General features: G+C 29.5%; 4 protein-coding genes across 7 annotated transcripts; 2 read left to right on the forward strand and 2 right to left on the reverse strand.

Moving 5' to 3' along the window:
- The first annotated feature begins 2,241 nt into the window (after positions 1-2,241).
- LOC137808633 (ACT domain-containing protein ACR4) lies at positions 2,242-5,928 on the forward strand. 3 transcript variants are annotated; one of them, XM_068609849.1, is made up of 8 exons: positions 2,242-2,701; positions 3,156-3,240; positions 3,341-3,386; positions 3,503-3,617; positions 3,749-3,816; positions 3,922-4,518; positions 4,617-4,721; positions 5,300-5,928. In XM_068609849.1, exons 1-8 carry the CDS (start codon positions 2,698-2,700, stop codon positions 5,636-5,638), a joined length of 1,359 nt encoding a protein of 452 aa, XP_068465950.1. In that variant the 5' UTR covers positions 2,242-2,697; the 3' UTR covers positions 5,639-5,928. The 3 variants fall into 3 exon arrangements, with proteins under 3 accessions (XP_068465950.1, XP_068465951.1, XP_068465949.1); XM_068609850.1 differs by having other exon boundaries at positions 2,279-2,460; XM_068609848.1 differs by lacking the exon at positions 2,242-2,701 and adding an exon at positions 2,804-3,000.
- A 4,388-nt stretch (positions 5,929-10,316) lies between these two features.
- LOC137808634 (agamous-like MADS-box protein AP1) lies at positions 10,317-16,000 on the reverse strand. The gene is made up of 8 exons (XM_068609851.1): positions 15,547-16,000; positions 13,748-13,826; positions 12,779-12,843; positions 12,385-12,484; positions 12,219-12,260; positions 12,029-12,070; positions 10,729-10,832; positions 10,317-10,626 (listed from the first exon to the last, which is right to left on the reverse strand). The coding sequence occupies exons 1-8, from the start codon at positions 15,729-15,731 to the stop codon at positions 10,533-10,535; spliced, it is 711 nt and encodes a 236-aa protein (XP_068465952.1). The 5' UTR covers positions 15,732-16,000; the 3' UTR covers positions 10,317-10,532.
- Positions 16,001-21,595: 5,595 nt separating this feature from the next.
- Positions 21,596-30,960, reverse strand: LOC137805993 (increased DNA methylation 1-like). The gene is made up of 12 exons (XM_068605867.1): positions 30,662-30,960; positions 29,393-29,993; positions 28,534-29,306; positions 28,294-28,414; positions 28,105-28,187; positions 27,665-27,912; positions 27,152-27,238; positions 26,560-26,659; positions 23,219-23,414; positions 23,016-23,115; positions 22,125-22,179; positions 21,596-22,019 (listed from the first exon to the last, which is right to left on the reverse strand). The coding sequence occupies exons 1-12, from the start codon at positions 30,746-30,748 to the stop codon at positions 21,858-21,860; spliced, it is 2,613 nt and encodes an 870-aa protein (XP_068461968.1). The 5' UTR covers positions 30,749-30,960; the 3' UTR covers positions 21,596-21,857.
- A 14,324-nt stretch (positions 30,961-45,284) lies between these two features.
- On the forward strand, positions 45,285-56,967 carry LOC137808628 (ASC1-like protein). 2 transcript variants are annotated; one of them, XM_068609843.1, is made up of 7 exons: positions 45,285-45,519; positions 45,619-45,848; positions 45,957-46,112; positions 46,474-46,659; positions 55,349-55,533; positions 56,014-56,077; positions 56,415-56,967. In XM_068609843.1, the coding sequence occupies exons 1-6, from the start codon at positions 45,388-45,390 to the stop codon at positions 56,037-56,039; spliced, it is 915 nt and encodes a 304-aa protein (XP_068465944.1). In that variant the 5' UTR covers positions 45,285-45,387; the 3' UTR covers positions 56,040-56,077; positions 56,415-56,967. The 2 variants fall into 2 exon arrangements, with proteins under 2 accessions (XP_068465944.1, XP_068465943.1); XM_068609842.1 differs by having other exon boundaries at positions 56,529-56,967.
- The last annotated feature ends 5,635 nt before the right edge of the window (positions 56,968-62,602 follow it).

Raw genomic sequence — 62,602 nt, forward strand, 5'->3', positions numbered from 1 at the left:
GGAAGAGCTACAATATAGACAATGACATAGTTACAATCATAAAAACCAACAACAAAATTGACAATAGGTTGAGAAAATGATGAAATAGTTATACAATATAAATCAGATACATGAACTTGTGATTTCAAATATATGTAGTAAATAGACAAGAGATACCAGACACCAAAATCATAAAGTCTCATGCACGAAACACCAAGATCATGAAGAATCATGCATGAGAAACAAAGATCATGAAGAATCATGCAAAAAAAAAAATGCATCCCTTTTCTATAGTTCTACACTATAGTAAATTTCAAAAATTAATGGCTTTTGCCAAAATTCTACATAGCCTTTTCTAACTATGTAAACATTGTGGAGCTTTTAGCAAAATGAATTGACATGACTGCAACATTTGGTTGAACTTTACCTTTTTGAAGAAAATAAGGAAATGAAAAAACCTTAAAGGATTAAGTGCTATAAATGAAAACAAAACCATGTTAACATATTTCCCATAATAAAGGTGCTGATGAAAAATTGTGAAGGATTACGAAGACAAACACGAAACACTGACCATGACCACCATTCATCAGTCGTGTGCACAAAGCCATGGATTCCTACATGTCACAAAATAGGAAGCAATCAAATAAATAAAAGATTGACCAAACAAAAGTGAAGACAGATACAAAGAATACCAACACAACCACTTATACATTATAAAAAAAACCACTAAATAATAATTTAATTTAAAAATAAAAAATAATTAATCACTGTATTAACTAAATTAAATACTAATTTAAATATTAAAAAATTATTATATTTAAACTGATTTTTATTATTAATAAAAATTTATAAAATGATTTTTAAATTTGTATTTAACTTTTTTTTTATCAGAAAAAGTAAATAAAATAAAATGAGATATTTCAGGTACTCCAACCCTTGTAAAAAACCAAAAACAAGTTTACTGTATTTAACTTAACTATGTAAGTTTTAGAAACTAATACTTTATATTTAAATTAATTTTTAAAAAATTAATAAAAATTAATTTAAAATATAAAATAACTAAATTTTCGTAACTAATAATTAAATACAATTTAAAAATTATTTTATAATTTTATTATTAATCTATTTTAGATATTAATATTTTTTTAGTTTATAAAATAATCTTTAATTTAATTAAATAATAACTAATTATTTTAATTTTTAAAATTAATTTTTATTTAATTTTTTAATGTTATCATGTAACAAACCAAATAAAAAGAAGAAGGAGAATATAAAAGTTAAATAGAAAAAAAGTTATAGGAGGCAGTGATTTGACATTGGTACAAGGTTGAACTTCAAGCTTTGCAGATAAACTATCTAGAGTGTATTGTGTGGAAGGAATTGTTGAACATATAAGTCAACAAAATAAACTAAGATTTTAGACAAAAAAAAAAAAAAGCTTGTGTAATTTCTAAGTAATAATATACTTATAAGGCCAAACACTTCTTTTATAAGTAGATAGTAGTTAACTAATTTTAAAATTTGTAGCTATGCAAAATTCAAAGTAAAAAAAGATAGAGAAAATTAAGATTTTTTTTTAATTTATCTTATTTTTCTTTAATTTTTGACTGTTAGGTACATTAAAAAAATTATTAAATAAAAATTAAATTTAAAGATAAAATATAATTAATATATATTATTTTAAAATTAAAAAATATTGATATATAAATTAACTTTTATTATTAATAAAATTTATAAATTAATTTTTAAAATAATATCTAATTTAGTTAATATTATAATTAATTGTTTTTTATTTTTAAAATTAATTTTTATTTAATAATTTTCTTGTATTAATAGTATAACATTATCATTCACTTTATATTAAAATAAGGTATCACCTTTATATTAAGACAAGATAAAACTAAGTGATGTATAACGTCAAATTTTTTGTAAAAATAAGGTAAAATTAATATTTTATAAATAACCCATTTTAATTTTGATATTTAAAATGTGTTACAATTATTTTTAATATATCAAATTCAGTAACTTGGAAGCACAAAAAGAGAAAAAAAAATAGTAAAAAATCTGGAGTCTTTTTTCTTGTATGATCTCATTTGTATTCCATTGCTTTGATTGAAAAGAAATTGACCTAACTTTTGGTTATACCAAACAAACAAGGGTTTGGAGATGCACCTATTCAGTATCCACTTTCCCCTGTAACCTTGGAACACACGTGGTTAATTCCTTTCATTATTATTATTATTATTATTATTATTATTGAACACCCACGTGCGCACCTTAGAACATGCCACCTACCTTGGCTCTTTTCGTCGCTCACGAACCACCTTCTCTAACATGCGCCTCCTTTTCTTTTTCTAGGTTAGGGAGAATGGGAATTGGGTTGCTGACAACGGGTGAAGGAAGAGAGACAAAGGGAGAAAAAAAAATTCTGCCTTTTCTTTTTGGAGGGACGTTGCAGGTGTTGAAGCATATGTCGGGAAGGTTCTGATTCAGAACTTTTATCTTTATAATTTAGGGAAAAATTAGATTAATTAGTTATTTCATGCTTAACTAAAAGTAATATTAGAAGATCAAATTGGTTGTGGTTGTGGTTGTGGTGTTGGTGTATGACTCTGTGTACTTAAACAATTCGTACACATATTTTCTGTTACTTTGTAACACATCCTCAAAGCTTATCATCTTCCGAGAAAGGTGTAGCACCAAAACTCACCCGCTGCAATGGGTAGGTGACATTTCATTTTGTCTTCTTATTCAATTTATGATATTTTATTTTTGTTAATTTTAACCTGGGCCTTCTATGGTCGCTCAGAAATTGACGCAGGAATTGGGTATTATTTTTATCTTTCTAGATCATGGTTTTGGGAGAATTTTTCTGGTTTTAACAGATTTTTCTTTTACCCTTTTCTTTTGTTGATGAAAAGATTTTTCCTTTACTCTAATTCGGCTTGTGGGTGTTTCCATAGCGTCATCGTTCTGTGGTGATGGGTGTTTCTTTTCTCAGTTTCCCGTATTGCTTGATGAGTTAATTTGAGTCCTGTTTATCTTTTCTTTTGAGTTTTTGGCTGTTTTTGTTCTTCTTATTCTTGCGGTTCTAATTTCTTTCACTAGCTTTATCTTTCTCTTTCCAATTCCGCTTTCTCTATGCTGATTGGTCCGTGATATCAATTCTCTCGCAGCTTTCATTTCGGGGGTCAACATGAACTTCTCTCGCTACATGAACGATGAATATGAAAAACTCTTTAGAAGAATGAATCCGCCCAGGTATGGTAGTACCTATTTGATGAAACAAAACCTTTCTGTCCTTAAAACTTGCTTCTTCCTCTTCTTATCCTTGTCCACTTGTTTTGTCTTGTTTTGTCAGAGTTGTAATTGATAATGAATCATGCGAAAATGCCACTGTTATTCGGGTATGAATATTTTCTTTCTTCTTCTTTTTGAGGGCTTCTTTATCTGCGATTCACCGTTTTCCTTATCTTGACGATTCTTCTATTTGTGGGTGATGGAATTGAATTTACCTTTGCAGGTTGATAGTGCAAACAAACATGGAATACTTCTTGAAGTTGTACAAATTCTCACTGATCTAAACCTCACAATAACAAAAGCTTATATATCCTCAGATGGAGGATGGTTCATGGATGGTAACAATTTTTTCTTTGCATTAATTTCTGTAATACTATATATAATGCATGTAAGCGTGCATGTCTGTGTACATAATGAACTCATATTTTGCGGGAAAGTAATGGTTGGTGTTTTTATCATGTTTTGTCAGTTTTTAATGTCACTGACCATGATGGAAAGAAGGTTACAGATGAAGCTATTCTGGAGTACATTCGAAAGGTTTGTCTCCTTTGCTGTTATTTAACATAGGTTTTTTTCCCTTTCTTTTTACTTTTTAGTATAAACTCATTGACTTGGGAGGGCTACTGCAACTTATTGTTGCAGTCTCTTGGCCCGGAGTCTTGCTTTATGTCTTCCATGAGATCTGTTGGGGTCACACAAACTATGCAGCACACTGCAGTTGAGCTATTGGGAAGTGATAGGCCGGGGCTGCTTTCAGAAGTGAGTGCTGTTCTAACCAATCTCAAGTGTAACATACTGAATGCAGAGGTGTGGACTCACAATACCCGTGCAGCTGCTGTGATTCATGTAACTGATGAAGAAACAGGTTCTGCTATCACTGATCCCCAGAGGCTCTCCCTAATTAAGGAGCTTTTATGCAATGTGCTGGGTGGTGGCAACAAAGTCAGGGGATCTAGCAGTGTAGTCACTAAAGAAGTTAACCATACTGAGAGAAGGCTTCACCAGATGATGTTTGCTGATAGGGATTATGAACGAGTTGATGATGATGATGAGGATATTGATGAGAAAAGTAGACCAAAAGTGACTGTAGTGAATTGGTCTGATAACGATTACTCTGTAGTTACTATCCAATGTAAGGACAGGGCAAAACTTCTCTTTGACATAGTTTTCACTTTGACAGACATGCAATATGTGGTTTTCCATGCAAGTATTGATTCTAAAGGGCCAAATGCTTATCAGGTATCTCTTGTTTTCTGTGTGCGTGTGTGTGTGTGAAAGAGAGACTCTTATTATAATCCTCAAAGGATGAGGTAAATATTCTGTGGATTTTAATTTAGGAATATTACATCAAGCACATAGACGGATCCCCTGTAAAATCAGATGCAGAGAGACAAAGAGTGATACAATGTCTTGAAGCTGCTATTAAAAGAAGAATATCAGAGGTGAAGACTGAATAATTACTGAACTTATTATCTATTACTGTTGACTTTTGCTCAGAAACTTGCCTATATAAAACTCATTCTTTCAATTCTTGTGTTTGTAAGTATATCTTTAAGAACATTACTTTTCCATCAACTATGATTTATTTTTATTCTTTAAAATTTGGTGGAGGTGACCATTATCATTTTGTTTATATCTTTCTGATGCACTAATCCTTCTACCCATAACAGTGATCCGCAATTATGTTTAGTTACAAGGCAACAACAGTCATGCATTCACTACTTCTATGAATGAAGTTAGACAATTTTCTGGTTGTAGGCTACTCTATAACCCAGATTTTTTATGACTTCACAATGCATAATGTAAACAATTTTTAAGTAATTATTTCTTCCTCCACCTTATTGTGTTGTTATATTGAAATCATTGTCATTTGCTGTATGACTTTGCTAATTTTGTATTCTAGTCCAGAAAGTCCACTACCCTTTAATATACAAATGTGAGTCGTGCATTTTTGGCATGTTTATCTTTTCACTTTCCTTTTGGTTAGTTTTCTTTAAGAATTTGTTTCTTGCTCCTTCAGGGTTTGAAGCTAGAACTATGTGCAACAGACAGAGTTGGACTGCTATCTGATGTCACACGAATCATCCGAGAGAACAGCCTCACTGTTACAAGGGCAGAGGTGACAACCAAAGGGGGCAAAGCTGTTAACACCTTCTATGTTGGAGGGGCTTCAGGTTGCCCAGTTGAGTCCAAGACCATAGAATCCATTCGCCAAGCAATTGGCAATACCATACTCAAAGTAAAGGGAAAGCCTGAAGAGTTGAAACCTGCTCCTCAAGATTCTCCAACAAGATTCCTTTTTGGTGGTCTTTTCAAATCCAGATCCCTTGCTAACTTCGGCATGGTTTCTTATTCTTGAGATTGTGAATTGAACAAGCTTCCTTTCATTCTGTACAGGAAAAAATGATGAAGATGCAAACCTTAGCAATATTTTCACCTTAGAACAAGTTTGACCTTAGTTTAGCAAGTAAAAAGCATTGAATCCTTACATAAGTGGCCTTGTGAATACCCCCTCAACCTCAGTTATCTAGCTTTATAGCTTTGTTACTATCAATCATAAATTGGAACGATGAAATAGAAAAAACTTCAACTGTGAAACGCCATTGAATTAGTTTCATATGTATATAAAATTTCCCAAGTATGATTTAATATTGGTTTAAACATAGTTTTAGTTCCTATAGTTACCTCGATTTTCTATTTTATGTTTATACTTTATAAAATGGACACAGTCCTCATAACTCTTTGTAAGTTTTAATCTCTATAACTTTGTTAGTAATGTTTTGAAGTAGTTCAATTTTATTTAAGTTTCAGTCTTTATACTGTAGCAAACAAGGGTACTGTTGGTTGCTTCTTGGACGTTATATGCGATGTCATGTTGATGGTGGTAGAAATCAAAACCTAAAAAAATAAAACTAGAGACTGATCAAGGAAGTATAAGTGAGAGCATATTCAAGAAGACAGAGGACCCTGTGGAGTAATAGTCCAGAAGAAGCAAACCAAGTTCTACAAAATTCAACAGTAACAAAATTTTCTCTCCAGCTTGAGTCTAAGCACTCAGAAATTCTTGCGTGGAATGAATATCAATTTATCACTTAGAATGGGAAGACAAAAATGATAATTCCAACAGTAACCAACAAATAACATGTCCAGAGATCAAATTGGAATCAATTTCAAGAAGAATGTATAGTCTCATAGTCTTAATAAATAACACCTAATTTCTCATTTGCTTGATAAACAGCAATTAACTCATTTTAGTTCATTTCACTACACAATGGTGATTGACACAAACTAATGAGGTCACATTCATTGAGAGAGCATACTAAAATGGCACTGATGCATCTTTCATTCATGTGTGATTCCCTAAGTACTAACCAAATATCAATATACAGACAAAAAAATAGCACAACTTCCCTTTTTCCCTTCTCACTCACTCCTAAAACAAACTCCTCTCTCTAACAAAAAAAGAAGTCATGAAATATTAGGATTATCCCTTTTTTCTTTTTCATTCCAAAAAAATTATGAAATAAAAACTAATTTTAAAGACTAAAAATAACTAGTTGTTATATTTATTAAATTAAATATTATTTTAAAAACTAAAAAAATTATTAATATCTAAATCAATTTATTGATAAATAATTTTTAAATTGATATTTAATTAGTTATAAAGATTTTAAATATCAACTTTAAAATCTAAGTAATCGGTAGTTAAACCTAAATAGCTAATTAGATACCAATTTAAAAACTAGTTATCAATAGTAAAAACTAATTTAGATATCAAATTTTTTTTACTCTCTAAAATAGTATCTAATTTAATTAGTATAACAATTAATTATTTTTTATTTCTAAAATTTGTTTTTTATTTAATAATTTTTTAGTAATATTTTTTTGAAGTAGTGAGTAGTTTTTCATTGACCTTCTTCTGTATTTCTACATGCAATTATCAGTTTTTTTTTGTCCATTGTTCTTCCTTAATAAATTTATGAGAAAGTCACCATTTGTCAATTTGTCTTTATTTTCTTGTATATTTGTTTTCCTCCCTATTTTTTTTCCTCCTCTGTCATTTTTCTCTTTCAAAGGACATTAAAATATGTTCTTAGGTAGAAAAAAAAAAGTAATTTTTTCAATCATTTTGTTTTTAATTATTATATTTTGGCACAAATATTTTAGAAAGTTAATAAGATGAAATTATGATAGAATTAATTTTAAAGTCCTGTAACTTTAAGAAGAAAAGAATAAATATGAAAGTTAACCTAATCTAAGGAGTTTGAAGATTTTGCATGCGTGTGTTGAAAGTGGACACAATTAACTGTTTTGATATTTTGGAAGCTACATGCGTCATTTTCAAGAGCTACACCATAGGTCTGACCTTCTGAGTGCCCTAAGAAAGGGCAGGTTCACTTACTAGGAGGATGGGCCAAGCTCCTACTCCTAAGTGCCCTAAACAAATCAAGATTGACTTTTCAAAAACTTTTTACTGTTTGATAGATTGGAGATAAATTAAAGGAGTGAGAATAATATATAAGAATAAATATTTTAAAAAATTAAAATTATAGCTGCATGATTTTAAAACGAAGTATTAATGAACCTAATCTAATCTAATAACCTAGTTTTATTTTATTTTTTTATCTTTGTTTTATTTCATTATTTTGGGTAGGCATTTGATTGGCTATGCTTAATTACGTGTGAGGTAATCTTCTTCTTTTTTTCCCCTTTTGAAATTTTAATTTATTTTTTCAAGCCATAATATATACATTAAAAAAATATTAAATAATAACTAAATTTAGAGATAAAAAATAATTATATATTATATTAATTAAATTAAATACTAATTTAAAGATTAAAAAATATTAAATATGTGATTTCTATTATTATTAAAAATTTATAAAATAATTTCTAAATTTGTATTTAAATTAGTTACTTAAATTTTAACGACTAATATTTTAGATTTTAAATTGATCTCTCTAAAAGACTAATAGAAATTAATTTAGAATATAAAATATTAAATAACTAAAACATTAGTAACTAAATGGTTAGATACCAATTTAAAAATATTTTATAAATTTTTATTAATAATAAAAACTATTTTAGATATAATAGTTTTTTTTATAAATGATTTCTAATTTAATTAAATAATAATTAATTATTTTAATTTTTATAATTAATTTCTATTTAATAATAAGTGATAATTATTAGTTAAAAGACGAGATTTCTTTAAACCATTTAATTTTTCTTTTTACTTAAAAATGTATAATAACATAAACTATGATTGAGTGAAAACAAAGGGATGCATTGTGCACCACCCAAAATGTTTAATGAAAATAATTAATCTATGTTCTTGAAGTTCATCAGAAAAAAAACACACACACACAAAACACGCACAAAAAAAAAAAGAAAAAAAAAGTTGTCTGAAACGAAGTGAATGAGGTTCACTAGTCAGTAGCTCTGAAATGAGTGTTCAAACGCAAGTGTCTGCAACGGTTGTCTCCTTACCAGTTTTAAAAATTTCTTAGGTTATTAAAAATCATCGATGAAAAGTAAAATATTAAAAATTATAATTACATAAGTAAAAATTTAATTCTTTACCCATAAAAAATATAAAGTAAAAGAACGATTTCTTTGACTAAATAAGAATAAAAGGAAAATTACATTTCTATTTATTTAAACGAGCAAGAAAATTGTAAATCAGTAAATCAACTATATAATGTTTTAACCCACTAATTGATAAATAATAAAGTTCTAACCAAATAAATGACCTTTTTCATAAATTTATTTATTAATTTTGCGTTATTAAAAAATAATAAGATTTTCAAACACCTAAAAAAAAAAGAATTCCATATTTTATCACCTTCCTCCAAATGAGTAGTGTTTTATTTTCGTGTCTCCTACTCCAAAATTTACCCCCATTTAGTTTTTCTCATATATATATATATATATATATATATATATAAATATATCATAATATTAATTTATTTATAATTCAATGATAAAAATACTTTAACTCATACACCTTAAATATACATTTATATTATATTATTTGTTTACATTACTTTTTTGTTCACAAAGCATTGCTTCAAACTCCTACAATTGAATACAATTACTTGATAGATTATAGAAACTGGTAACAGATGGTTAATCATTTACTTCAAGTATACTTCATTTTAATATTACACTTTTAAAGAGAACTATTTTTGCATGGAAAATTATATTCATAAACCTATTAATTAGATTTGTTGGTCTGTTGTGAAAGATAGGAAAAAAAAAATGAAGTAAAATAAAATAAAATATGTGAGAATGGACATGATATGATAGTAAAAAGCATAAAGGAGCTGACAGGTAAAAAGATGAAAGTACTGTACATGTATATTTTGTACCTTCGAAAAGTTGAGTTGAAAGATCCCTAATGCATAATTTCAACCAAGAATCAACAAACTCTTCCTACTAAAGACACATTCAGCTTAAAATAAGGAAAAAGAAGAACAAAAATTTAACCAAAATGACTATATATTATAGTATTTTCCTTTATAAAATGTAACACTAATTAACATTAGATTTTGCAAAAAAAAATTATAAGAAGATTAAATCTATTGAAAAATCACCTCAGAGGAAAATGCATTTATAAAGGGCATTTAAATATCCTAATTAATGATCAATTTACCATTGTCTCATAATTTAATAGGTAAGTAAGTAAATAACCTTTTATAAATCTGAACTTCTTTAGTTACAGCACTTGAATTAATTAAAAATCCACAATAACATTTTGATACTCGAATTATAAACCATAAATAAACGAATATTTACTTTCTTTTTCAATAAAAAAAATTGAACATGCATATCCACCTTATCTAGGTCAACCTGCATAATGTTACAGTAAAAAATAATTACTCTCTTTAAATACATTTTCCATAATTCATATATATATATATATATATATATATATATATGTTTTGTGTGTGTGTGTTAGGTCAAACAAAATGAATGCTACGTACCCAATTAGAAAAGACAAAGTCTTGAGTTCAAATTTCATCATACAAGACATGTCCCTTGGAGAAACTTAACTATATATAAAAGGTTTGAGTTAAGAAAACAAGGTCTTGGAACAAAGTTAATTATAGAGTTACAACACACAATATATATATATTAACGTCTTGAGATTAAGAAAAACCAGAAAACATAGAGGCATCATAAGCCCTGAAACATGTTGTCCAATGCCTTACCACATAGTTATAACATCATCCATTTTTCTAAGAATGTTTTCAGAAGCATCCAAGGTGGCAGGAATACAAGGGTTCCAGAGTGAGGTCAAGTTCATTCCTCCCTACTTCTTGTGCTTCCTCACGATAATTGCCACTGCAGAAAGTAATAACATTAACTATCAGTTAATACTTGTAAAGAAGACAACCCCAGTTAAAACATGAACTGTAACATAGTATGTTGTTATGGAAACTTCACCCCATGTTCAGAAGTGGCTGTGGTAGCAAGAAAGATGCATTGACTCCATGGTTTGGATGCTCCCACTGTGCCTGCTGTGCTGCAACCTTTTCTTTCTCCTTGATCTGATCTCAGTTCACACAAATACTTTAGCATGTGTTATACGCATACATAAATGAAGAATATGAATCAACCTTCCATGAAATAAATAGGGCTATATACCATTTCTTAAGTCAAAATTAACAAAGGAGGTGATTGATCTCATTTTCGTTATAGTTTCAGAAGCAGATGAAAACTTTATAACATCATGATAAGAGCCAGAAGTGTATGTATTCAGAAAAAATATGAAGGGAATGATAATGAAACCTTACCTTACTGTATATACACACACATATTAGTTAATTTTTTTATCAGAAAAAAAAAACCCTTATGTACAGTTACCAATTAGTTGATTTTGGTTACAATCAAGTACAAAATGAATCAGAAAGTTTTAAATTCTAAAGTATGGTGTAAATCATTCTACAAGTATATTGTAAAAGTTTGTTAATTTGAAAAATAATTCATATAGACTCTATAGATGACATCTGCAGAAAAAACCAAGTAGAAAAAAAAAAGAGAGAAAAGTTTACATGTGATAAGTTATAGGATGCTATAATAAGAAAAAATATTGAAGTATTTCATATATGTTAGACTGGGAAAGAAATGATTTTTTTTTTTTAAAATGGTAGAAATTGAAGAAAAATAAAATGGAAAAATGTGTGATTTGGATGAATTGGTAAAGGAAGAAAATTAAAAGATTATAAATTTCTTTCTAATTGTTTGGATAAGTTGAAAAGAGAGAGTGACATAAATAAATTTCATGAAACAATATTTTGTATGTAATATTTTTAAGATAAAATTCTTTACAAACTTATTTAAAAATGTACTATGATTTTTATAAAAATAAAAAGAGAGAAATTGTTTCCCTTCCATGTTATTCTAATTTGGGAGAAAAGTAGGAGATCCAACAAATTTTTTTTTTTTCTGATCTCAAATAACAATGAAAATTTAATATTTTTTTATCTCATTTTTTTTCTATCTCCCTTCACTCTACTAAAACAAACAAATTGTGTCCTCTTAGTTAAAAATACACTTAGACTTATATTTTCCAACTTACATAAAATAGAAGAATCCTGAAACATTTACACCATTATTCCTTCTCTACATGCATTCTATACTATTATTTTTCCATGGTAGTATATTAAGCAGCATTAAAAAATGGTAGAATTAAAAAATTTGATGCAAAGAGAATAAATGAGTAATAGTATGTATTGTTCATCACCTTCTTTGCAAGCATGTTATTCTGCTCCTGTATCACTTTCTCCTGTCAAAGTACAAGTAGAGCACATGTCAGATTCTCCAGAGGGACACGCATAATCAACAAGATTGGTCTCTGAAACTTATATGCAACCGTTACAACCTTTTAGGACACAGAGACCTACACAAAGATGTGACAAGATTTTAGTAAGTACCTTCTTCTGAAGCTCAGAAATTGACTCGTACATGAGTTGGTTCTGTCATTAAATGTATAATAATACTAGTTACTATGCATAATCATTATTCAGTATTCAGTACCAATGAAGCATAAAGAATACAAGTGAAGTTAAAGTATCATAGTTAGTTGTATGTTTTATATACTCTGCGTGTACGAATTTGTTTGAGAGCAGTATCTAACTGCTGTTCCAGACTCTGAAGCTCTTTCAGGCTCATTGATCCTAAATCTTCTCCCATATAGTGCCTGTGTACATAAACATTTTTCATCAAATAATTTTCATTTTATCAATAAAAATAAAATAAAATAAAACATTTTAGATGTTTTTCAATCCTTATACAAACATTTTAGGTCTTATACACAAAATGGCTAAACCAACCTACTCAACACCTGACCAAACTCCACAATCCTCCAAACTTTTCATAAAATAATAATTGAAACTAGTGAATATTCAAAATTCCAACATGGTTTTTTCTTTTCTTCTTCTAATAAGACAAATAAATTAAAGACAACAAAGTACAAATATAGTTTAGGATATACCTATGGTTTCTCTGCAAAAGGTCAATCTTTGCCTTGAGTCTGGTATACTCAATGGTCCAATTTCCCTGCACAAACACACACCTAACTGCTCACATTCTTAACTTGGATTGGGACAACAATCTCTATATATCAGTTTGATTATATCACTTCATTCACATATTCAAGAACTGCAAATGTTGGGCAGAAACTTTGAAATAAGATATTTGTAAATTAGTTAATCCATTATTCAATATACTTATAATTGTATTTAGGGTTTATGATTTAAATCTTATAAGAAATAAAATTGGTAATTGAGTGTTAATGTTGTTTAATATTTATCAATTCATAATAAAGCTAATTTATATAATTGTTGAGACATTATTGATTATTATAAGTGAAAAAAAAATATTAGTTTTCTTTTTTGAATAAATATTTCTATGGAAATAATAATTATTGAAAATTTTCTATCTATTTAATAAGCAATATATGCATTTGAAAGTTTTTTTTTTTATATATAATTGAATATGCTAATTGATATATCATTTTTCACTTTCATATTTTTCTTTTTATATTGAGATATTTTAATCTTAACTTTATAACATGAAATACAAATTATCTCTATACGTTTTAAGTTGGGGAAATATAATTTGGAGTAGAAAATGCTTGATCTACCATGTACAAAAGTTATCAATTTTAAATGGTTTTGAGAATCAGAATTTATAATTTCAGTACCAATAATTAATCTCATAAATGATCTTTTTATACAAATAATAGATTTTTCACAAAGTTTAGATTTTTATATTCATTTCTATAATTACTAATTGAAAGAAATCATACCATTTTTAGATCTATCTTCCCTATATTTGTCAAAATATGAAACAATCAATACCTTTTTATCACATCTAAATAATATAATATTTCAACTTTTCTGTCAATAATATATATATATATATATATATATATATATTTATTTAGGAACAAATGACAAACCTGTGATTCGGAATCATTGGCAACAAGTTGTCTCTCTGCATAGGCATACCTTTCATAGCGTTCCAGTATCTTCTCCATGCTGTTTAATAATTGTTAATATATAGCAGAAATAAATAAAAAACATATATTTAGTTATCACTAAATTAATAACAAAACCAGCCAAAAGATTATTCAAAGTCCTTAGCAGAATATAAAAAAATATAGTAAAAAGATAAGCGATGAACAGCTAGTAATTAGAACAAGCTACACAAAATAATAATAACAAAACATGTTTTTCACTCATGCATTTATAAAAACAAAACTCAAACTCTATGTAAGTGAAAAAATTGAATGAAAAAATAAAGTATGAATAATATTAACATCCCTTAACAGAAAACATGGATTTTATAATTGCATACAACTTTTCATTTACATGCGTAAATATAATCCCTACATAGTTACAGTTTCCACATCCTTATAATTCGTAAATTCGAACATAAAAGAGAGTTAGATTTAATTTATGCAATTGAAGATGATGATGATTAAAGCAAGCATACTACAGTTTTTGGAGAAAAAACATTACCCTCTTAAATATGAAATATATATAGATATATAGATACGTAGATTCTTATTTCCCTGGTTTTACTCTGCAAGTTAATAAATCATGTTATTTAACACTGTTGATAGAATCACTTTTAAAATGAGTTTTTTTTTTACTGTAAAAAAACAGTGTTGAATCCCAATAATGTTGTGGTTTAAAAAAAATGCAATGAAAGAATTGGCGAATGTGAAATGTTACGTTTCAGTGGTGGCAGGTATGGAATAATAAATATAGAGATTTGGTATGAGGGAATGAAAATAGAAAGAAATTAGAAGGTGAAATTGACATGGTTGATCTAGGAAACTGAACCCATGAAACTGACAAGAATAATATTAGTCTGAGATTAAACAGAAAAGCATGCAACATTCTTGCTTCCATGTTATGATATGTGAAAGGACTTGAGCTTCAAAATGAACTTGACACCTAGCTATGTGTAAATACGTGTTAATCAACCAGCTTTAAGCAGCATACTCTATCACAAAAGAAGGAAAGAGCCATCATTTTCTTAAATGGAAAATCAAAAGTACGAAAGTTCGAAAGCAGCAACAGCAACTGCTTCTTCTAGCTCCTGCACCCAAAGGACCTGAGGTCCAAAATCACCTTCACAACTAACCAAATACTGTCACTCCTGACCAAATATTTCAAACTAAATTTATTTATGTCCAAAAACCTTGAATCATCGGATACCACACTTCTCTAACCTAGTAAATGTCAACAATCTTTCACTAATCAACATCGATCAACAACACCACTAATCTGTTCATAAAAAAATTTCCAGGTTTGTGCTGACTGAAAAATATGCACAAGGTTCATAAAAATAAGACATGTTGTTTCTTTCTTTCTTCTGCATTTTTCTCTAAAATCTCTTTAAAGCATGAGATACCCTTTTTAGTTCATGAAAAGAAATCTGTTTGATCCGGCAGAAAATAAGATTTGAGGGAGAAAACAAGAGGAAAGCAGTTTCTCCTCTAGCTTTCGACCCCAAAACAGAAACCTTTAACTGAAAAGTACAGAAAAAGCATTATTTGTGAAGAAAACAAAGAAAGGGTGAAGAATTGTAAAGAAAAGAGAGTGATGTAGTTATAGATCTCCCTCTCTGGAGAGGAAGGCAGTGTAGGAGAGAGAGATCTGTGGAAATGATAGGATATATGCAGTAAAAATAGAGGGTTATGTAGAGATCTATGAATTATATATATATATGATGATACAGTGCAGTTACCAAGAATCAGTGGCATATTCAAAGAGCTTTCCTTTGTGGGAGAAGACAATCAAAGCGACCTCAGCGTCACAGAGCACAGAGATCTCGTGTGCTTTCTTGAGTAACCCAGCTCTCCTTTTGGAGAAGGTTACCTGGCGATTGATCTTGTTCTCTATCCTCTTCAGCTGAACCCTACCCCTTCCCATGTTACTGTCTTCTTTTTTCCTTTAATTATATTATACCTAATTACTTCTTTCCCTTTTTTTCCCAACAAAACCCCAAACAAGCAAAAGGGAACAAACCCCAGAAATATGCTTAAAAACCTTGCTATTCTAGCCAATGGAGGGAGAGAATGTTAATTTACGGATCTTTCTTCTTCTGGACAAGAATGGAGGAGAAGCACCACTGTGTAGTAGTAGTAGTGCAAGTTTCCTATTATCTCTCTATCTATCTATCTATATACTCAATTATTTCTATTATTATTATTACTACTAAGACGGTAATAACATGGGGTTTGGAGAGAAGCGGTTTTGGTTTCTGGTGTGAAAAAACCAGGCAGTTTTTTTAACGTTGTGCTGTCGAGCTGCGATTGGTTGAAGAGTTACCATGTTGGTGCATGTGGTAACCAACAGCCACACACACAATGATATCTCTTTTGCTTTTCGGGTTTTGTTTTTGCATTTTGTATCTCAGTGGATTCAACTTTCAAGTGTCTGATGGTTTAAACAGTGCCCATGTCGTACGGACCAGAACATTACGTGCATCCTTTCATTGACGGCGCCACAACCCACTCTGGTTCATCCCTTCGTCCACCATATATTCAAATGCTTTTTTTAGGGTTCACTTTTTTCCCTCCACTCTTCTTAATATCACCTTCTCTTTCTCCTTCCATTTGCCACTTTTTCCACATTCAAATTAACTAATCACTTCCTTCCCATTAATGTCCGAAACTTTTCACTCTCCAAATATGTGTATGCATATTTCCTCTTTCTTTAGGTCAAAAACTTTCCATGCTTCCTTCAACGTTTTCTATTGCAACTTTCCGTACACATGAAATCCAGCTGTCGTTAAAATCTGAAGCATGTGACTGTACTCTCGCTTTATACTTATATTCTGTGTTTAATAGTTAGATTGGATTCACCTGTTCAACGGAAATATTTTATGAACCAGTTTCACTGAGCAGATTTAAAGCTATTTTGTTTTAAGTGTCTGACTTAAATAAAAAAATTAAAAGATATTTTTTGTACTGAGAAAAAAGAACCACCAATTTGGACTTTGATTGAGACTTGTAGTAGACCATGTTCTTGACAAAAGTAATAATCTATGTAAAGTTTTGATAATTGTAATGTGTACTTTTTTTACCTAGAAGATAATGACTAAAACCTTCCCACATAAAACGCATATTGTAATGCATCATTTATGTGATTTGTTACTGAATCACCCAGTTATGATTTCTCATAAATCATGCTCTGGTAATTAATTTATCACTAAGTCTTCCACCTACTATTTCTCGTAACTGTTCATTCTCAATTCATATTAAACATCATGAATATTGCAATTTATATTAACATATACTATTCTTTTTATAGTTTATAATATTTCATTTGAAAACATTTTATTTCCACTTTTCATAAATGATCACTTATTATACGTCACAAAACAGCGTGTACAACAATTTAATTAAAGCAACTATATACAACTCATTTAATTTAAAGAAATCAAGAAAAAAGGAAATAATTCAAAAAAAAAGAGTTAGTCGTGTGAGTAAGGAGTTCTTATTTGAGCTTATTTCCTATTATGAGAGTTTCTATAAGGGTTAGAATATCTTTGAAATGGTTCATATTTTTGTTTTTTTTTATAAAAAGAATTTCTTTGATGAGAGAGAATTATAACATCCTTTTTCTTGCTCAAACATCCCATTGTCGCTAAGGGTGTGTTTGAATTGGGGAGGAGATTTGAGAGAGTGAATTTGGAGTGATTTGAAAGGAAAGTGAGATTGTTTGGATTGAGATATGTTAGAGTAGATTTGTGAGGAAAATTTATTGGAGTTAGTGTGATGTGATGATTGCGAAAGTTTTTTTAATTTTTTTTAAATGTAAAATGTATAAAATATAAGTTTTTACAAATTTGATAAATATAATAAATTTTAAAAATATTATAAATAATTTAGAAATATATATTAAAATAAAAATAAATTCAAATCAAAAAAATAATATTAAATATTATTAAAAATACGTATTAATAATTAAAATTTAAACTAATATTTTATTTATTATTTATTTTATTATAATATGAAAATTAATATTAATAATTAATAAATAAATTATAAATGTTATATGTATATATTAAAATATAATTATATATACAATTAATATAAAATTTATTAAATTTTATAAAAAAGATAATATATAATCAACTTTCTCTTCAAATCCCCTTCATGAAGGCAAAGAAAGTTTAGACCAAACAACTTTTATCGTTTTAAGTGTTTTAACCTCAATTCTTGCCTCGTTTTTCCAACTTTCTTTGCTTTCTCTCTCTCCTCACCAATCCTTGCATTTCTTCGCCTGAATACAAACAGGCCCTAAGCATGAACATTAGGGATGACAATGTGGGTCAGCTTGTCCCGCATAAAAAATGTGAGTTGTTTTATTGGTCTGCATAATAAATATTTTTTTAAAATTAATAATAAAATAAAATTTTAAGTATAAATTTTGAATAAATATATTTTTTATTTATTAAGATAATTTTTTTTCTTAATTAGATGACTTAGGTAAATGATTTCACAATATTATTCTTACGATACATGCATAATAAGATATAGGTAAAAAAAATTATAATGATGTTTTGATTTTCAATCGTACTAATAAAATGACTAATAAAACCTTTCATTAAATATATCGACTTTTTAAGGTAATAAATGTAAACACATAATTACTATTCTAATTTGAAAAATAATATAAAATATTATATATTATATATATATAATTATACTATATTTAAATTTTATTATAAAAAAGACTAAGGTTTGACTACTGCATTAAGCATTTGATGAGTATTGAAACCTAAATAATCTATGCATTTTAGAAAGGCAAAAAAAATATTATTAAATATTAAAAAACCATTATTGAATTTGGTGAAGGTGTTATGAATTAGGGATTGATGGTAGTTTCTTCCTGCATCTCCATGCCTTTCTTCTTGCACCCCATACTTCAAAAAATACTCAAATTACCCTTTGATATTTTCATTTAATGTTTTTTCTTTAATTTCAGAATGTAGAATTCAAAGACTTCTCGAGTTATAGAATCTAGAAGTTAAAATTTATGTTTCGGATTGTACAATATTCCAAATTGCACAATCCATAATACAAATTTTTTATTTCAAATTGTAGAATTTGGAATGAATAATTTTGAAATTTTTTAAAATATGACGCTGCAAAAAGAAATTATGGGGGTGTAGCAATAAATTTTTAAAATTTTAAAATATACGATTATGTGGGCTAGCTTGCCGTGCACTTGGCCAGCACTGACGGTGAGTTATATGAGGTGGGTCTAAGCAAGCCAAGGAGTGCAGGTTGAATAGGAAACCCACCCTATATTTTTTCTCAACAGACCATGGGTCGACTGACACGACCTTTCTCACTACGTCATCTCTAATGAAGATATAGTCACTTGAGTGTCATGAGAATGTTAAATCCTATACTCTATGAGTGGAAAGAATTTTAGAGGAGAATCTTTCTCACTCGAACATTTTGCATGAGTGACAAAAATTCTAGAGAAGAGTTAATTGTTGTCTCCTCCCTTTGCTCAAACTACCATCCATAACTTAAGCGGTAAAACTCTTTATCTAACTGACATATGGTCATCTATGCTAGGTGGAAAAATTTCACAATTCAAATATTTAATTAAAATTAAACCAAAAATAGTTTTTTTTCTCAATCTAAAATAATATAAACTATTCCAACTATACTTATTTTAATTCAACTAGGTTCAAAGCACTTAACCAACTAATCAACATAACACTCAAACAACATAACATTGCTTAAACCTAACCACCTATTACACTTATCCCAAACCTCCCTAGCAGTAATGCACTTGAAGACAAGATGATCAACATTTGTATAATCAACAATGATTCCTAGTGAAAGTAGGTTACCCTTGGTAGCTATTTGCCCTGTATAACTCTCCAAGTGAAAATTTGCATCGACGGTAAGATTCTAACTCTGCAAATTAATCTGAAAATGTCATTATCCACTATTGTACTACGTTGCATCAAACTTGTATATATGTTTCTAACCATCACTAAAAAATCATCAAATAGAAACCAATTTTTAAACCAAAATAATTAGTTGCACCAGTAACTAAATTAGAGATCATTTTGAAAACTAAAAAAAAATGGTTTCTAAATTAGTTTCTATTATTGTTAAATAGTTTTTAAATTGGTATCTAATTAGCTATCAAGGTTTTAACTACCTAGATTCTAAATTTGGTAGAAAAACTTTGGTTGCTAAATAGATATCAATTTAGAAACCATTTAACAATAATAGAAATTAATTTAGAAACAAAAAAATTATTTAGTCCCTAAAATAATCATTATAACAACTAATTATTTTTTTTCTCTAAAATTGGTTTTTATTTCCTGATTTTCTTGTAGTGCATGTAAGCATTTGATATGTTGAGTTATTCCACTTCCAACCATCACTTTTATTCTTAATAAGCTATTTAGAATTTATAGTGTTAATCATACAATTGAGTTGTTGTATTTCCCTAATTAAGCACTCCTCCATTCTAAGTTCTAAACCCATGTTTGATTTAACCAGTGTTCGAGGTTTTCCAATTTTGCATCTATATTGATATGGTTGTTGTACAACCTTGGATATGACAATGCTAGTGTCTCATCCCTATCCCATTTATCATGTCAAAAAATATTCTATTACCAAATTCCCTGTTATTACCATTCTTTGTTACCTATTCCACATTATTTTCAAATAATTTCCCTTTTTTTCTCATTTGTTATTTTTCTCAGGTCCCTTCACTAAACTAATTCCTTTTTCCTATTCTTCCCCTTATTTAAAAGATCACAGTCCCCATCCTTTGCTTCCAACATTTCCTTCAATATTCCCCCATGAAATAATCTCCACATCCATTTCCCAACTAAAGCCATATTGAAAATTTGTATATTCTTAATACTCAAACCCCTTTCATATTTAGGCTTATAAATAATTCCAACCCCACATGAAGTCCTTTTGAATCTTCTTATTTATGTTGCATACAACTTTTGGTAAGGACATATAAAACCAGGGTAGGTTTTTATTACTAATTTTATTTATTGGGCACACTCTCCTCACAAATAACACGTTTTTATATTCCATTTTGTCAATTTTCTATTACCTCCTTAAAAAATAAAATCTTTATGGAATTTTCGCCATAGGCATCCCTAAATATTTAAAGGGTAAAGTAATGTTGTCACAACTTAACATTGCAAAAAATTTGAGCAACCTATTATTCTCAACCCTGATTTCACCTATCTTGGTCTTAGAAAAGTTTGCTTTCAATCCTCAACCAATGATACTATGTGCGTCACATTATCAACTGTTAACACCATTGGTGAAAACTTAACGAAAGAGACCAAATTGAACATTTTAAAAAAACCTTGAGATCAAATTGATTTTGTTAAAAGCCATTATATTAAATTAAACATTAAATCCAAATATAGAGATAAAAAAAGGTAATTATTCCTATTAAAAAAAGTAGTACCATTTTTAAATATATTTATTTTATTTTATTTTTCTTATATTTGATTTAACGTAAATTTTATTAATGAGATATCCACTTATTTTTGCATGGAAGTTGGCTATTAACAAACCAAGTCATTTCATTAGTTGAAAAAAATATTTCTTGAATTGCAAGTAATATCATTGAAACCAATTAGGTATTTGTTTTTTAGAGACAACTACCTTTCATCAATTATTTTAAACAAAAAATAGAGAAGACAACCAATTGGTAATAAACCCTTATCTCTTCAAAAAAAAAAAAGGAATATGAAAGCTTTGAAATGAAACAAGGACCGGATAATAATGAAAATAAAAGTGAATATCAAAGTTTCAAGACTTTATAACAAATCTTTATCATTAGTACCATACAAAAAGGAGTACCAATTTAAGTTTTTACCATTCAAAAAAAGTTGCATAAAATGAACCAAAGTCAACATACTCCAAAACCAAAAGAAAGAAAAAATCCAGAATAAACCAGATTCACAGTAAAAAAGTTTGCATGTAGCTTCATCACATTTGAAGTAGAGTCATTTTTGCACAGTTGTAAAACCATGCATGAACATCAGAAGCTCCCCTTATGCACGAACCTTACTTTCTTTCCAGTATACTCACCATTGTACTCGTCATCTTGTTTTTCATGCACGAACTGTGAGCTGCTTCCATGAAAGAACTGTGAGCTGCTTCCATTTAGATACTGTTGTTGATCACCAGAAATGTCTTTCTCCTTCGAATATCATGTGTCATAAACAAAACAATAACCGACAAAAGAAATAAGGCAACAAGAATGGAACAAAGTGTGATTCTTTTAAAACAATTCGAAGAAAAGTACCATGTTTATTGGAACAGCAAAAGTAACACGATCATTGTTGTTGCTTGTACTAGTACTGAAAAATATCACATCCGTTAGATACAGCACTAACACTGTCATCATTTATTAAATAGTAATTAAATTTAAAAGAAAAAATTAATCTCTATATTGACTAAATTAGATACTAATTTAGAGATTAAAAAATTATTGATATTTAATGTGATTTCTATTATTAATAAAATATTATAAGATGATTTATAAATTAGTATTTAAATTAGCTGTCAAATTTTTAACTACTGATATTTTAGATTCAAAATTAGTCTCTAAAAGACTAATAGAAACTAATGTAGAACATAAGTAGTTAGTACCTAAAATCTTAGTGGCTAATAGTTAGACAGCAATTTATAAACTACTTTATAATTTTTTATTAATAATATAAACTATTTTATATATTAATAATTTTTTAATTTATAAAATAGTCTCTAATATAGTCAATCTAATGACTAATTATTTTTAGTCTGTAAAATTAGTTTTATTTAAGGATTTTCTTGTAGTGTAAGTATGACCAGGATGAATTTCACCCCGTAATGAAGACAGTAAGAAAGAAGAATCTAGTTTATTGCTTTATTAAAGAAACATAAGGGTGGAATGACAGATCATTCAGAGGCTTTCTCTTTGCCTTAATTGAAGGTTTGATCTTGGATTTCTTCTAAAATTTCATCTGTTTGTTTTTCTTATTCAGATTGGTGTCTTGAACCTATGATTGACCTAAACTCAATTTATATTTGATTTTAGCTTGTCGGTCTATGGTTATGGGGATACTTGTTTAGAGTAGTTTGGTTGACTTTAGAGTAGTTTAGTTGGTATTTTGTTAGGTGATTGTTTTTGATAAGTTGTATAAGAGAGACTTACTTCCCAGTTTGCTGATACAACATCCCTCCCTGTGATACTGAAATAGAGTTAGTGAGGTCAACACTACTTTGAGGTAAATAATCACATCTGGGTTGTGATTCTGCAGAAGGAAATATCAAAGTTATAATAGAAACTTTTTTACTTCTAAAAGAAGAGGAATCATAAAGTGAATTGTGAAGATGAGAAATTAGGTATTAAGAAACCTGAATATGGAGGTGGATTGTTCATCAGCAGCTTATGGCACATTATGCTACCCTCAAAATTTAAGAAGGTATAGTCCATAAATGTAGACCTCTCAAAATCAGTCATCTTTGCAAAACCAAATGATTGAGTCCATGTCTTGAGCGTACTAGGAACAGCAGGCAAAACAAGTCTCCCCACACCTAATTGCATCAGAAACTGAAGGAACAAAACTACAACTCAGAAAATTGTAACTTCAAAAAAAGTCTAATGCTATAGAATACTTTGTCTTCAGAAAAAAATTAGCCAATTTTCAAAATAATTAAGTAATTCACAAATACTTGTGTCTTCTCAGACTCCACAAAATATGTTATGTTAAATTATGATGCAAATTTCAGAAACATAGAAGTCCTAAAAGCTACTAAAGCATTAAAAACTACATGTATATATTTATTGGAGCACACTACAAAAGGAGTTTCAAGGAAGTCTATACAAACCATTAAACTTAAAACTCTAAGAAGATGTGAATTTGAGTTATTAAATATGAAATAGTTTGAGAATATTAAAAATTATTATTATGGAATAAAAGAAATAGCCAATCAAATGACAACATGTGAGAGAACTGACAAGAAAATTCTAGTTTCTATTTCCTATAAACTAGGCAATTGTAACGATTGAACAAACAAAGGATTTGTCTTGCTTATCGGTGACAAAACTAATATGTTATATTAAAGCATATGAGCAAAGATTGAAAATGGCTTTCAATCAAAACTCCAATTTTGGTCTCCCGAATAAAGAAAGCAGAGAAGAAAAATGGAAAAATTTCTAGAAATAAAGAAAATTTTAGAAGTTTTTTTAAGTTCAATCGTGTTGTCATGGAAGCTCAACTCTTTTACAGCAGGGTCAAGAAGTTAATAGTAGAAGGGAGATAAAAGAAAGTCTATGTGTAACATCAAAGGAGAAAGGATTGGTACACTATTCACTTCAAAGGAGACATTGTCGAATCTGTCGAATCTATGACAACAGAGACAAGAGATCAATCAATGAAGTTAAAATGGAGAAAAGATACAAAAGTTTTCCTAGAACATCCTGAAGTGTCTCATTTTATTTTATTTATTTTTTACTGATAAAAAAAACAAAAGTTTTCTTATAAACTTCAAATATACTATTGATATTGCCATGAATTTCCATGTTGATGATTCATGATTTTGACATCAAAGATTTGATCATTTCAACACCGAGGCTTTGAAGTTGTTATATCAAAAGAATATGATGAGAGGATTAAATAAACCTAAAAGAAAATAATGAAGCTTATGAAGAATATTTTTGGGGGAAGCAACACAGATTACCATTTTCAACAAACAAAACATGGAGAGAAAAAGACTTGTTAGAGTTACTCTACATAGACATTTATGAACTGATGAGGACATTGTTAGGTACTTTTATCTTTTCATTGATGACTTCTCTATAGTACCTTGCTTCATTTCATCAAAGAAAAAAAATACAAATCTTTGGAATACTCAAGAAGTTTAAAGCTCCTATTGAGAAACAAAGTGGGAGACATATAAAAGGAGGAATATAGCTATAACTTACAATTGCAAATTCTCCACGACAAAATATTGTGTCAAAAAGGGAGAATCATAATGTCATGGAGATGGCTAGATCAATGAAAAAGATGCAATTGGAGTTAAATGAATTTATAAAACAAAGCTAAATCTCAATAGAACATACAAAAGCACAAAGTTAGGTTAGTAGCAAAGAGATATTCACAACAACATGAAATTAACTATAATGAGCTCTTTCAACACAAAAAGGATGGAACATTCACCAGTGAGATGTCAAACAAACCATTCTAAATGGTGTTCTTGAAGAATTTTAAGATATATCCAAGGCCCAATACTATCATTTACTACGAGAACAAGTCAACAATACCAATGGCAAAGAATCCAATCCATCATAAAAGAACAAAGCACATAGTTATTAAATATCACTTCATTGCAAAGGTAGAAACAAATAAGCAAATTCAACTTGAGTACTAAAGAAAAGAAAATCAAGTTGTTGACTTATTTATCGAGGCATTAGACAAGAGTCAAGTTTGAGCAATTACGATATACTTGGAGTTGTTGAAATTTTCACCAAGTAGGACTGTTAAATCTTTAAGCAAATTTTTAGAAAGTTCAAGAAAATAAAAATCCTAAAAACTACTAGAATTAACAATTTCTATAATTATGAGAACAATAAAGGTTTTATGAGTTGTTGAAATTTTTTAAAGAAGAGGCAATTTCAGATAAAGTATATATAAGGATTTTTTTTACGTGTAAGGGTCATTTTTAATTAACCATTGGTTCATTTTGAAGATTATCCTGTAATATAGATGGAAATATCCCATCTTTAGAAGTTGGGAATTTCATTATTCTTTATATTATTAACATATTTTTCTTATCAACAATAAATAATAAATAAATATAAATCACTTTAGAGACGACTTAACCTTTATACAAATATAAAGATAAAGAAAAAATAAAATAAAATTTTACACCCCAATTTAAACCAATTTTTTTTAAAAAAAAAACTGTCGACTAATTCAAAATCCAATAATATCATCTGGATAGAACCCACCTTTACATTAATTTCATCCTTATTAATTTCATTATAAATAGAAAGCATGTGAGTGTGTATTATACACACTATATTCTGTAACGTCTCTAAATGGAAACGTTAATACCACATGACAGATTGTTTTGTTCTGAAAATCTTAATAGTTTTTAATCATACAAACCTAGATTTAAAGCAATGATTTACAACAAAACTTTCAAAAGGAAAACCTTCTCCATTATGAATATACTTAATTGCCTTTAATTCTCTTTAAAATGGTAAGAATTAATTGAGAATGAAAGTTTATTGGATAGAAATGGACAACTAAGATGAAGGGGTTTGTTTGTGACATCTTTCAACTTAACCTAAATCAATACTTTTTATCACCAAAAAACAATAAAATTAAATAAATTCACTTAAGAAATGGTTTAACCCTTGTCCATAATAAGAAAAACAAAGAGTATCTTTCTACACATAACAAAATTCAAAATGAAACTTTTTACCATGCACTCCAACACTACCAACTAAAGAAAAATAGAAAAATCAAGAACCAACCATGTCAATAACATTAATTACCTAAACCCTAAACCTAAATCAATATTATATTAGAATGATGAGAAGGTAGGGCATAAAACACAATTAATGACAATAAATTTAATCAAAACAGGAAAAAATCTTGTTGATGAAAATGACAGATGCAGTTACTGTACAATATATACGTGGCAAGTAAAAGGGTTCAAAATTAAGGTAAAAAGACAATAAAAAAAACCTGTTCAAGGCCATTCATTAGAATGCGACAAAATCCATGTCGACGATAGTGTAATCTGGTACCAACGAAAGGTACTTCTGCCACCTTCTCCCCGTGGACCCTAAAACATTGCCACAACATGTCTTATAAAAATAATTTATTAATCTATTTTCATCCGTTTTATATCCATTTTCATGAATTAATTATAAATCTGAATATTAAATATGTTTCTTATATTTAGGACAAAAACAACAATTGTTTTTGTTTTTTTATATTGCATAGGTGTGATACTTTAAAAACTAATTATTTTTTAATATAGATTTAAAAAGTATGAAAAAACTAATTAATTTTTAAACATTAAGTATTGATCATCAAATTTGTTGGAATTTAGAAAACAGTGAATAGAAAGATCATCAAGCATCCATAAAATTAAATTGTTTAATTCAATCTAATGCAACTATTTTTGTAGTAAATGAATTTCATCTAATATACACTATCTTTATTATTTTCTATAGATAATAAATTGAATGAACTGACTGATAAATGAACTTTGATAATGATAGAAAAAAAAAAGAGGCTATAATATTTTGATGGTGAAAGATCATATCCTCACCTAACAGTTGCCACAGAAACCAGTTCTTCATTTTTCTCAAGTAGAACAGTATAGAAACCCTGGAAATTTAATCGCTTCAGCTCAGACCTACAAAGTTTCAAAGTACACATATCAAGTATAGGCCTCAGATACAACAATTTTTTCTTTATAAATTAAATAATCTAGCAAAAATTTACAAACTAAATATAGTAGAATAAAACCACTAGTAAATAAGGGTAGATCTCATCACAGAAATAGAAAAGATCAAAATAAAATATTAAGAATTAGGTTATAACTGATAAAAATAAAAAAGAGAAATAATATTTTACTAAAATGTTGATAAATGTAAAAAAAATTGTCAACTAGTGTATTTAATTATGTAATTTTCAAATATTAATTAGAAATACATTAACAGTTCAGTATAACTCTCTTTCTTTTCTTAATATTTATATAAAATAACAAAAATAATCTTCTATATATCAGCAAGTTGTCGATATATCATCATTCTATAACGATAACAAAAGAATATGTAACCTTCTGGCGAATATAACATCTTCAATGATATCTCTGCTAGATAAAGTTTGCTTGAGGGTCTCAAAACATTCATGCATCACAGAAAGAGCAAGATTGAGTTTGGTGTAACTTTCTGCCATTGAACTGTCATTTTTAATTCTACCAAGATCATCACACTCAGGCTCAATAAACTTCACCAATGTCCATGTTAGATTGTCCACGCCCACTGAAACTGGCTTTCCTAATAGCTGAAAAAGCCCCTCGTGTATCTGCAAAATACAACCCCATCTCATTTCATAACAATAAACTCACCAACTTACATGAAAAATCTCATGAGTAACTCTTCACCATAATCACACATGCAGTAATATATATAATTTTGTTTCAATAAAAAGTAAGAAAAAAGTAAAACAATGCTTCCGAAGCAGTTTTTCTTGCAAATGGAGATGGAGTTAGCGTACCTTTTCACAGGTTTTTCCACAGAACCAGTTTTCTGAACATCTTGATAAATCTAAACCTCCATTCTCCAGGCACCAAACATGGTCTGCACAAGTTTGATAAAGATAACTCCGGATTCATACGTGTAGACAAACAAATACACACACTAAAGATACCCAGAAAGGGATGAAATATTATAGTAAAAAATTTACATTTATGTTCACACTGAGCACAAGTAAGGGCAGCATGAGCTTCCTCATTTTCATCTAGTTTGCTTTGGCGGCAGCTACGGCAACGACATTGTGGGCAAAGCCAATGACCATCAGGGATATGCTGTTCATAACATAAAACAAAGCAACCTCGGATTCAGAAAAGATATTTTAGGATACCTCAACCCTTATAAAAAAGAAGCAAACAAATGAAATGACTAAGAAGGAGAATGGTTAATCTACCTCCAATCCAAGACATGTCATGTGAAATGAAGATGGACATTGATCACACAAAATAAGTTCACCACCAAAGAGGCAAAGAGAACAAATCAAGTCATTATCATCTAGAAGCAAATTGCTGCAAGGTAATTCACTAGTTTCTCTTGTCACCAGATCTTGCATTATTTCTATTTGGCATTCCAAGAGTGATTTACCATCTTTCAAGAAAATACAAGCAGAGGGTGTGCTGGTACTGATTCCACTAGCATGATATTCAAACCCAACGAAACTGTATATTATGTCACAACAGTAACACTTGATTCCATTGCGAGTTATTTTTCCTCTAGTCCAACTAGAAGCTGCATGGTACCATGCTTCTTCGTTGTAATAATACACAGTAGACCTTGGAAACACCATCTTGTTGTCCATCAACCATGACAAAATATTTAGAGGTTTGAAGTTAGGTAAAAGTGATCCTTGTTCCAAGTTGCTTTGACTCCTACATATTTTGGCCTTTGAATCTCTTGAGCTTCTCCACTTCTGATTTGCAGATGATTCACTCCTTTCAGAACTCTCACCTGAAACTACTTCAGGAGCAACTTGATGGGAAATTTGCATTTCAAACTCAGGTAAAACCTGGTTAACAAGAGGAGAAGGTTCTTTCTCCATAAAATTATCTTTATCAAACAAGGTCATGTTTAAGTCAATATTCATTGGTTGAAATTCCTGCTCAGGTCTTCCATCAACTACACTCCCTGGAAGCTCCAAGCCTGAGAAAAGTTGGTTCACTGTGAGACCTGTGTCAAAAGAAAATATAACTCAAAACTAAAATTAAAGATAATAATTATTGACTATTGAAGACTTTAAATTTAATGTTATCAACCTGAGTAGCTTTTAACGATAGCCCTCACAACATCTTTGTGCAAGTTTTTATCGTTGTAAGCCCACTCTCCCCTCATGCCAACTTTCATTTTCTGCAATACATCATACCATATTTGTCTAGCTGAAACAGCAACAAATGATCCATTTTGAAACTCCTGAACCAATTCAAGAAACTTCCAGTTTCCTCTTCGTTCCCACTGGCGTGTGGTTTCATTCCAATCCTGAGTAATCCGCAGTTGATGAATTTCAATCTGCATTTCATCACCCAAATCTGGAAAAAACACACTCCTCTTCTGCAATCCATCACCTTCATCAAATATCACTCCTTCCCACCAAGCTTCCTCACACTTCACATCCACACACAAACCATAGTTAAGGTCAAATCTCTCGAACTCAATCAAAGGTGGCGGTGGTCGAATGAACCCTCGCACGCTGTATCTTGAACATTCCGATGCTTTTGAAATCCTCACTACAGTCACAAGATAATCCGAACCATCACTGTTTAGAACATTCTTGTATCTGACATAGCACTTCGGTATCCCACATTTGATAACTATCCCAGGATGCCATGATCCTAGGAACCCTTCCTCCACGCGCCTCACCTGTGAAAAAAAACTCAAAACATTCTCAATCCTTTTTTATCATAAAAAAAACAATATATGCATATAAACCACTTAAAGACTCATTGAACACAAAAAAAAAAACGAACCCAACCATGTAACACAACACATTCCAGACATATATACATATGAACTCCTTCAGAGTAATCCAATCTATATACAAAATACAACACAACACATTCCAGATAACAATACACGTAACCCTGACCAACAACAATAGCAAAACATTCTGAATCTTGTACATGCAAATCTCGGATTCAAAGATCGCACCTCTCTTAGAACAAGTGATCGTGAGGGAAAACATTGCCTGGGACCACAAATTAAAATACCCTTTGCATGAACCACAAGGAGAACAATGCATCGGTGAGCACCGAAACAAAACCACAGATTAAAAACACCTTTTGCATGAACCACACTCAGAACCACCCGAAACGGCGGAAAAAACCAAAACTTAATAAAAAAAACAGCAGCAGCAGCATGCTTAATGAAGCTAAACACAGTAACAGCTATCAAAGCTACGAATTAACAACTAAAAAAATCACATGCACAACAGTAGCGTAATGGGTAGACCACAATTTTTTTATTATTTTCAGAAAGCCGTAAAATTCAATTAAAAAAATGTTACATCTTTATCAAAAATTTGATATTACCTCCACCTCTTCATTCACTTGAAATATTCCCTCAGAACTTCTTTTAAGCTTGCTGTTCTTACGACCATCAGCATTCTCCATGGCCATTGAGATAAGGTGGTGAAGAGATAACACAGTTTTTTTTCTTTCTACCTTTCTTTTTTTTATGTTTCCAATGCTTGCAACTTCGGAATTTTGACACCTTGAAGTTTCACAATAAATGCTAAAAAGAAAAATAAATAAATAAATAGAAATAAAAGAAACGATACAAAAGAAACTCAACAGACAACAATGGCTCAGGACTTACTATCTCAGACTCTATATAACAAAACAATTCTCTTCATCTTAAATATCTTTTTACTTTTATTAAGTTAATGCTCCCAACTTTTATGTTAATTTATTACATATATTTAGGAAGTTTTTAATTATTTATTTTGAAACTGATCATCTATGTATCTTTTTATAGAGTTCAATTTTCTTCTTAGAACACTTTCTTTTCTTTTGAAAGTTTTATTTATGTTAATTTTACTATCCTTCTGTAATCAATTATTGGTTCAAAATAAATTTTAATTTCTAAATACTTAATATTAATTGATTTTTTAATCAATCTTAAATATATAATAGAGTATTAGTGAATTTACTCAAATTGTTTATCAATAATATTAGTAGAAAACTTAATTTTTAAATTTATCCAATTTCAACTCTTTGCAAATATGTACATAGATAATTGGGACAAAAATACTTTTAAAAATAATAAAAAAGAAAAAAAAAATTCCTATTTTATATTTTATTATTAATAAGGATATGGGTAGATAAATTGATGTATAAAATGTAAGAATTCACTCTTCATGTTACATACTACTAATTAAAAATTTGAATAATTATATATTTTTTAACTTTATATTTTATATTTTATTTCTTTTATATAAAATAATTTAAATAATTTCATAAATTTTTAGTAATTAAATTAAATTTTAATAAATTATTTTCATTTTTCTCTACACTTAATCTCTTCCTTCAACCTACTACACAAATTTCAATTCGTGTTCTCACCTCTAATAGGTCAGAGTATCTTTATATGGGACTTATTAAAGCCGCATTAATGTCTGTTAACTAACCTACTCCTAGTCTAGGTATCTTCAACTCTATAATTATTTTATATTTTATTATCAAAATTTTATCATTTGAGTTTTGTGGTTGTTTAAGTCCTTTTATCTCATTTACATTTTTAATATTTTATTTGAACATTTTTAAATTAATTTATTAAGACAATTTTGTGTATTCATATAACACTAAATATAATCAAACTGATAGTTTTAAAGACTAAATGTTTTAAAAATTATAATAAGTTATCTTAGTTTAAGACATTAATAGAAGAGGATAAATATTTATTGTCACTTCTCAATAGAAAATACTAAACAATAGTGAGATTGACAAGAAATATTAATAAAACTTTATTATAAATTTGATTGGTGGATAAATTTGAGTTATACATAGATATGAGGTTTGCATTTTTCATTCAAATATCAATAAAACTTAAAATAAGTTGGTGATAAGTACAAAGTTGCATGGATATGAGGCTTGAATTTTTCATTTAAATTTACCATTGCACCGTTAAGACCATCAACATCAAATCTTAAGACATAAATTTTAAGTATAAGTGAGTCTTATAAAAATCAGTTTATAAAATAAGATTTGCACTCATTTATATATACAATGAATTTTTTTTATTAACAAAGAATTAATTAAATCAAATGAAATACTTTAGGGGTGTCACAACCCTTATACAAAAGACTTCCAACAAAACTTGCTTTCCAAACTTACAACCCAAAAAATCCATCTAGATATAAAATTTTCAAGATATCTATCAAAACACCAATCCTATATCATCTTCCTTCAAAGAGAATACTCTGCGATTTATAACAAAATACATGAGTTCAATCAAAGGAAGCCTCCAAAATTAAAGAATCAATAAAATGAACAACATTCATATTATGCATCCACAACCATCATTGTTGCTTAACCAATCAGCTTTCAACATAAGGATTGAGCGTCTCCCACCAAGCAAACCACACAAAGACCTCCACAAAACTTCATTGTCCTCCTATCGTATCCCTACTCCATTGAAAGTCGTATATACCCCAGTGGCTTCTTCTTAATTACTCCAACAGTGCTTCCTACACTCTGAGGATCACCACGATTTGTGATTTTGGTTGTTGTCCTGATATTCCACTCCAGTTATTGCCCCATGCTCCATAGCTTCTTCTAAACTTGAGATATCCTCGTAATAATGCATTTATTTCATCCTGCACATGTTAAACACCCACCACTTCCCCAGCCTTATAGTATAACGTTAGAAAGCCCACTCACACACACAAAATTACAAGTTGCTTACACTCAAAGGGTTCAATACCTAGTCCGAATAAGAAAAATTAAAAGCATGCATTTTGTGTTCAAGCTTAACCAGGTTTTGAGTTGTGCCATATATAGAACTTTTTCCAAGTCAACTTTACCTTGTTTAAAGACAACTTTATTCCTATGATCTTGATCTCAACTACTTCACACTACCACCACCCATAGACCTTTCCACATACGATTTTGTTTTGCATTAGCTTGTAACAAATAGAATTTTCATAATAGATCTTCAAATTGTTATGTTGGGCAAACACTATTCCTAACCAGTTGTAGCATTTGTTCCATACCACTTATATACTATGAATTGATTTTATCTCTAGTTGATATAGAATCTCCAACATCAAAAGCTCCTATAATGCACATACCTCTCATTTTCTTTTAGGTGTACTCACCATTGTCTTGTCACTTTGTTTTTCATTAAAGAATTGTGAGTTGCTTCCAAAAAAAACTGTGACTTGCTTCCATGAAGACACTGTTGATCACCAGAAATTTCTTTCTCCTACGAACCAATAAATTGGTCATAAACAAAACAGGAACCACATAAAGTAATAAGGCAACAAAATGGAACCAAGTGTGACTCTTTTAAAACAATTAGAAGAAAGTACCATGTTGATTGGACCAGTAACATAACAATTAATGACTCTTTTGCAGTTGTATAGGTTTCTAGTATGATTAGAAACTCTTGGCAAGTTGGGTGATAATCAATTTATTGAAAGACATTTGCCAGAAAGTTTGAGTTCACAACTTTTCCTTGGGTTGAAGTATTCCTAGTATCCCCATTTATATTATTCTTTATTGTTAATAAAAAATGTAACAATAGTAACACATTGTTGTTACTGAAAAATATCACACCTGTTAGCTACAACACCAACATTGTCTTCATTTACAACATAAAATCTTTGAACAACATGGTTATGCTCACTACCCAACATAAAATCTCTAGTTATTCTAATGAAAATAAAATTTTACTATAAATTTGTTTTGTAGAGGATTACATTGATAGGTACAAATGGGTGATACTTGGATGACATTTGAATTATTTAGTTCATCACTAATGTATCATCATTTTAGGTGATGCAAGAATGAAAGCAATTGAAGGAATAGATAAGGTGCCATGACACTCAGAATCATAGAGAAGAATCATAATAATGAAGATGATTTTCAATAATAATGAAAAAAAATAGAAAAATAAATTCATTGTTCACTTCCCTATTGATGATTAGCATCCCTCAGTGATTAAAACTTCTAGGGCTCTCATAAGGATAAGGATTGCCCTTTTATAATCAGCAATATCAATATCATGCATATAGTATAGTATTTAAATTAAAAAGGGATGAGAAAGGGTGAAAGAATAACCAAATGCACGTCATCATTCAATTATTTGGGTGTAGTGCAACTTCCAAAACCTAAGCTTTATGTTAATGAGATTTTAGTATTATTAAGTGTGACCTACATGAATTTCACCCAATAATATGAAGAGACTAAGAAAGAGGAATGTAGGAAGTGTCTAATCATGTATAAACGATAACCACTAAGGTTTTGTAAATGTAGATTATGTCGAGAATGTGGTTTTGGGTAGATATTCATATTGTTTGGGAATGCAAAATTGTTGGAAAGCCAATTTACAATTTGTGGTAGCTTTATCTACTACCTAGACATATGTTGCGCTTACAAAAGGAGGAAATTAGGTTTTATGATAGGAGAATTGTGTATTGTGAAAGATTGTGTGACTATTCATTGAGATAATTAAAATATCAAACATTTAGTTTATCATCAAACATACCATTAGAGAACTAAACATTAATGTTAGACTACACTTTGTTAAAGATCTTGTTGAGTTTGGAAGGTCAAACTTGTGAAGGTAGCTATGGAAGATAATCATGTAGATATGTGTACTAAGTCTTTACCAAGATCTAAGTTCAAGCATTGTTTATAATTGATTAAATTTTTTGTTTAGGATAAAGATTTATGACCATAAACACTCTTTCATGATTTGTAATCAAGGTAGATAACTGTGAAATCTGACTCTAAATTATATTTGTCTAATGAAGGGATGTGTACTAGGTCTTGTCTCTAGTAGTATTAAGACTAAATAATTGTCTGTGTTTGATAAAGTGTTCTTGATAAACACATGTGTCCGATGTGTACATATAGTTTCTCTATACTAGAGTGTTTACTTTTATAAACTTTTAGATAATATATAACATCCAATGTTTTAAATAATTTTCTATTACATTTGAAGTCTATATATAAGTCCTATTTAAATTCATACATTGTTTGGTATATGACTAAGTTTTTGTGCATTATGAATATCCTTAATTGTTATTTTTCTCTTTATTAAAATTGTACACCTACAAGATTCATAATATTAAATCTTCATTTATTTTTGTGAATCCCATTATATCACTCATAAGATATTATTATAATTTTTGTTATAAATAAAGAGTCTTATAAGATCCATACTCATTAATGTTTTATTTACTTATTCATAAATATTTTCCTTTTACTTTTATGACTTGGAATCTTAAATTTTGTAATAAAAAATCATATTTTAGGAAGGAAATCTTATAACCTTGCGATGGATATCACTAAGATTAAGGATTTTCCTTTATGCATCTTTTAACTCAAGGTAAATGGATATTATTCCACTCCATAAATGTTGTCACATGATTACTTATTAGAGTGTTTAAGTTATTTAGCAATTAAGTTATTGCCGAATTCATGAGAAGGTAGGGCATAAAACACACTTAATGACAATAAGTTTAATCAAAACAGGAAAAAAACCTAGTTTATGTGTCTTCAGAAAATGACAGATGCAGTTACTGTACAATATATTGGTGGCAAGTAAAAGGGTTCAAATGAAGGTAAAAGGACAATAAAAAAACCTGTTCAAGGCCACACATAATGCGACAAAATCCATGTCGACGATAGTGTAATCTGGTACCAACGAAAGGTACTTGTCACATTTTCCAGATTTTTTATCTGGAATAAGAAAAAACCTTTTAGATTTTAGTGTCCAGAAAACATTCGTGTACTGTAGATCGTGGATGGTGATAACATGTTTCAGTTCTAAATTTTCATTATCTAAAACTGTTTTATTTATGTTATGGATACCAAAAGATTAAGGATAATATAGATATTTTGTATACAAGTTTTAGATGCAAATTATAATTGATCTGGTGCAGGAAAAATTAGCCATGCTACTTCTGCTGCACGTGGACCCTAACACATTGCCACAACATACCATTAGGGATCAACGAAAGGTACTTTGAATGTACATATCAGACAAATTATCATTAGGTAGCAACGAAAGGTACTTTGGATGTACGTATCAGACAAATATACTATGCAAATATTGGAAAATAAAACAAATATTAAGTTGTACTTTTCATACTTTTCTTTTTCTAAGATAACAATAACTATTATGACAGCATTGATATGTAAACATGATATAAACAAGAGCATTACTAAATAGAGTAGATATGTATAAACAAATAGAAAAAGGAACAAGGATACCATTATCTGAGCTGCTGAATATAATATCTTGAATGAAACATTTTGTAGAGAAGAATTGGTTTATGATGCATCAGCAAGAGTTTGGTGTAACTTTCTGCCATTGAGCTGTCATTTCTAATTCACTGTCCAGGTTAAATTGTCCACACCTTCTGAAAGTGGCTTTCCTAAAAGCTGATCAATGTCCTAGTCTATCTGCAAAAGAATAGACACATTAACCATCTCACCAACAGTAACATAATAACTAGTGTAACTGTTGACCCTAATCACATATATGCAGAACCATTGGTAATAAATATCATTTTGTTTTAGTAAAAAGTAAGTAATGCTTCCAATGTAAAGTAGAATAAATCATTGAAAAGGTCAAAAAGTTTGAAGGTAAACAAGTTTTGGAAGATGAGAAGAAAGAATGGAGATGGAGTTAGTGTATCTTTTGAGTCTTGCAGAAGCAGTTCTTTCTCCATCTTCTTGGCTTTGACACATTGTGAGCAAAACCAATAACCACTAGGGATATCCTATACATGAAACAGGTTTCAAAAAACATTTATAAATGAACATCAACAATCCTATATAAGTCCAAACCAAAATAAAAAGTAATGACTATATTAGAAGCATTCTTTCTGTAGTGAAAGTAGAGACTGATGGTATCATCCTTTTTCATTGCTTTGACTCTTAGATATTTTGGCCTTTGAATCCCTTGAGCTTTTCCACTTTTGATCTGCTGTTGATTCACTTCTTTCAGAACATCTGTGCCCAGAAACTACTTCAGGAACATATTGAGGGGTAATTTGTATTTCAAACTCAGGTACAACCTCTTTAACAAGAGGAGCAGGTTTTTTCTGGACAAAAATATCCTTACAGACAAAATCATGTCTCAATTGACATTAATCATTGGTTCAACTAACCCTTTGATGAATTTCAATTGCATTTTGACACCTAAATCAGGAAAAAACACAATGATGAAACACTTCCTTTCCACAGTTTTTTTTTATCAACAAGAAAAGATAGAATAAATATGACACATTTATGACACATTTTATAGGTTGTTCAACACTCATTCAGAGCAAAAGAGACATAGAACTCAAAAAAAAAATCAATCTGTCTATCCTGTTAAAACTAGCTAAAAGTGACTTAAATTTCAAAAGACCAACTCTGTCGCCCTATCAGCAACTTTTAATTGAGTGCATACATACCAAAAGTTCAAGACACATCAGTTAGAGAACGAGAAACTCGGTGATGATACCTTTGACGAGATTCAAGAACAAACTTTAACTTGTGTCAAAGAAAATATTTCAGAATAGTCTACCACTCCTCAGTTGAATAAACATTTATTCATATTTCCTATGTTTCCAAATCTCACTTACCAACACAATCATAACATTACTCAAAATAAAATTAACCGAAGTGGTCACATCAAGAATTTTAAACTGTTCGAAATGTTATCAGAATAAAAAAATTTACCGAACTCATTCTTAACCAAGCGTAAAAAGATTCCAACAAACTTTCTTATGGTTCAGATCCTCTCACAAACCATATGTAAGATTCAATCTCTCAAACTCAACCAAAGGGGAAGTGGCCTAATGAACCCAAACATGTTATAGTTTGAAGATTCAAAAGTTTTTTAAATCCTCACTACATCCACAGGGTAATCCCTTTAGAACGTTTTTGTATCTGTCATAGCACTTCAGCTTCCCACACTTTAACTGTTCCACATGCCATGATCCTACAAACTTGCTCTACACTCCTCACTTGAAAAGACTTAAAAAAAGTTTTTTAATCCTTATGCATGAAAATCTCAGATAAAAAAAAACTTCAAAACATTGTCATCATCCAAACTAAAAGCAACACCAGATTAAGTTAACACAAAAACAAAATTGCAACTTAAAATACTCTTTGCTTGATGGACAATGAGAACAATGCATGCCCTTTGTATCAACAACAATGGGAACCACTGCAAAATTCTTCAAGCCATCAAAACAAACACTTAATAATGAAAACAACAACAACATTATTAATGTAGATAAGAACATTCAAACACCTTATAACAGCTATCTAAGGTAAGAATTAACAATTTAAAGATTGCATGTACAAACATAGAAAGCTTATTGAATCAACAATAGAAACAAGAGAAAATGTAACAATAGTAGATAACAAATCTTTATTATTTTAAAAAGATCAAAAATTTCATTAAAAAAAATATTGCATATTTATAAAAAATTTAGCATTACCTCAACTTCCTCTTGAAATATTCTTCCAAAACTTCTTCTAAGCTTGATGCTCTACCATCAGTCTCTTCCATGGTCATTGAGATAAGGTGAAGAGTTAACACTTTTTTTTTCTCTTATCTTTATTTTTATGTTTTCAACCTTGGAGATTTAAGAATGACACAATTTTTTACTGTAAATACTACAAAAAAATAATAAAAATATACAAAAGAAGTTCAACAGACTTTTCTCATGTTATAAAATGTAACAAGACCATACAAGTAATTTTAATGAGAAACTATGTTTTAACAATTTTAATCTATTTTTACTCTAATTAAAGTTCATAGTTGATTTGTGAGTGAAAACTTTACATCAAGTCTATATTTCTTTTCCATGTTATTTTGCATTAATTTCATTATCTTTTTCTAATTAGATAAGTAGAGTAAGATATTTAACAGGCATATTAATGAGACTTTACTAAGTCTTGTTTATTTGGATGGTTAAAGGTGATGATAAATTGAGAATACCAAATACACAATACAAAATACAAATACACAATACACAATATAAAATATAATATATAAAATATAAATATAAAATATAAAATACAAAATATAAAATATAAAATACAAAATACAAAATATAAAATATAAAATACAAAATATAAAATATGAAATACAAAATATAAATATAAATATAAAATACAAAGTATAAAATATCAAATATCAAATATCAAATATAAGGTACCAAATATCAAATATAAAGTGTAAAGTATAAATACAAATTAAAAAAATATATAAAATATGAACTATAAAATATAAAATGCGAAATATGAAATAAAAATAAAAATTCTAAAATATTAAATATTAAAAATTAAAAATTATTTTAATTTACAATTTATTTATATATGAAAAGCAAAAAGTTGTGTACTTTCTCTCTAATTCTTTCATGAATATTTTCAATAATGCTTTTTAAATAAATCATATTTAGAATTTAATTTTTTTTCTTGTATAATTTCATTTTTTAAAATGTATTATTCCAATATGTTTACATTCTTTTTAGGATAATAATTAATGTGGATGTTTTTCAAATGGAATATGAATATTAAAACTGATCACAAGAGTGAAAGTTGTTTACAAGACAATTTGGGAGAAAGTTGTATAAATATGACTTAATACTTACTTTAAACAATCAATATGTTCTTCTATAATAAGTTATTATATAGTCTATAAATGTCCTTTATCTCATTTCTTCAAAAAAAAAATAGTTTATCTCACAAAACTAAAGTTGGTTGTTCAGAATCCAGAAAAAACTAACAATCAAAGGAAAAAAACTATGAAGAGGGAACTCAAATCAATGTTAGAATATGAAAGAAAGAGAAAGAAGAAGAAATATGAAAGATAAGTCACAAAATTTGAAACTGAAATCTTATTTGAGCATTGAATGAATCCATGAATTTATGTTGTGGTCAGTGTTTGAAAACAGAATTCAAGAATAAATCTGCAAGTCGTGGTTTTGAATTCAAAATACACATTCAAAGCCAACACCACTTCACGCGTGCTTTGAATATCAAAACATTTTCACAATTCTCGATGGACGCATTGCAAATTCTTAAATGTTTGAATCAATTCAATTTCACATTTGGAATCACGAAGCATAAAGGCATGTTAACAAATCAAATTTGAATAAGAAAATGTGTACCTCACTAAATCTTCAAATATTCAATTGCACTGAAATCTTGCCACGTTCATTTCATTAAGGTGAACCACTGCAACCTCAAGCCAATTTCAATGGCTAAACATTGATTGCGCACCAGCTGTTTGAAGAATTGTCAATTTGCTTTCAATTTTCAGTACAAAAAAAATCACACTTCGGATTAACGGAAAATTGAAGTCCCAAATACTCAAAATCAAAGAATCAATCTCTCGTTTACTGATTCAAATCACTAATTCAACCTCTCGTGCGATATATCAGATGAAGACTTGTTTTTCATATTCAGAATGGTGTTTTATTAGAGGAAGACATGTTTTTCATATTCTGAGTGGTTTTGATTTTCTGATTTGTATGAATTTAATTTAGTGTTGTGTTCGAATTGCTAATTTTGTCTCGTTATAAACTGAGTGTTTATTGGGGTATTGTTATTGTTGTAAGACAAATTCTTTCTCCACCTTACAAATTGTGACCTGCACCCGATAAATTTCGAGATTTCCAAAATTACCATTCATTCCAGAATTAAAAAAAAACATTTGGAAAAGTAAATCCATAATAGATTTTTGTGTTTAGGAAGTGGAATTCCGTAGTAGAATTAGAAAATAAAAATTTCATTCTGGAAAAGTAATTTCAAAATATAAAAAATACATTGCAGAAAAGAAATCCAGGAAACAAAATCCAGAAACGTGTTCCAGAAAAAAGAAATTTCCTCTTATCTAAGGACATTTTTATCACGTAAAAATCGGGTGCAGGTTTAAATTTCATCAGGTTCACGAAGTAGTAGTAATTGCCTTGTTGTAAGTAGTCTTTTTGTTATTTTATGGAAGGTTTTGAAGATTCTCTTAGTTTCGTTTTCTTTATCGACAATAAAAAATAAATAAATATGAACTAATTTAAAGGTGATCCAATTCTTATATAAATTAAAAGATATAAAACATTTGCACATATAAGATTACAAAATACTCATAACTAAACAAAAAATAAATATCTAAAAACAAATACCTAAATTAAAATATATATCAAGAAATTATCGTCATACTAAGGATCGTAATAAGAGTTCACTCGTTACTGAAGTAATTCACTTAGGTGCATTAGGGTTTCATGCTTGATTCTGCTTGAACTGGATTTTCCGACAATTACAATCACCGATCAACCGTATTTGCGGCAATTCATGCTCCGATCAATACCAATTAAAATTGCAGCTTGTGTACCAATTCAATTACAGTTTTCATAAATTCATATTAAATGCACTGAATTGATGAAGAACGGAATCAGATACTAGTAGGATTCAAGAACACAGAATCAAAGAATTTCAAAATACAAAACCAAGGATCAGACAAAAAAATAACAGATGAAAATAAGAAAAACACCAATTGCTAATTGCACCACCACAAAGTTTACATTGCTATCAAAGTTTTAGAAAAAGTTGTGGAAATTTCCAAAACTAACCACGAAAAGTCACATCTAAGCTCTAATACCAAATCATTAAAAACCAACTTTATGTAAGACTATTCCAACAATTTTTGGTGAAGAATTAGCGAAAATAATAAATGTGAAAGGGACTATGAACGAAGAAACTTCAATATATCTTGATTGATATCACATTCCGTCAATTTTGAATTGAAAATTCAAATAGAAGATCAAATTTCAAAATAAACAAATTTTGAATACAAGAATCTAAAACAAATACTTCTATATTATTAACCTTCTACTCATGAACCCGGACATTATTAAGTTACATCCATCAAATCTTTTAAACTAAAGTCTGAAAAATATCTAATTACAAGAAAAATAAAAACATAAAGGTCTAATAAAAATCCAATACAAACAAATAAAAAAATAAATGCTCAAAACAAAAAATTTGCAAAAAAATAAAAATAAAAAAAATTATAATTCCAAGTCTCCTTTGTGGTTCTTAAGAAGGTTTCATCCATGATTTCATCACTATCACTACCTTATATCTAACAAGTTATGTTATATATCAGAGGAGTTGCATAAAGAAGTCACACATTTATTAGTGTGTGGAAAGCATTTATTGCGTCTATACGCTTGAACATGGTCAGACACAAGATGAATAAGATGAAAGGCTTGTAAACCTCATAATAGCTCTATAAGGATTTGCAATAACTATTTTTCTTCTCAATTTTATGTAAAGAAGTTCTTTGTGAAGAAGAAAGGTCCACGACAACAATCATAATGAGAACTTTAAAGTTCTTATAATTTTAAACAATCCTTAGCCTTCGTTTTATGAGGAAGAACATTGGTTTTGTTCATAGCTATTTAGAATAGTGTATTCAAACTTATATCCATCTTAGGATGTTATTATCTTTTAGTGAGTGAAACTCATGATCATTTAAATCACAACCTTTGTTTATCAAAGTGTTTTAGCCAATATTGATTGAGTCCAAACAATTATTGTGCTTGGTTAGAAGTGGTTGTGTTCAAATAATACTTATTGTAGTTAGGAGTGATTGCATTCAAAGACTTTGTCCCCTATGATCCATTGAGACAAGATAATACCAACTAGGTTGCACATAAGAGTATGATTAATGGTTGGTTCGCCCATTACTCAATCCCGAATTTGGAGCACACTATGTGTGGGAGGATGTGACTTCGAGTACGAAGGGTGGGAGAATGTAGTCTCATTGCATATTTAGAGACCACACATGAATATGCTTTTGCAAATTTGGATGAGCTTTGTGTTTGCCAACATAGCTCATACCCTTCATATCTTTGACATCGTCACTTACATTGCAAAGTTCATATTTTTAGCACATGGACGATGATGATAAATATTGGCAACATCGTCTCTAATTGAAAGGAAAAGTTTTTGTTAGCCCCGCTTGAACTATTAGGAATTCTAGCTTTCATCATTGGGTTTGCAAATCCTTTAGAATTGATGTGGATCCATCACATGTAGAGTCATGTGTTCTTTTGTGTCTGCCAATTACACACTCTTTTATTTAACGTTATTGTGTACCTGTCAAGGAGGTTCAACAACCTTAATCGCAAGCAACACATTCATCATCATCACAAGTTATAACATTAGCTACAACACCACATAACATGTAGTAGGTTATGGCTACCATTCAAGTTGATGAAATGAAATTACTACGACTTTTTTTTAGTTTATGTTTTTAATTTATTTTAAATTTCAATTGTTACTCGTAAATTATTTTTAGAGTAATGAAATTTTATAATTTAAACCTTATATTATCTTTTCTTATATTTAAGTAAATATATGTCATAAGCCAACATCACATTCTAAAATTAACTATTAAACAAATATTGAATATAAATTAATTCATTATAATTAATCACTTAAACTTAACCAAATGCGTACTTACCTTAATTTAAAATGTTTTCTCTTTGTCTTAACTAATCATCGTTTAAGCAAGAATAACTTAACAATTTATTGACAATACACTCTTGCTTCAAAATCCTTCTCTCTCGATTAAACAACGCATTTTAAGAAAAAAATACATTTATTTAAGCAATTATAACAATTTTTTGTCATTTTTTTACAAGATATTCTTATTTTAAGTGTCTTTACTCTTGCTTAAACAACTTTGCTTAATCAAGTAATGACATACTCAAGCATATTACTTAGAGTGATAATAATTTTACATTAAGTGGATGCTAATTTCATAAATACTTAAAACATACTTTAAAATAATTAAATAACTATTGCTTTTTGTGATGTAGTAATTATGACAAAGTGTTGTTAAAAATAATAATCACATATTCTCTTTATATATTTTGTGACGAAGTTTGCAATGCACAATTTTAAAGATGCACCCTTGACATCATAACATTTTATTACTAATACACATATAGTTTAATATTTAAGAAACTAATTTAATATTTTTTATGTAGCAATATAATATTTAATATTTCCTTTAAATATTTATGTTATTTGCACAAAATATTCAAATTTCGATAATTTATATATGTTAGTGGTACAATATTTAAATATTCACTAATTTTTCTATGATTAATATTTTTTTTATCTTGAACTTTTTCCATCTATAAAATTTCAACTCAAACCTTGAATTAAGTAAACCAATTCCCTATCACCCATCACACATGAATATCTTGTAATGATGTAACACCCAATCATCTCAAAAATCAAATTAAAAACAAAATAGAGTCAACTGCAATTAATATTTTTTTTAATCATTAGTCAACCATGGTTATGAAAAAAAACAATTTTAAAGTATTTTTTTTTATTGCAAGAAATGAGTTTTAATACATTGTTCCACCACTAAAGTATTTTAATATTTATAAAAAAAGTTTTGTAAATGCTATTTGATAACAAACTTTCGTGGATAAAAAAAATGACCCTTCTCTAAAATTTTGCCATTGAAGGAAATAACTAAAATTAAGAAACCCCAAAAAGAAGTGTAAAGTGTGTGGGTTTGGTTATGTCCCTTTCAACAAAGTGGGAGAGAATATGGCATTTATTATTATATTTATAATAAAAGTTATATTTTGATATTATTGTTTTCTTATTAAGTATAGTAAGTAATTTATTTTAACCATGTTATTTTTTTATTAATCTCTATTCTAAATTCTAAATCCTAAAATTAGACTATAGACATTAATTTATTTATTTATTGAATCTAAATTACTCCAAATTAATTTTAAGTTCGAACTGGTCTGAACCAAAACAATAATATATACTAATAAAAAACGAAAACAAAATTTGAACTTAAAAAAAAAAAGAGATTTATTTTGATAAAAGTAAATAGAAAAATGACTTATTTTGGAAAGTAGAAATAGTATTATATATTATTATATGATGGTGTTGAATTATTTGATGATACGACAATAAACAAAAAATTAGGAAGTGTTTAGTTTCCGATTGGATCAACGAAGAAGCATTGAGGGTCAGCGAAGAAGACGATGAGTTCTTTCTTCCAAACCTTGGACTGGCACCATGAATCTTACCCTGCATATCGCGATTTCTACTTTCTTCCACTTTTCGCTCTCTTCTTCCCTTCCATACGCTTCTTCCTCGACCGATTCTTCTTCCAGGTTCGTTCCTTTTCCTCTCCCCATTCACTTCCAATTATTCAACTCTTTCCAATGTAATCAACCTTCACCTTTCACCTCCTACATGTTCTGCTCGCGCAGAAACTAGCCACGCGATTGATTTTCGGAAAGGGGAATGCGGATATCGACTTGCGCTCCGATGAGAGGAGAAAAAAAATTAGGAAATTCAAGGAATCAGCTTGGAAATGTGTTTATTATCTTTCCGCTGAGATTCTTGCTCTCTATGTTACGTATGATGAACCCTGGTTTACCAATACGAGAAACTTTTGGGTGGGGCCTGGGTCTCAGGTCTGGCCAGATCAAAAGACCAAGTATGATTGATTTTTTGTTTATTTCTTCATATCATTTCCACTTGCTCTGATGTTGAATGCTTTTTTTTTTTCTTTCATTTATTTTGTTTGTAATTTTTACCATTTCAGGTTGAAATTGAAGGCGGTGTATATGTATGCAGCTGGGTTTTACTCATACTCCATTTTTGCTTTAATATTTTGGGAGACCAGGCGCTCTGACTTTGGGGTGTCCATGAGTCACCATGTTGCTACTGTAATTCTCATTGTGCTGTCTTACATTTTTAGGTATCTTTTTATTCAAGTTTTTTTTTTTACCTCCAATTTAATAGCCTTTATTTATTTTGTTTATTTGAGTTCTCTGTATTGACTTCAATTCAAGCTCCTTACCAGAAGATGTAGTTTTTTCATCTGTTTCATGCGTTTACTGTGACTGATCATTTTTATCAACTTAGTGCGTCTTAAGGGAAAACAAACGGTTAAATAATATTTCAAAATTTTAGACTACCTTTTTATTGACGCACACACACACACGAGAGTCACAGAGAGAGAATTTTGGAACTAATTTACACTTGTTCTATTTTATTTTAGTGTATTTCCCTTGGAAATTTGACTGTGATTCTGTTCCATGTTTAATTAAAATATTCAGGTTTGCTCGTGTTGGATCAGTTGTGTTAGCACTTCATGATGCCAGCGATGTGTTCCTGGAGATAGGGAAAATGTCCAAATACAGTGGTGCTGAAACAGTGGCTAGCTTTGCTTTTATTCTATTTGTTTTGTCCTGGATCATATTGCGCCTCATTTACTACCCATTCTGGATCCTTTGGAGTACAAGGTTTGTATTATTTTGGTTTCCAATTTACATTCTTTCCCTTCTCTCTGTTATATATTGTGGTCCTCACCTGCCTATTTTTGTGTGTTCCTAAAATCTAGGTGAATAACAAAATGATGTCCCTACATATATTTATTAGAAGTAAAAAGAATTAATGAAATACACTCTAAAGGATGATGGCCCCCTGTTGCTCTTCAAATTCAAAAAGTTTTCATCTTATATCAAAATATACACTTTTGTATGCATTCTTAACAAAACAAAAGTACATCGTTTTGTATTTTTTAATTTTCATCCCTTCGTTTGTCACTTTGATTTTTCTGGATTACAAATTAACTGTTAACTTTTCCTCCAGAGTAGTTCCTTTATTACAGATTTAGTGCTTATGTGCTTGAGTGGTTTGGATTATGTATCGGGGAACGACAATTGTTCAGTGCCTGATACATTTGTGGAGCAGTTGCAGTAACCCTCTGTGTCAAAGCATGCATCTTATATTGTAATACAAAATTACTTAGGCTAAACCTGTATTCAATTGCAGTCTCAACCAGGAATGAAAAGAAAACAATTTAAGTACTATTTTAGGGAGATTTTGAAGCCATTATCTTAGTTAATGGTTAGATTGTCTAGAGGTTCTGACCTTAATCTTTTACTGAACATGTTCTTCTGCTCAGGTTTATAAGAGACAAAGTAAAAAAAACCAGTTAGGTAACTCTAACTAGAAGAGTGTTAGGTTGGCAGGAGTTAGTTGCTGACTTGGTTAGGTTGTAGTCAGGATATATAAAGGCCAAAGGTGTAAAGAGATGGCCAAGAAAAGTTTTAGACGTTGAGTAGAAGTGCCAGGTTCCTAGAATTACATGGGTGTTTTTTTCTGTGATTTCTATTTGGTATCAGTCCTTTGAATCCAGGAGTTGCCTGTGGGGAGTAGTAGCATGTTTAATGTGGAGGAGATGGAAGGAGGCCTGAGTGGAGGCTTTGGAGAAAGTGGCAATGAGCTGGAGTCAGTTCCTAGAGTGACTGGATGCAATATCTGAAGCAAGATTCATGCACGAATTATCTGCATTAGACACCAGAGAGGTTGGTGTCTGCAATGTCTGAGGAGAGGTTTAAGTACATGAGACTTTAGGGCTGAGATGGAGTGGAGTCCAAATGGAATGAGCAAACCAAATTTGGGAAAGGGGACAAATCTAGGAAGCTTGACATTTTCATCTTCGAAGGGATGCTTTGGGATGGATAGAAAAAGTATTTTTTATTAAGGGGAATAAGTGAAGAAGAAAACATGAAGGCAGTGATGGTTGCTCTTGAAGGAGATGTGCCGTTATGGTTTCAACAGTAGTAAAACAAATCAATCTTGGGAAGAGTTTAAGACTGCCTTGATGGCGAAGTTCCTACCAGTCTTGATGGGTGATCCTTTTGAATCTCTTCTAACCTTGAAACATGAACAGGCAATGACAAAATTAAATCACCCAATTCAAAAGGCTAGCGAGAGAGGTGAAAGGGCTAGATGAGTAGCATTTGATGTGAATATCAAATGGAAAGGGAGAAGATGTTTTGTAAGAGGAAGAGTCTTTTGTAGTCGATGGATAAAGCACACCAGCGAGGAGAGTAAGATAGGATGGCCAGATGTAGTAACATTCTTGGAAGCAGTTTTGGGGGAAGGGCAAATAATTCTGCTTGTAGTTTGGCATGCACAAGAACATCCAGAGAATTGAATCCCCAATTTAAAGGACTGAAAACAGGAATTTCACTTCCCAAAGCTCATAGTTATTAGTCTTCAAAGGGGGCAGCACTACAGGAAACAAAAGCAATTTTCAGAGATTGACTTGTGTTGAAATGCAAGGTTAGCAAGGGGAAGAATTTTCATTGCTACAAGAAATATGGACCTACCTAAACATATTTGTAAAAACAAGCAACCTAATGATTTAATCATGGTTGTAGATTACATTTACAGTCATTGCAGTTGTGTTGTGGGCATTGTGGCTGCTGCAATGCAGATTGTGGCTGTTGCAGCATGATATTATTATATGATTGCACCAAATGAAATTTTTTATTTATAATCATTCTAATTATCAATATCTCTCTTATGTATAAGATTGTATAGATTTTTATTCATTTTAAGATTTTCATTGTTTGCCACCATTAGATGCCTCCCTTGCTCCTGTAACATTCCACACAATGACACCTATTTGATCATCAACACTTAGAATAGAAGATTGAGGTTTGAAATTTTCGTTTGACAAAAAGAGGTATAGAATGGTGTTGAAGTTGTGTTGTAGCCCTGTTGCAGCTCTATTGTGGATGCACTGTGACAATGTGATTTAAATTCACATTGCAATGCAAGCTGTTGCAGTTGCGGGTAGCTCTCCGACAGAAATATTGCTGCCACAACAGGTGTTGTGGTCTGCAAGTTAGAACCTCAATTCTAATATTGAAGGAGAGTGAAGAATGGGACGAAAACCAAGAGATGAAAGATATAGACATTGAAGATCAATTGAAAACTTAGCTTTTGCATAGTATTCTTTGGTTCACTACATGGAAGTCTTTAAAGTTATGAGGCAGTTTAAAGGGATGCAAGGTTGTGCTATTAGTTAATTGTGGGCAACTTAACTTTATCTCAATTTTATTGGTGTTACAGCTAAATTTATATGGATGGATAACCTTTCTTATTCTTATGCATAGGTGATGGATTTAAAATAAGGTACGTGTGAATGCGCTGATGGGTCAAGCTAAAGATATAGGATATTGTAATTCAGTAAAACTGCATATTTAGTTTAGGGGGAGCAAATATTATCTCTGGGTTAGAACGGTTGGCTGAATTGTGAGAGACCAGAGCTAATTTCAATGATTTGACATTGAAGTTGAAGATGGATGGTTAACCAAGGTGTTTATGACAGAACATGAATTATTCAAAACCTCAAAACATCCATAAAGCTCATGAGGGGAGCCTTACAGGATCAAGGAAAAGGAGTCATTTTGGATCTTAGTCATATTGCTGATTAACCTTCAAGAGAGATTCAGTTCGTAACATCCAATACTAGGTGATTTAGATAAGTGCATCTTTCGGGCCCCTCAAAGCCTACCTCCACACAGGCAACATGATCATGCAATAATCCTGATACTAGAGGCTCAAATCCAAATATAAGGCTATATAAATAGCGCTATTACCTAAAGTCAATGATTGAAAAACTGGTTAGTGAGATGTTGATGGCATACACCATTGTCCCTTTGCTAGGTCTATTACATTGGTGAAGAACAAGGGTGGAGTTCTGTGTTGACTATCAAGCTTCAAACACGATTGCTCAAGTGAACAATCTTCCAATTTCAGTGATTGAAGAGTTGTTGGGTTCAATTGGAGGAGCTACAATTTTCTCCAAATTGGTCTTGAAATCAAGTTACCATCAAATATGAATGCAAGGTCAAGACATAAAAAAACTTCATTCTGCACCCATAATAGACGCCATACATTTCCTGCCATGCATTTACTTTTCAATCCCTGATCAATGAAGTGTTGTAGTCTCTTTTGAGAAAATCTGACCTTGTATTCTTTGATATCCCTACATATGTGAAGCACTTAAAGTTGCTCTTTCCGATACTAATGCAACTTGATTTAAAGGTTAACTAAAAGAAATGCATCTCTGGTTAAGCTAGCTTGGAGTACCTCAGTCATATTATCACACATAAGGTGCGACAACAGTTCCTAATGATTGTCACCTTTTCCAAAGGATATTAAGGAGTTAAGGGGATTTCTTGATCTTATAGGATATTACAGGAAATTCCTCAAAGAGTATGGTAAGGGGGTACTAACTTTAACTTCTTACTGTAAGAAGACATTTCTATTGGGATTGTGACCTTTGGGAAATTTAAGGCTGTTACTACTTTTCCTCTATTGGCCGCCCTGGATTTGTTCAAACAATTTGTTGTGGAAACTAACTCTTTGGGGACTAGATTGGGTGCAAATTTGTTACATCAGACTATCAGCTTTTTGGAACCAAATCTTCCTATCTGAAAATAAGCAACATAAATCAATTTATGAGGGGGAAGTGATGGTTGTTGTGTTGGCTGTGAAGTAAAGACACTGTCCTTTGGGTGGTCTTTTTATATCAGAATAGATCAGAAAAAGTTTCTTACTGAATATAGAGTAATGAGCAAGGCTAAAATTATAAAGGCCACTAAGTTGATTGGTTATGATTTTGACTTGGGTAAGTATAATTCAGTTGCAGATACTCTTTCTTATTTTGCATCTTTTGCTTCCCTTTCATTAGCACGGGAGTGGAATGACTTGATTGGGAAGATGAGCTGCAGTGGAGGGGGAGGGGGTTGCATTTCAGAATTTTTAGAACATATAAAGAGTAGCAGGGGCTATGTTTAGGGAAGGCACGAGGTCAGATATAAGAAATTATGTAGCATCTTGTGAAGTTTGCCAACAAAATAAATCAAGCACATAGTCACCTTCCGTCAATCATTAAACTTTTTATGAGTAGATTTTGGAAGGAACTAGTCAAATGGACAGAAACCCAACATCAGCTAAGTTGCTTGCCATCCACAAATGGATGGGCTAACTAACTAAAGTGCTCAGTCAATATATTTGAGCTACTCGACTTGTATAAAACCATGACAATGGCTGCTGCATCTAACTTCAACTGTGTTTTGGTTCAATAACAATTATAATGCCTCCACCACAATGTCTCTTTTCTGAGTTTTGTATGCCAGTACCCTCTATTGTTGAAAGGAACAAAAATCCTTTCCAAGATTGAGAAAGTTGATAAGCTGACTCAACAAAGATATCCTACTGCAGGAGCTGTTTGTGTCAGCAATCAGATTTTTTATTCCACATTTAGTAGATTATAATTAAAGTGTATAACGTAAATATCCTTGAATAATAGTGATTTGATTATATCCCTGAATCATAGGGATCTGATTACATTAAGTGCTGTTATTATATTTCCAAAATTACTTTTCCAATCTTGTGTGTGTGTATATATATATATATATATATATATATATATATATATATATATATATATATATATGATGTACTCTTAGCAATAAAATCATTCTATTTTACCCTAATATTTGAGAGTTTGAGAGTCTTATAAGAACATAATAGCAGATGAGATGAGACACTATGCCAACTGTCACATAAGATGTGGTTTTTGAGTAAGGTGATGGGATTTTTGAAGTTTCAATTATATAAGATAAGATTGTTGGCTAAAGGACCCAATGAAAAGTTGAGCTTGAGATTTTACGGATTTTAAATAGGGTGGGGGCATTTGCTTACAAAACAAAGTTTCCAGCCACAATAAAATTTACCCTGATTTTTTTTAAAGCTCTCATGTTAGGCATCACCATGAAACTTCACATCTCAACTAGGTTGACACGTCAAGTATCAACAATCACCTGCCACCACATGAAAGAAGTATATTAAAAAAGAAAAAAGAAAGAAAGAAAGGAAATACAAGCAAATATGGGAGACTAGACCAAAACCCATATATAAAAATCCTAAGAAAAGCGATATTTCGGTAGTCTATACCTATTAATAAATAATTTTGAGAAAAGACTAAATGGAAACCTATTATACCAATGAAATTGTTCTCTATGAATAAATCCCAAGTTAGCAAGTTTGTTAGCGCATACATTTCCTTCACGAAAAATGTGAGAAATCCTAAACGTGATTTTCCCACAATAATCAAAGCAAGTGTTCCATCTATTACAAGGAATCTAGTAAATGCAACACAAACCAAGGCATAATCACATACAAGTCATAAACTAGTAAGACCTATCTTTTTAGCTTCTTCAAGACCATGTATAACTTCATAAAACTCAGCCACCAAAACAATTTGAATATCAAGGAAAGCATTGAAACCACTAATAAATTCTCTCATACTCCCACGAAAAATACCATCACAAGTAGCAAAATCAGGAGAAACCCTAATAGCACCATCATATTAATTTTAACCCAACTTGGTGAAGGAAACTCTCATCTAATAGGAAGAAGATGAAGAACTTTGCCACTACGAGTATTAATATCAAAGAACTTAAGCACATTGAAGTTGAACATATCATTCCTCATAAAGCTTTTTAGAAGAATTACCAACTAGGCAAGTGAAATCCTTAAGGTGGAAATGGTCATGGACAAATCAATCTTAACCTGAAATCTAGCATAATTTATCATACACCATATCATCCAAATAGAAAAGGTAATCGCAACAAGTTTAATCAAATTAACCAAAGGACTACCATCGTTCTTAATATAAGAGATGGAATCATCTACATTAGAGAAATGAGAATTAAGAAAAAATTGTCAAACCCAACTCCAAATATGCAAAGCATTAGCACATTCTAAAAATAAATGTTGAATAGATTCTTCTTGTTTTTCACAAAGAGTACACATAGAACATATATGCAAACCTCTGTGCTGAATGTGTTGATCTGTAGGAAGCCGCCCATGAAAAACTTTCCAAATTACCAGATTTTTGGAAGGAGGTATATATTGAGACCAAATGATATTACCTCAACCACATAGAACTCTTGGATCCAAGAAAAATTTCCTAGTAGATTTGAGAGTGAAATGACCAGAGTCTTTCAGAATCCAATTAGGAGTATCCTGTTCCTGCCTAATCATGATATGTTAAAAAAATGATTCACATGTTGTAAAGTCAAGAGAATAATCCAATCACGACCATTCCAGAATTGGGAAACTGTAGTCACCAGGGTTCTAGAACCATCAGGTATCCCGGCAATGTTTGATAAACAAGTAGAAGAATACCATTTATCATTCCAAAAATTAATAATAGTACTTGTACCAACAGTCCAAGAGGTATATTCAAGAATAGTGTCATAAAACTATTTAATCCCAGGCCAAATAGAAGAGGATCTATAAGCCAGTCTAAGTTGGTACTTAGATTTAAGAACTCTGACTTTCAGGAGAAGAGACCAAGGCTTATTACTATAAGCAAAGTTTCAAGAAAGCTTGAGAAGGTAAGCATTATTTTCGTACTGGAGGTTATTAATCTTCAATCCTCCATTCTCAAGAGGAGAACAAATCTTAGCCCAATTAATCGTAACTATGCCTTTCTTCATAATTTCACCAATCCAAATGAAGTTTCTGCTCCACTGCTCAACTTGCTTAAGAATAGAAGTAGGCCATTTATACACATTAAAACTATAAGCAAGGAAACTAGTATTAACCAACTGGATCCAACCCATGCTAAGAAATTTCCCTTTCCAAGACACAAGCTTCAATTTGACTTTATCAGCCAAAGGTTGAAAAAACCTGAGCTTGAGAGCACCAACAAAGATAGGCACCCCTAAATAGTTAAAAGGTAAAAGGCCATGACTGCAAGAAAGATGGTGTTGAATTTTTGTAATGAATCTTGCAAAATTATCCATGGTGAAAAGCTACTTTTAGAATTGTTAACATACTGACCAGAAAAATCACCATATTTTTGAAGAAAAATAATCAAATTTTTTAGAGACTTATTATCCGCCTTATAAAAAACAAATATATCATCAACATATAAAATGTGAAAATACGTCTCTCTATATTGAAGAAAGTTCTTGGCCCTACACAAGGGCCTCAACCTTTTACCATTTATGTTGACTGAAGATCATGATCTGCAGATTTTCCAAATTAAATGCCACTAGACAAAAGAAATTACTCAATTAGTGGAAGAATTTACCAGAACATGAAACAGTTGGGAGGTTGACGGGGTGTTTTCTCAGTTCCTCCAGAAGGACAAATTGCCACTGGGGTTATCGATAGAATATGTCTCTCTATTACTCATAATTTTCAAAGAAGATATAAAAAGAGAAGGTAACTAATTAGAGGAGGGTTAGCAAGTGGGAGTTAGTTTCTGATTTGAGCATGCCGTAGTCAGGATATATAGACTTTGTAAGGGCCAAAGTTGTGAAGAGTGAATCAGGAAAGGTTTTAGACAATGAGTGGGGGGGGGGGAGGATCAGTCAGGTTCCTTGAATTACCTCGGTGTATTTTCTTGCAATTCTCTCATTACATGTGAAAACACATTCGTCCTTTGTTACATTCTCTCTTTCTTTTTAATCTTACCCTGGTCCAGTTCTATAACATTTTTTAAAAGTATTTTTTACATTGTCATTTGGACTGTTTTAGAGTGCGGCGAAATCTTATTGGGTAATGTCAGTGCTATAATAGTAAATTAGATAAACAAAAATGTATGATCTTGCTGCATTAGATTTATCTCTACACTGTTGTTTTAACTCCCTACTCAAGAGTGCCTTTAACATTTTCAAATTTTAATATAAATGACTAAAGTTTCTATATAATGTAGGTATTTTTATTGGCCAAAAGATAGTGTTAGGGCTATATAGATTTTTAACGATCCTTATTCTGAAAATGTATTTCATGCTCTTCTGTTTTATAACATCCATTTCATTTTTTCTTGTTTGTTAGTCGGGTCATTAGTTTTCAGTTGTAATGGGTTTTACATAGAGTTCATCAAAAAACGTTTGGCTTTTTCATTAATAAGTTTTTAGCTGTCTTGTTAATAAAATTTGTCCATTGGGGCAAGTTTTTAAGTAAATCTCTATTGTAAGCACTATAAAAGAAATTTGTTTGTCTTCATAAAAAATTTAACAATTCAGTTTGAGGAGTAATACACAGATGTCTTTGATTCATGTCATTGCGATCCTCTGTTCAATTGTTTTTTTCTCTTTTTGTCAGTTATGAAGTTCTGCTCACCTTGGATAAGGAAAAGCACCGAGTGGATGGTCCAGTATATTATTATCTGTTCAATAGTCTTCTGTACTGCTTGCTTGTCATGCATATATATTGGTGGGTGCTGATATTTCGGATGCTTGTTAAACAAATCCAAGCAAGAGGGAAAGTTAGTGAAGATGTTCGATCTGGTAAGTTGAAGATGTGTTGTGTGCAAAATGTCAACTTTTCATTAACTGAGCAAACTTGTGAAAAAATTTGTTCCTCATGCCTGGTATATGCATTTAACTAGAAGAGAAAAATAACTACAAGAATATATTATGATTGTAGACGTAAGTTCTAGATTTGATTTATCATGAACTGAATTTGAAATCTGGATTAGAAATGTTAGTGAGTTAACTTTTGCTTAGTTTATAGTCTTTTTCTTCTAAAAAAAGAGGCTTACCAAAACTAAAGTTAACAAAAAGAACGACTTCACATCTTTGTGACCTAATCACTTTGATGTACTTACCATTGAATCAGAAATGAATGTCTTTTTGTTCAATCAATCAAAAATTGATTTACTTTTTGGTAATGACTTTAGTCTGTCATTTTTTATTATTTGTGTATTGCTTAACAGGAAAATTCTTTAACTGTTTATCTGCAAAATGCTGCACATTTTCTTTATGCAGATTCAGAAGATGAACATGAAGATTGAGTAGGGAAGCAAAAGCATAATGTAATCATTAGGCAAAGGTGAATTTTTAAGATGATGACATTGTTTTATACCATAACATACGAATGCATTTTTTTGTGGTTAATATGTTGATTATGTTAAACTGTTCATATTTTATTTTATTAGAAAGAATTCGTTTGTCCGTGATTATATTGTAAACTAGGATCAACTTATAAGTTTTTTCTTCTTCTAGTTCAATGTAACAAAAGCTTAGAAGTAAACTGCACGGAAAAATGATTAAAGTCTTTGCCACTCTCAATGCATATTACGAACTCTTTCATTATATTTTTTGCTGACATTTTCTCATGGTACACTGGCATGTGGAAAAAGAGAGAATTTAAATTTTGTCTTTGTTAGGTGGGAGACATGGAGCAATAAAAAATGAAACACTCGTGCTGTATTTTTTAAGGGCTGGCAACGACTTACTTTCATTAAATTAAGGGAGATGCTGTTTGGTTTTATTTCTTGCAGATGATATGATTAGCTTCAACCGTTTTCCTGTGCTTTTGGCCTCAATGCTAATATTTTCAAATCTTATTCAAATTTGAGAGGGTTGTATTTATACGGATTGGAGTACAGACTGCGGACATGGTTTAAAAGGGCCACTGATGGAGAGAATTTTGATTCTTCTGAACTATTGGTCTATTCTACACACCCTGAAGTTTAGGCCCTACTCCCTGACATTTGGTTAAGACATTTTGACTTTCCTCATTATTTGTCCCTCGTTCAAATTACAACTATTGTGTCCATTAATGTTTTCTGCACAGTTGTTATCCTCTTGGATTTCATTTATTGGAGAAGAAAATTATTGGTCTTAGTTGTGCTTCTGGACTTGTTCAGGGTTATGTTGATTCGTGGAATCCAGCTTTAATTCTCTGTTAAATAAAAAGGAAAAGCCTATTATAAATTATTTTGCTACTTCATTCTGATAATACCATGTTTATATGCTTTATTTTCTCATTTATGACTGCGAGGGAAGGGGGAAAGTAGCTATAAGATTGAATTTAATTTATCAATAAAATATTGCACCAGGGTGTTCAAAAATCTGGAGTTAGTGCCAAATCTATCTAAAACTCATTCACTAAGGGTGAACATCACAGGTGGTTCAAATGGGTCTATGTTTTCTTTCACCTTTTTCTCTGTTCCCCTTTCTCCTACCATGGCATTTCCCAATCTCCAACTCTTCCATGGCCAATTATTAGTGAACTAAGAAGATGGTGATGTGAGTTAATATTCTCAAGTTAGGAAAGTCTTGGCCTTGTTGTGCAGAAGGAAGATGATATGACAAAGAAGAGAACATCAGCACTTTCCACTGACAACCCTTATGATATAAAGGTGGAACATCATTTGATATTCCTTTTGGGGTCATTTTCTTGGTTCTCCATCCTATAAAGGTTGCTTGTTATTTCACTAAAACTTGAAAAGAACCAAGAAAGTCATTTCAAAGGAAAAATGCAGCAACTTCAATCATAATCATATAAATGTTATATGTCAAAAATTAATGGCAGAAATATAATGAATGTCACCGACATAATTTTAATTATATATATAAAGAGAGGATTCACTTAATCCAAGACTAATGGAAATAAATTACTTTCAATCTCAACCTTCCATTTATTTTACATTATCAATTTAGATTAACGGATTTAACTATCCTTAATTATTCAAATTGTTTCTCTTTTTTGTTAATATATTAAAAGAAAATTGAAGGCAAAAAAAAAATGTGAAATAGTTGAAAGCTATGTAGCACGGATACGGAGATACACAAAATTTCTAAAATGTAGGACACGGGGACACGAATTTATATATTATATAATTATAAATTATATAAATTGACAATAAAGATTTATGTGCACAAGTATGTTCCATATTATTTTTTAGGCAGAAAGATGTTTTTCATGACTGGTTCACAAGGATTTATTTCTTATTTTTATAATCATAGTAACAATTTATACAATAAAGTTTGAATTTTGAAAAAATTAATGTATTTTTCCTTTTTAAAATTATGTTAGAATCGTACTACAATTGTCAGAAATATAATAAATACTTGTTGAATTGGACACTTCATGAATACGTGTCCTACATGTGTCATACAAGTATCAGATACCGACATGTCATTTAAGAGGAGTGTTCAAGCTTCATAGGTTGAAAGTATGCATGTATTTTGTCTATTTTCTTTTACCACACATAGACACGACGTTATGTATTAAAGATATTATAATTTAAAATATAATTAAGTATAAATACGAATATAAAATATATACATAAAATGACGATGAAAAATAAAACTCAATAAGTTATATATATATATATATATATATATATATATATATATTATCACATAATAATATGCTTGTGTTAAAATAGTAATTTTATTTTGGTTATGAAGTATGAGTTAGTTGTCATCCATTGATTGACGTCAGGTTGTCAATAAACAACCTAATGTATTCCATTTCAATCTCTCATTCCATTCCCTTCTTTTTCCATTTTATTTATATTTAATATATTATTAATTATTAAATATTATGTTGTTTGTTTCAACTAAAATAAATAATTTGAAAACATTTTATTAGAAACACTTCAAACTTTTGTGATTTTTTTTATAAATAAAAAAATGAATAAAAGTACCTACAAGAAAGTCATTAAAATAAAAATCAGTTATATTATTTTAGAGTCTAAAAAGTTATTAGTATCTTTTATTATTAATAAAATTTTAAAATTTTGTTAATATAATAATTAATTATTTTTTATCTTTAAAAATGATTATTATTTAATAATTTTATTGTAGTATATGTTAATAAGTTGAAATATAAATGATAATAGTGGTTGATGTTATTTAAGAAGGATTAATTTTTCTTATTAATTAAATTTATAATTCATGTAAGTTTTATATATATATATATATATCATAATTTAATTATGAAATTGTAAATATATTTTGTTGATAATAATTAATATTTAAATACAAGTTATATAATGTTAAAAATATTACTCTAAAACTAATAATTTTCAAACTATTTATTTTACACTCCACTTCTATTTTTTTTTAACTATTATGTAGGACACATATATAAATAAAAAAAAATCGTTTCACACCAAATAAAAAAATAAAGAATGAAAATTTATTATAAATTTAAGCAAAATTATTTTTGCATTATATGCTATTAGTCATAATAGGCAAATTAATGATATTTTGATAATTAAAAAATAATAGTTACTTATTTATTAATTTATTTTATTAAAATCTTATTTAATGTTGTATTTTATTATATTCATTTTTTTATATATTTTGACAGACTCTACAACATCAAATGATACACTAAAAAAAATTCATAAAATTTAAATATACAATTCAATCATTTCTTCTTGTGAATCTGACTTGTTTTCACATCTTGCTTCATTAATAGTTTAATTAATAATGAAAAATTGAGAAATATTCATCATAATGTTTTGTAGATGTACTTGAATTATAATGAACATTTCTCTTATTAGATTTGTTTTGATCCAAGTCTTGAAATGAATTAAGTGTTAATATTTTGTAGGAGATATTTAATATGACTATTTTATAAAATGTGAGTCATATTGAATCTTTTAAATGTATGCATAAATAATTTTTTATTTATGGTTCTATATGAATGAGATATGATTATTGTTCAGTTGTAGAATTATTTAATCCATCTATTTGCGTATTTTAATTTTAATTAGGTCACATTTTTGTGTAATTGCTTTGATTTTCTGTTGTAGAAAATATACTTCATACATGAGTAGAAAATATTGCAGGTTTTGATGATAGTGTTAAAAAGACCTAGAATTTCCTTCAAAACTCTTGTTGGACTTTGTTTTAAATATTTACTTTGATATGATTTGATTAAATTTAATTATGAACATTTTTAAGTACTTTATTAAATAAAACATCTCCTTTTATATAGTACTTTTTATATTATAGCTTATAATATTATTATATCATATTATAATAAAATCATTAAATAAAAAATAAATTTTAGAGATAAAAATAATTAGTTTTTATAGTGATTAAATTAGAGATTATTTTAAAGACTAAAAAAATTATTAATTTATAAATTAATTTTTATTATTGATAAATAATTTCTGAATTTGTATTTAATTAGATACCGAGGTTTTAACTATCAATTATTTAAATTTTAAATTTGGTAACAAAAATCTTGGTAGTTAAATACCAATTTATAAATTATTTATCAATAATAAAAAATAATTTAAAAATCAATAATTTTTTTAATTTTTAAAATGGTCTTAATTTTAGTCACTAGTAATTAATTATGTTTATTGTAATAACGCTAAAAAAAATTAATATAATTTTCTTGTTCTTATTAATATATTTTTTTTTGGCGATGTTAGAATGTGAATATATTTCTTTTTTTTTTTAACTTTAGTTAGAATATAATTCTCTTCATACTTCAATGGACTTAATAACTACATATATATTTGAACTTTGGTTAAGAAATTAAGTTGAAGAAAACAAGTTAACTTTTTAAAATTAAATGTAGTTTTATTAAATTTTGTTCCTAACATGATGTTAAAATAATTGTCAAACATGAGTATTTATGAATACGTTAATATTATTTGAGATCAACTCAATTTTTATTTTGTAATTGAAATCTAAAATCACTTCCATTCTACTTACTTTGACACCACCAAACAGGGAATAACTTTTTCAGTCAGAATTTAAATGTAAAGTTAATAAAGACATTTTTAATTACTATAACGTACCTGTTGTCATTATAGATTGGATTGCATTAATTATGAAATTCTCTTAAAAAAATTATATAATTAAATGTTTGCAACTACTTGCTATAAAGAAATAAATAAAACATCTTATCAATTAATGACTTCTTATTTTTATTTTCTTATATATAAATTTTGTATGAAACATATTATTGTTTTTTATTAATATTAATTTTGACGTGTAAATTGGTATATTCATATTTAAAATAATAAAATTAAATATTTTTAAAAATATTTAATTTTAATCATATTTTAAAAGTGTATGAATTTTTTATATTTTTTGAGAAAAATTAAATACATAAATAACTGAGTAATTTCGCATAAATGATTTTTTATTTTTAAATTTAAAAAATAAATTATTTTTAAAATATAAGTATTTTTTTTCTAAATAGTTTGTGTGATTTGAGCATAATTCACACCTATCCTATAATTATTAGTTTCGTGTTAATTACAAGACATGAGATAACACAAGCATGTGATATGAATTCCTATACAGGAAACACCAAATAATACACAATGAAAAAATAATTTAAATTGATTTTTAAATTAAATTATTCTATTTTTTTAATCATATATCTTTTGTAAATGTTACCGTATAAACTAGATTTTAATTAGATTGTTTATAAAACTAATTTGTAAAAAGTGTTTATATTAAATTTTTAAAAATTTGATTTTTAATTTAAGAACAAAATAATTTTTAACTTAGGGAAAAGTTTTTTTTTAAGTTCTTCAATAAAAGTTAACAAATAAGATTTGAATCATATACCATTTCATCATCCATAAATATTAATTTTTTAAATGGATTAGTAAGAGACAAATCAACATCTAGATACAATGTTTGAAGTTCGTTAAGGACACGGTTATAACCACTTTCAAAACTTAAAGAAATTTCATTTGTAGCAGTGTTTACAAAGTTTTCCAGTAATTTCTTATGAGAGTCTCGGGCTTCTTTCTCAACCACTCGAGCTTTTTATCTCACCTTTGTGAGTTTTACTTGTGCTCTCTTTGAGAGTTTTTTCATTATTTCTGAGAAGTATAACCAAAAGAAGTTGTTGTACTCGTTGTAACCTGAAGAACAGTGTAATCAAGGTGTCTTGATTAGTGGAATCTCTTTGAGCAATTTTCTTAAGGGGATCAGATGTAGTTCAAACTTTGGGTGAACCAATATAAAATTTTCGTACTATTCTTTCTTTGTTCTTGCTAAACGATCTTGCTTGCTTGATTAGACAATCTTTAAAAGGTCTAATATTTTTCCCATGCGAATAAAGTCTTAGGGCTCCATTCAACCTCCCTCCCCTTTTGGAGCCAGTTGTCCGTAGCTCTGTCATATCTTTCTCATTCTTTGAATCACTAATTTTGACTTAGAATTGAATACTAATTTATGGAACAAAATATCTGAGTTAATTCTTAGAATATCCTTATCAAATCATTCTAAAAGCATATCAATTCATTCTTACATATTTATGTTACTCCTACTCTATCATTACCTCTTTCAACTCTTTGTTAACTGAAGTTTAGAATTTAACATGCATATAATTTATGTTTATGTTACTCCTACTCCACCTTCAATGTAAAAGATGCATATAAATTGATTAAGATGAATAAAAAGTATCGAAATACCTAGAAGTCAAAATCATGGTGTCACACTATTTCTTAAAAAGAAACAAACTCATGTTTAGAAACAAAATTTTCCCAAAAAAAATAAAAAAATGGAATTATATTTTTAAGTATAATTTCTCTAAAAAAAATTAAAAATATTTTTGAGAACACAATTTCATCATGGA

Source organism: Phaseolus vulgaris, chromosome 3, assembly GCF_000499845.2.
Source record: "Phaseolus vulgaris cultivar G19833 chromosome 3, P. vulgaris v2.0, whole genome shotgun sequence".
NCBI lineage: Eukaryota > Viridiplantae > Streptophyta > Magnoliopsida > Fabales > Fabaceae > Phaseolus > Phaseolus vulgaris.

Coding starts and splice junctions, on each gene's coding strand:
- LOC137808634 (XM_068609851.1), bottom strand. CDS start 15,731: ATGGGAAGGGGTAGGGTTCAGCTGAAGAGGATAGAGAACAAGATCAAT. Junction 13,827..15,546: donor GAATATGCCACTGATTCTTG/GTAACTGCACTG, acceptor ATTATTAAACAG/CATGGAGAAGATACTGGAAC. Junction 12,485..12,778: donor CTTTTGCAGAGAAACCATAG/GTATATCCTAAA, acceptor TTATGTACACAG/GCACTATATGGGAGAAGATT.
- LOC137808633 (XM_068609848.1), top strand. CDS start 2,961: ATGGGTGTTTCTTTTCTCAGTTTCCCGTATTGCTTGATGA. Junction 3,618..3,748: donor TGGAGGATGGTTCATGGATG/GTAACAATTTTT, acceptor ATGTTTTGTCAG/TTTTTAATGTCACTGACCAT. Junction 4,722..5,299: donor TTAAAAGAAGAATATCAGAG/GTGAAGACTGAA, acceptor TTGCTCCTTCAG/GGTTTGAAGCTAGAACTATG.
- LOC137808628 (XM_068609843.1), top strand. CDS start 45,388: ATGAGTTCTTTCTTCCAAACCTTGGACTGGCACCATGAATCTTACCCT. Junction 45,849..45,956: donor TGGCCAGATCAAAAGACCAA/GTATGATTGATT, acceptor TTACCATTTCAG/GTTGAAATTGAAGGCGGTGT. Junction 46,113..46,473: donor GTGCTGTCTTACATTTTTAG/GTATCTTTTTAT, acceptor TAAAATATTCAG/GTTTGCTCGTGTTGGATCAG.
- LOC137805993 (XM_068605867.1), bottom strand. CDS start 30,748: ATGGCCATGGAGAATGCTGATGGTCGTAAGAACAGCAAGCTTAAAAGA. Junction 28,415..28,533: donor TGACATGTCTTGGATTGGAG/GTAGATTAACCA, acceptor TGTTATGAACAG/CATATCCCTGATGGTCATTG. Junction 27,239..27,664: donor GATGTTATATTCGCCAGAAG/GTTACATATTCT, acceptor GAAACTTTGTAG/GTCTGAGCTGAAGCGATTAA.